This window comes from Nicotiana sylvestris, chromosome 10, assembly GCF_000393655.2.
Source record: "Nicotiana sylvestris chromosome 10, ASM39365v2, whole genome shotgun sequence".
NCBI lineage: Eukaryota > Viridiplantae > Streptophyta > Magnoliopsida > Solanales > Solanaceae > Nicotiana > Nicotiana sylvestris.
The window spans coordinates 43,428,089-43,500,177 of NC_091066.1; the positions used below are offsets into that span (position 1 = coordinate 43,428,089).

At 37.5% G+C, this 72,089-nt stretch overlaps 3 protein-coding genes across 5 annotated transcripts; 2 read left to right on the plus strand and 1 right to left on the minus strand.

Moving 5' to 3' along the window:
* Positions 1-11,763: 11,763 nt before the first annotated feature.
* On the plus strand, positions 11,764-13,694 carry LOC104211201 (protein BYPASS1-LIKE-like). The gene has a single exon (XM_009760217.2). The coding sequence runs from the start codon at positions 12,213-12,215 to the stop codon at positions 13,365-13,367; it is 1,155 nt and encodes a 384-aa protein (XP_009758519.1). The 5' UTR covers positions 11,764-12,212; the 3' UTR covers positions 13,368-13,694.
* A 99-nt stretch (positions 13,695-13,793) lies between these two features.
* LOC104211200 (uncharacterized) lies at positions 13,794-16,717 on the plus strand. 2 transcript variants are annotated; one of them, XM_009760214.2, is made up of 3 exons: positions 13,794-14,771; positions 15,239-15,408; positions 15,864-16,717. In XM_009760214.2, exons 2-3 carry the CDS (start codon positions 15,261-15,263, stop codon positions 16,613-16,615), a joined length of 900 nt encoding a protein of 299 aa, XP_009758516.1. In that variant the 5' UTR covers positions 13,794-14,771; positions 15,239-15,260; the 3' UTR covers positions 16,616-16,717. The 2 variants fall into 2 exon arrangements, with proteins under 2 accessions (XP_009758516.1, XP_070016533.1); XM_070160432.1 differs by lacking the exon at positions 13,794-14,771 and having other exon boundaries at positions 14,784-15,408.
* A 3,453-nt stretch (positions 16,718-20,170) lies between these two features.
* On the minus strand, positions 20,171-22,488 carry LOC104211199 (UPF0496 protein At1g20180-like). 2 transcript variants are annotated; one of them, XM_009760212.2, is made up of 2 exons: positions 22,130-22,488; positions 20,171-21,534 (listed from the first exon to the last, which is right to left on the minus strand). In XM_009760212.2, exons 1-2 carry the CDS (start codon positions 22,164-22,166, stop codon positions 20,441-20,443), a joined length of 1,131 nt encoding a protein of 376 aa, XP_009758514.1. In that variant the 5' UTR covers positions 22,167-22,488; the 3' UTR covers positions 20,171-20,440. The 2 variants fall into 2 exon arrangements, with proteins under 2 accessions (XP_009758514.1, XP_009758515.1); XM_009760213.2 differs by lacking the exon at positions 22,130-22,488 and adding an exon at positions 21,775-21,963.
* Positions 22,489-72,089: the final 49,601 nt, after the last annotated feature.

Genomic DNA, 72,089 nt, shown 5'->3' on the forward strand with positions numbered 1-72,089 from the left:
TTGGCCCATCTCTATTGTAATGCGTGTCTATTGCGTGTAAGAGACCGTGTCGAGAGATGAAAAGTTCTCTTTTTCTTTTTTTTCCTTTTAATTTTTTCTGCAGGTTTTGATATCTCATCCGTCCAGTATTCTATATGATCCGATTAGATTTGAATTCGCACGATTTTTTTTATAGTAGGAATAAATCGCTTCTTAACACATGCGATTATATGCTCAAGACTCGAACCTAAAATTTTAAATTAAGAACGAAAAAATATTTATTACTCCACTACAATTTTTATTGGTGTGTGAAGTCCTATTAGTGGTGGAGAGTGCCAAAGATGATATACCCTTTATATGGATTTGGTTTATGCATAAAAATGTAGTTCCAGTCACAACCCTGTATCAGGTGTTGGCTGTTTGGACAAGGAGATTTATTGATTGTTTTGCCAAGCTTCTAAATTAGCTTATTTTGAGTTTTTTTTAAAAAGTGTTTTTCTTAAAAGTATTTTTTGTAAGAAATAGTTTGTGTTGACTAGTTAATTGAAAAAACACTTTTGAGCAATAATTAATGTTGGGCTAAACTTTTAAAAAGTGTTTTTAAGTATATATTTTTTCAAAAACACTTTTTTGAAAAGTGCTTTTAAGAAGAAGCTACTTTTTCAACTTCTCCAAAACTGTTTGAGAACCAGAAAAAGTAGCTTCTCCCCAGAAGCAGAAGCAATTTTGATTTTTTTCTTTTACCACAACTATCCTTAACAAAATATAATATATACCAAATAACTTTACTTATTTTAAAGCTAATACTTAGGATATTAATGTATAAGTACTTTTCTAATTTTATTTTTTGGATAGTTTTCTAATATATAGTGACTTCAGGGTGAATACTTTTATATTTGTTGAATGATTTTTAATATATTTAAATCATTTTAAAAGAATTAAAGTAATTTTTATTTTTATATTTTACTTAAATATAATAAAAGGATTTAATTATTGTCTTTCATAATAAATTTTTTAAACTATTTATTTACTTATGATATTAACTATTAAGTAAATCTCTTATGTCCTTATTCGTAATTTGATCTTAAAACCAATTTTTTAAAAGGTTGGACAAACATAAATTATTGTTAAAAATATTTTTTAGATTGATTAACCAAATACAAATAACGGGGTGTTTCCCAATACATAGAAAAAGTGCATATTTAAACAAACGGTGTTTTGACTAAATGTATACACATATTTTAAATTGCACATGCATACTAATTTTTTTCATACATTAGACCAACATTTAACAAAAAATAATTCTCATCATAAAATATTCATTATTAATCCATGTGCTACAATACATGCAACTAATCTTTGCATAACTTGTCGCTTTATCAAATAATTACTAAGAGTTTGTTTGGATTGGCTTTAAAAAGTAGTTTATCAGTTAAAAATCAAAAGTCAGATGTTGGTAATACTTAATTTTTGATTTTTGGCTTATTTTTGTATTTTTTATGCGTAAAAGTAAGTGCTTTTAAGCACTTTTTATCATTGTCATACATTACAAAAACTTAGAAAAATACTTAAAATCCAATAAACACTTAAAATAAGTTAATCCAAACACTCTCTTAATTTTGAAATGAAGTTCTTATAGTTAATTTTGAAATGAAGTTCTTATAGTTAATTGTATAGTATAAAGTGAAACCAGGATCATTAACTGTAATTCCAATCACAAATAAAAAGTTCATGACTTAAAATTGATGAGATAATGAGGTGTCAGGTTCAATTCGTATTGAAGTGTCAGTTTGTTCTCTCTTATAAGTTGGATTATTATTGGTTATACCTACTGACAGAGGCGGACCCGGGATTTTAGCGTGATGGGGGCACTATTGTATGCTAATCATTAGCGATAAAATTCGGCATGCAACTCTTTGAAAACTTAATATTATGAGGACTTATCATTCAAGTATAAACAAAAAGAAATTCTAAAGAAAAAGCACTAAACAAAGAGAGATTTTTTTAGAAAATGGATGTTATGGGAATGGAAGGGAAGGTGTTTGATTAATCATGTTTCACACTTTAAATTTCTAGTATTTTAATAATAAAAAAGGGCGAGTAATCAAAAGGGTCGTTCAAACTTTAAATTATCAAAATTTACTAAAGAAATCAAGATTAAGGATATGTTAATAGTCCAAGAACTGAAGAAGAGTTTCAAACTCGTAGTTGCCGTTGCCGAGTCGCAGTCAAAGTAATGGTTGAAGAAGGTTGTGGTAGAAGGATTTGTATTTTTCTATTTGTAAAGCGATAAGTTACAATTTGAGGCTTTTAATTTTAAGGTAGGTATTTGAAAAAGAATAAAACTAATTAAGTCGACTATTATGTATTAGTACCAGGCTATAGTTGAATTCCAAAAAGAATATAAAAGTTGAAAATAAAGCAATTTGCTAAGCTATAGTTGAATTCCAAAAAGAAGATAAAAGTTGAAAATAAAGCAATTTGCTAAGTATTAAGTATAAAAACGGTTGTATTCCAAGAACCAAAACAAAAAGGATAAAAGGCTGAAGAAAGGTTCGAACCCACGTCATCCAGCAAAGGAGCAAGCTTGAATGCCAAACGCGACCACTTTTCCATCCACTTTTTCATGTCTGGGGCACACTTTAAATATTTAAGGGATCCCATATATGTACAAATACATATATATATATATATATATATATATATAGTAGTTTTATCGAGGCTAACGGGGTCTTGTGACCCCTCAAGCCACTACGTAGGTTCGCCTCTGCCTACTGATGTTTACTGGTGTGTGCTAATTTTGAGTAATTTTTTTAACTAATATCATCCTACTAATTAGCTGTGACGACTCGGCCGGTCGTCTTAAGAATTAATGCCCCGGTCCCCTATTAACTACTTTTCCGAGTTTATTTCAGCTATTTTGATTTGCCGGGATGTTTGGTTTTGAGTTTCGGAGAGTTTTGGGACACTTAGTCCCTAAATGAGAGTTTAAGTGTTGGAAAGTTGGCCGTAGTCGGAACAATGTGAAAACGACCTCGGAATAAAAATATGATGGTTCCGTTAGCTATGTTGGGTGATTCCGAGGTTAGAAGCGTGTTCAGATTGTGTTTTGGAGGTCCGTAGCTAATTTAGGCTTGAAATGCCAAAAAGTTGAATTTTTTGAAGTTTCCGGTTCGATAGTGAGATTTTGATCCGAGGGTCGTAATGTAATTTCGGAAGTTGGAGTAGTTCCGTATTCTTTAATGTGACGTATGTGCAAAATTTCAGGTCTTTCGGACGAGGTTTGATAGACTTTTTGATCGAAAGCGTATTTTGAGGAATTTGGAGTTCTTAGGCTTAAATCCTTGGTTAATTCGAGGTTTCGATGTTGTTTTAAGTGTTTTAAGGATTTGTACAATTTTGAATAAGGTATTAGGTGATGTTTGTGCTTTTGGCTGAGGTCCCGGGGGCCTCGGGGTGATTTCAGATGGTTAACGACACATTGAGGAACATGTTGCAGCTGCTGTATTTTTTGCTGCTTCTGGTATTTTCGCATCTGCGATTTGGGGACCGCAGATGCGGAGCCGCAGAAGCGGAATTTGGGAATTCCTCAGGAATTGCAGAAGCGGTGCAATTACCGCAGAAGCGGTACCCCATCTGCTGACTAGGAGTCGCAGATGCGGAATCTGGCCTTAAGTGGGAAGTCGCAGATGCGACATTTATTCCGCAGAAGCGATGCGGCCCCAGGCCCGCAGATGCGGAAATCACTCAGCAGAACATACAAATAGTTGCCTTCGCGAATTTGAGCTATTCTTTCACCTTTTTCATCCGGGTTTGAAGCTTTTGAGAGAGATTTTTGAGGAAAACAAAGGAGAATCACTTGGAGGTAACATTTTTGACTTCATAACTCGTTTTTATGTGATTAAAAACCTAATTAGTGGTGAAAATTTTGGAAAAAATGGGTAATTAGGGCTTGAGTTTAAGAGATCTCTAAATGAGGATTTGAGGGGCCATTTGGACTCCGATTTCAATGTTCTTGTTATGTATAGATTCGTGAGAGTACGAGGTTTCTGAAAATATAAATTTTGCTTGATTCCGAGATGTGGGACCGAGGGGCATTTTGGTCATTTTACATAATTTCGCGTATTAGCTTAGACTTTAATTGTAGAATCAGTTACTTGAAGTGTTATTTACATTATGCAAATGAATTGAATAGATTTGGGCTATTTGTAGTCGAGTACTCGTGGCAAAGACGTGGTGTCAGGTTGATTTTGAGCTGATTCGAGGTAAGTGGCTTGTCTAACCTTGTGTGGGGGACCTTCCCTCTTAGGATATGATATATTTGATAATTGAAATGTCTTGTACGTGAGGTGACGAGCGCGTACTTGAGCTAATTGTTGAAAATCCGATTTTTCCTTAAGTATTTAAAATGAGTCTTTTTCCCTGTTTTATTTTACTTGCGAATTTTGCCTGTTGCTAGTTTAGAAAAGTATGTTTAGCTGACTTAATTGCCTATTTGCTTAAACTGTCTTAATTGCATTACGTGAAACATGTTAGGCTAGAATTAACTGTTTACTTGGTACGAAATTTAGCTTAATTGGGTATTCTTGTGTTGCTGTTGTGTGTTTTTACTTTGGGACTACGGGACGGCATCCCGGGAGATTCCCTGTACGTATTTATGATCTGAACTGAGGTGCGGGATACCAAGAGATCCCTGACACGTATATTGAGAATACCAAGAGATCCTCGGGATACCGAGAGATCCCTAACATATATTGAGGATACCAAGAGATCCTCGGGATACCGAGAGATCCCTAGCATATATTGAGGATACCAAGAGATCCTCGGGATACCGAGAGATCCCTAGCATATATTGAGGATACCAAGAGATCCTCGAGATATCAAGAGATCCCCGGTTATCATCCTTGTTATGAGTGGTACTTCCTTGTGGTTTGCCTTCATCTCTGTTTCCGTTGTTATGCTCTTATTATCCTGTGTAGATTCTTACTGTAGATTCTCAATTGTACTGCTTATCTTATCCTGTCATCTTTATATTTATTTAATCTCACTAGGGCCCTGACCTTCCTCGTCACTACCCAATCGAGGTTAGGCTTGGCACTTATTGAGTACCGTTGTAGTGTACTCATGCCTCTTCTACGCATGTTTTTCATGTGCAGATCCAGGTACCGCTACTCAGGACTATCATCCTTGAGGAGGCGACTGCTCTAGAGACTTCGAGGTACATCTATCGCGTCCGCAGACCGAGAAGTCCCTTTCTATTCCTGCTTTAGTATTTAGCCCTTCTGTATTTTTCTGTTCTTATTAGGCATTCCGGAGTTAGAGCTATGTAGTATTGATAGTAGCTTGTGATTCATGGATTTTCGGGTATTGGATTTTATGTTTTGGTATTGAGAGTTGAATATGGCGTATGCCGAGTGGCACATTTAAATACTATTATTACTTTATTACTTTTTAAAGTTGTTTTACTTCCGCAAATTTTGGTTTTCTTCCGCAATTTAGGCTTATCTAGTCGTAGTGACTAAGTGCCGTCACGATGGTTCACGGAGGGCGAACCGGGGTCGTAACATTAGCCCTCCATTTCAATTTATCTGGCATAATTTGATCGAACTAAGTTTAAAGGGAAGAACAAGATTCTGAAACCTACTCTTGAACATGCCGTGAGATTTCTTTAAATGTAAAAGCATATCATTAAGAGATCGTTTGGCTATTGAACAAATTATACTGAAATTATAATATGAAATTTAAATTAGAACAACATTATTTAGTGAATATACTTTTAGTGGTATATATTTGGTTCATTGGATGAAAAACAAAATATACAAAGTATAATATAAAATGTGTTTGGTTTTCCACTAGTAAGTTGGGATACATTTTTATTTTTAATTTTAACATCAGATTTTCTAAAGGACTTTTGAGAGAAGAACCTTAGAGAAAGGCATCTCGATCACTTTGATATTTAGGAACCCGTTTGACCATAGATTTTATCAAAATATATTTGGATTTTTTTGACAAAACGTATTTGTTCATAAATTTTATTCATATTTTGGCAAATTCTCAAAATCCAAAACCCAAATCCTAAAACCAGCTCCAAACTATTATATATATTTTGGCCCAAAATATTACTATTATATATAGTTTTTTAAAATTGCTCCAAACTTTTGTATTTTTTAAAAGAGCCCACCACTTATTATTTTGTAACAATACTGCTTCATCTTCTCGGTCATCTGATAGTGTATTATGTAGTCCATTATAAAAATGATAATTTTGTACCAAATTTATTTATATTCAGGACTATGGTCTGCGATAATATAATGAATGTTATTGATGGGTACTACTGGGTATTTGTGATAGTTTTTAGAACTTGTGGGTATAAGTTATGTTTTATTTTTTTCAAAAAAAAAAAAAAAGAAAGTAAAATATGTTTTGAAAACTGATGTCTAAACACATTTTTATTTTGAGAAATTTTCATAAAGCACTATATTTTAGTAATAATTAGCTAGCTATAGATACCATTTGCTATATTACGGATTATAGATACGTTTTCTGTTGTTATAAGATGTATTAGATGTATTTAAGCTGCTGTATTCATGAATACAGTAGCAAATATAGGCGTGAATTAGAGAAGTCCAGCTAATCAGTGTAGACACCGGATTTTTGACCCTCCCCGAGAATTTTCACATATTTAGCGTGAATATGTGAAATTGGGTCTAATATAGCCATTTTAACTATTTTACTTTATTTTTGTTGCAAAAAAAAGAAAAAAATCACAAAAATACATATATAAATTTTAGTTTATGTATTTCTCATAAACTTGAAAAAATACAAAAATTGTACTTTATTTTGGTACTTTATATAAATTCGAAAATTACAAAAAATAATTCTATTAATGTTTTGTAGTCATTTTAATTTATATTTTATCTTTATATTAAAAACGAAAATTACAAAAAATAGTCTTATTAGTATTTTTTAGTTATCTTGAAAAAAAATATTTAAAAAAATCTAGTTTTGTGTTAATTATTAGTCTTATTTTTATAGTTATTTTGGCTTACATAATCAGTTAAGCAACGTCGTGTTCCTATTTCTCGGGTCCGAGAAAAAGAATAATATTCGGGTTCAAACTTACCCGCTTTTAGGCCTAATTTTCGGACCTAGCCCATAATAAACCGAGTCCATGACACATGGGGAACCCCACCACGCGTGGGGAACACAAGCCTCGAACCCCACCACGCGTGGGGCTCATTTTTCTGGACAAATGGGCATTAATACACGGACAAAAACATTTTTGGAAGAGGGGGGATTTTTTTAAAAATTTTTGAACGGACGATTGAAATTTGGAGGATAGGCACTGTTCATCCTTCTTCTTCAAGAAGAAGGAACAAAACCCTACAGAAGAGACCACGAACCAAACCAGTGACCCCCTCCCAACGCCTGAACCACCTCCTCCTCCTAGCCCCCTCCATCGTCGCTACAAGCCACCAGTCCAACTCCATCACCATCTCGTCCAAACACCTACCCAAAACCAACCGCGACGCCACCCCCTCACGTCCGGCGACCATAGCCCAAAACCTCCCCGTCAACCATCGATCACTACCCCAAAACCACCAACAAACCACCCTCGCATCCTCAACAGTCATCTACCACCACCGCTGCCCGCTACCATTCGTACCAGCGCGATCGCCACCACCCTCACTGCCCGTCGAAAGACAACTAGCGAATACCACCGGAAAAACTAGCAGTCCGCCATTGCTATTTCATCCTTCTCCAGTTGCAGAACCAACCCCATCTCGCCTCCTCAGCCCCACGTCCAAACGACTGCCTGCAACGTCCAGCCATGGATGACCCTCCATAGCCTCCTCCTCCCTCACATCCAAACGACCCCTTCTGTTGCATTCTCTCGAGCCAACATGCTGCGTTGAGAAAATCCAGCAGCCAACATCTCGTGCATTGACTGTTTTTGCCGAGCTTTCCGTCTCCATTGAGGTCGTCGTTGTTCGTCGAGGTCCAGTACGTCGAGGTTGTCCCGAGGTTTCGTCGTTGTTCCTCGTGCAGTGAGGTCCGGCTTGAGTTTCGTCGGGGTCGTGTTTGTCGTTCTGAGGTTGTCGAGGTTCAAAGGTTAGTAAACCTCGATGTATTGGATAAAAAATTTTACGTTCAATGTTCGAAGATGCAATATATAAATTGATATGATAATCTTCTGCTTATGTTTTCATCGTATGCATTTTTGCTCATTTTGCGTTATTTGATTCTTGTTTATTCGATGTCATTCAATTAAGTTGGACTAGTTGTTTTAGGACACAAGTTTGACGTTAATTTGTTCGTCCTTTCCTTCGCTTATTTCATTCGGACAAAAAAAATTATTATTAGTGCATGTTGTTACTACTCCCGAAACACTCATTCGCTAAAACTCCTTTTATTAAACTTCTAACAAGTTATGAGATTTTAGTTGTAAAGAAGCTGTAAGGTTTAGTATGGTTAAATGCATAAAACGGCATCCTTTAAAATAATAATAAAAAAAAATAAAAACAATAAAAAATGAGACGAGCCTCGACAAACAAAAAATGTAGAAGCTGCGGGGCCCTCTAAATGTATATATATTAAAACACTTAGAATTCGGGACAGGCCGTTTAGCGAATTTTACGGCCTTCCCCAAAATAACAATACGCTAGTTGCGTTAGGCACGTCTTTAATAATTTATCTTCCGTAATTCGGGTGCACATTTATGTGACCCAAATCCAAATCTCAACCAAGTCGAGATATGTCAAACAACCACGGGTGCATTGATGTAACGTGGTTCGAGGTATGTTTTCACGACGTTGCAATTCTCGTAAAATAATAACAATAATTGATAAAGCGGTAAAAAGTTAAAATTTGCACATAAGTTCACATTCGTATAAAATCAGATAATCAAGCCGAATATAACAGTTGAGCGACCGTGCTAGAACCACGGAACTCGGGAATGCCTAACACCTTCTCCCGGGTTAACAGAATTCCTTATCCGGATTTCTGGTACGCAAACTGTAATATGGAGTCATTCTTTTCCTCGATTCGGGATTAAAATTGGTGACTTGGGATACCCTAAATCTCCCAAGTGGCGACTCTGAAATAAATAAACCAATCCCGTTTCGATTGTCCTTTAATTGGAAAAAACTCCCCTAACCCTCGCGGGGGCGGAAAAAGGAGGTGTGACAGCTCTGGCGACTCTGCTGGGGATTAGACCCAGAACCACTGGTTCAGGGTTAAGAATTTGAGCTTAGAATAATTGTTATTATTTGGCTTTATTTATTATCTGATTATTACATGTTTTGAGCCTAATGTGCTAAATGCTGCTTTTACCGCTTGATATTATTTGAACTGTATATAAACTGTGCCGAAACCTTTCTCTTCTTACCTCCGGGGATGTGCTTACTGGTTGAGACTCCCTATTCTGTTAGTGTCATACCTTGAATAAAAGAGGCTCGGAAAGTTTCTAAGCCGGCTGGCCTTTTGGTTCCCGGAAAGGAGCTCCTTCCTCAGCTCGAGTTGTCCGCTCGGGTACACCGTCTAGAACACCGACCCAGGTTTTTGAACCTAGTATAACAAAGCCACATGCCGGATCCCTAGTAGGAACGTTTATTTGCATCATGTGCACTTGACTTAGGGGACTCAACATAGGGGTTGGGTCCGTCTAGGACAAGCAACCTGAAAATAATAGACCATCTTTCGGCATCCTATGTGCTACATATTGTATTTAGTCAAGGGCGAATGAGTCATTTGGTCATTTCCAGCATGGTGTTATTTTAATCAAAGCATGGGGAACATTTGTGGAATCCAAGAAGCCTTGGAGTTCCCTATGTCCCCCACGCTTGCTTTTTGGGAAAGCACATGAGGAACATTTGTGGAATCCAAGAAGCCTTAGAATTCCCCTATGTCCCACACGCTTCATTTTTGAAAAGCACATGGGGAACATTTGCGGAATCCAAGAAGTCTTGAAATTTCCTATGTCCCCCATGCCACATTTTTGAAAATATAATAAATATAAAAAATAATATATATATATATAAATATATATGTATATATATAAAAAAAAACATTGAAAATTCAAAAAAAAGATTGTGTATGTTTTCATCATCCACAAATTAGAAAATAGCGGAAAAGAGGAGAAAATAACAGTGTAGAGATGTGGCTACTTATTGTTAGAAAAAAGAAACCAATGTCCGAGTAGTATCGAAACTTTGCCGAAATTTTGAGAAAATGAAAAAATGTCTTATTAGTTTGTTATATTTAAAGCAAAGGAAAATAGAGAAAAAAAATCATCATTGTTCTGTCTTGTTTTTTTTCAAAAAATATAGAAAAGAAAATAGTTTGTTTTGCCATGAAAATGAAAATGAAAAAGAGTCTGGTTTTTAAAATATTTTATTTTATTTTATTTTGTTTGTCTATGAAAATGCCAAAAATAAAAATAAAAAGAGTCGGGCGTTGAATGTGATTTTATTATTTATTCCAAAAAAAACAATGAAATACATAAATTATATTAATTTAAAAAACATATGAATACATTCATGGCATATAGCGAGACGGCGAATACAATGAAATACATAGAATACAACGGGATACATTGAAATACAATGAAAAAAAGACAGTGAATATAATGAAATACATGGAATACATCGAGATATATTAAATTACAATGAAAAAAAAAGACAATGAATACAATGAAATACATGAAAATACAGCATGATACGTTGAAAATACATTGAAATATATTAACAGAAAATCAAGTTGCTCAGCCCCAAACTCCGTCGTCTTTGTTCAAGAACAAACCCTAATTTCCGGTAAATCTGCCGTCGAGTAAAAACACTGAATCTCACTGTTCCCACTGCTGGAAAAGAAATTTCACCATATAACAGAAGCCAAAACAATAGGCGGTTTCTTGAATTTTACCATGATTCGCCTGTTCTTAGGTTTGATTTCACGGGCTGTAATATCTTGGTTGTCGATCGCCAGTTTGAAATACTTTTCAGTAGTAGCGCTTTGGCTTTTTTTTCTTTCTCCAAAGAAAAAAGAGTGGGAATTTCTAGCGTTTTTGACTGGTGCGAATCTAATAATTGACTATGTATTATCAAATGCTGCGGTGGCAAGGAGTTTCACTGGATATTTATAGTGAGAGGAATTTTGAAATTGAGCATCGTGTTTCCATGGAATGGAGTAAGAGAATGACATGTATCAAAAGTAGAAAGAGAAAGAAAATAGTGTAACTAAATAGCGTATTTAGTGGCTTAGGGGTAGGAGGTAACCAAAATTAGATATTTTGCTATAAACATTAAAAAATATCTATAGAATATAATTTTTTTAAATAATATTTATTTAAAATAAATAAGGTGTTAACCTTTGTTATAGAAGGTAAAAATTCCTTTTATCTTCAAACCAAATTTCACCCAAATCAGATTTTTCAAAATAAATTTGGGAATCGCCAAACGCTAGCTTAATCTCAAGATTAGTAATTTCGAAATTGTAATCCCGCATTGAAGGAGGTATAAAAATTATATTACAATGGTGATATAATTAATCCCGAAATTAAAATTCAACTTAAATTTTTTGCATCTCTTATCCCACAATTCAAACGACTCCTACAAGTTAAATATTGAATTTGGGCTAAGTATTATTTTAAAAAATCAACCGATATAACTAAGGGAGTAGAACAGCTTGTTTAAAGCTTAATTCACCATATTTTAATTTCAATTATAGTTTTGTAAAAGTCTGCCATAAGAGTGATTACTTTTTCAAGAATCAAGAGTGCCCAATTTCTCTCTCTACCCTTTCTCTCTCTCTCTCTCTCTCTCTTTTTTTCTTTTTCCCAACAGACCAATATTACGCGGTCCAAATCGACCACAATATAAGCCCCTTTTTTAGGGTTCCAAAAAAACATCCTTACCTTTGTCTTTCAAATCCCCTTTATGTTTTTCTCTTTCCTTGTCTACTGAATTCCTCTCAACTCTCATTACTTTTTCCTCTCATTTTAGTGAAACATAAGATTTGAGAGGCTTCAGAATTTAGAGGTATCAAGGTAAAGCTTATTTTGGGGGTACTTGAATTTTGAATCAATTCTTTGATCATATTTAGGTTTTTGTGGGTTTTTCACGGATTTTCATTTGAAAGTTTGGATCTTTGTCTAAGATTGTTCCAATTGTGTATGTAAATTTGGGGTTTCAGCTGGGAAAATCTTGCTATTTGATTGTTTCATGTAAAATCAAGAAATGCCAGCTACAGATTATCAGGGGGCATCTGCATCTTTTACAACATTTGGACGGTCCATTTTGAGCTTACGCAATCGTGATCAAGTACATTCCATGGAATCTGCTCATGAGGGCACAAGCCAAGAGCTTGAGCTTGAAGCTTTTCAAAAGCAAGTAGCTGATTGTTTCAATGATTTGGCATCTGCTGACTCTGATCAGCTTCTTTCGATTCCCTGGATTAGGAAACTTTTGGATGTGTTCCTTTCTTGCCAAGAACAGTTCAGGTCCATTGTGTTTAAGAATAAAGGGTGCTTGAATAAATCCCCTATGGACCGTTACATAACAGAATATTTCGAAAGGAGTTTGAAAGCATTGGATGTGTGTAATGCGATACGAGATGGGATTGAGCTGATTAGGCAGTGGAAGAAGCAGCTGGAGATTGTTTATTATGCGTTGGACAATCAGAGGAGTATTGGGGAAGGCCAAATTCGACGTTCCACGAAAGCCTTGATTGATTTGGCGATTGGCATGCTTGATGAAAAAGAGTCTAATTCAAGTTTTGCTCATAGAAACAGGTCGTTTGGACGAAACAATGCTCAGAAGGATCATAATTCATTGGGCCAATTTCGATCATTGTCGTGGAGTGTATCCCGGAATTGGTCTGCTGCTAAGCAGCTTCAAGCAATTGGTCAAAACTTAGTTGCTCCCAAAAGTAATGAAATTATTGCCACCAATGGATTAGCTGTAGCTGTTTTTACAATGAGCTATGTGCTTTACTTTGTTATGTGGGCGCTGGTCGCTGCAATTCCTTGCCAAGACCGTGGCCTTCAGACGCATTTTCATGTCACCAGGCAATTCATTTGGGGTGCTCCACTTCTCTCCCTCCACGAGAGGATATTGGAGGTGTCGAGGAAGAGGGAGCGTAGAAATGCTACTGGATTGTTGAAAGAGATTCATCAAATCGAGAAATGTGCGCGCCACATGAATGAACTGACTGATACCATTCACTTCCCCCTTTCAGAGGAAAAGGAAGGGGAAGTGAAGCAAAGAGTTCAAGAGCTTGGGCAAGTCTACTATGGCCTAAAAGACAGATTGGACCCTTTGGAGCGCCAGGTAAGACAAGTGTTTCATAGGATTGTTCGAAGCAGGACTGAGGGCCTCGGCTCTATTGGATGAAGGATTCATGAGTTACATAGGCAAAAAATTGAATCAAGGTTCCATTTAGAGTTGTAGTAGTCGAGTGTGTGCGTGTGTGCAACCATTGTTGGAAGAGCAGATTATGCTCTCAATTTTCCCCTTGTTTCTTTTCTTTTATTTTTGTTTGCCCTTTTTAAGAGGAGAAGAAGAGGGAGGATGAAATGGTGCAGTGTCCTAAAATAGTTTAAAGAGGTAAATTTATGTATTTATCACTATGTATTATGTAAAGAATACAAAATAGTTGGATCTTGGGTCCATGTTGTAGTGTTCATTGGGATAGTATTAAAGTTACTCAGTTTTCTTTTAGCTCTGTAACTGAGTTTCTTATTTTGTTTATGTTGGCTGTAATTGGTGATATATATATATATATATATATATATATATATATATATATACATATCAATGCATTATGCATTTATTGAAGCTCTTGCATTCTATCTTTCTAATAAAGGAAATTAATCAGCAAGAAGGAAATTAGTTTCCAAGTTACTATCCATCCACATCGTAATGTGTTTAAAAGATGTTTAGCTGTCTATGATTCTATGAATAACCATCCATATAAGGAATCTCTTATTTTTGCTTCATCTCTCTTCTCGTTTGGCATTTTTCTTTTAAGTATTTTATGATGGTGCCAAGCTATATTAGAACTTCTCTTGTTTCCCTTATTGTGATGGTTAACTGTTGTATTTTGGGTGTTTTCTCCAAATAGTTTTCACGTGGTTTCTCGAAAGGGAGCTTTGGCGTAACCGGTAAAGTTGCTGCCATGTGACCCGGAGGTCACCGGTTCGAGCAGTGGAAACCGCTTCTTGTGGAAATGCAGAGTAAGTCTGCGTACAATAGATCCTTGTGGTCTTGCCCTTCTCCGGACCCCATAGCGGGAGCTTAGTGCACCGGGCTGTCTTAATTTTCATATAGTTTCTGATCTTTCATTCCGCAAGTCTGTTTTCTTTGCATTCCACAGCTTACTGGTCACAACTGTTTTCTCCTATTGCATGGGATTACACTTTCTTTTTTTAGTTCTCATTTTCTCCTAACTCAGAAATTACCCTTTGATATCCAAGGTCTTGATCTCTGGAATTCTTATTATTATTTCTGACATGAGTGCTAGCTTTGTCATCGACCGTCTCTCGGGTCAATAACAGAACTTTGTTAATGACTTATTAAAAGTTTTTTGACCAATGATTATCTGAAGAAGTTGCTGTTTTCTTCTTGAAGTTTTCTGATCTTTCAGGAATACTTATTAAACAATTCTCAGCATGTGAGTTGAAAGGTGGTTATGGTCTCAAGATCTTGGTCAAACCTGTGGCTTTCTTGTTGACCGAATCAAAAGTTTTCTTAATGGTAGGAACGGCAGCAATTCTAGTCAAAGAAAGGCATCTTCAGGTAATGACCAATTTGCCATCATGTTCTTACTTTCCTTTTTCTTGCTCATTTATTTGATAGGATTTTGTTAGACAAGGTTTTTTTACATTTTTGTCTTGAGCAACATTTCGATCTCATGCTGGTGTGGTTTATTAAAGGTGTCCTTTTGTTTTCATTATAATGAATAAACAACAGGTGATAGGGTAAATATGCTTTACATTGTCGGTGCATAAATCCGGTAAACTATTGGTCATTTTAAATCAGAATCCAATTTTTTCAACATTTAACGATGTATTCATGTCTTTGGAATCAAAGAAAAAATCCTCAGTTTAAAGGCGAACTTGTACAAAACTTTGTAAGCAAACTTTCGTCCACCTTGAACTCATCATGAAAGTATAATTGGTTATGAAGCAAAGCATATGTGCTTTTCTCTCATGCTTTTTATTAGTATTTGACTTTAAATCGTTATTTTTACTTGATCAATCAAGTTTTCTCCAACAATCACCAAAAATGGATTGGGAATTGGGATCCAATGTAACAAGAGTTGCAGATGATTTCACCTCCACTGAATTCCTTCAATTTGAGAAAGATCGAGCTGGCTTTCTTTTCCAGTCTGCAGAAACAAACACTATGTTCATCCTCACAGCTCGTTTGAAAGGTTAGCTCTAGTGTGTTTGGAATGACGGAAGTTACTTTCTGGAAATATATTCTATGAGAAAGTTATGTCCTAGTGTTTGATTACTATCATAAGGGAGAAAATGACTTCCTCGCTTTATGACCGGAAGTCATTTTCTTTACAACAACCTTATTTTTTAACCTTCCTATTACTTGCTCCATCTAATACTTACATTATTATTTATCTTTAGTACTCAAAAATTTCTTAAAAACACGATCCAATTTGCTAATATTATTACCTGTCTTTAGTATATATTTTTTCCGGAAAATATTTTCTACTCCAACCAAACACCATGAAAACAGAGAACGTTTTACATGGAACATGACTTCTGTAATACCATATACAGTCAGATAAATATGTCTTCAGTGTTTCTTGCCTTAATATTATTTATGGGAGGCATTGGTTATTTTATTTGATTGTGGAAAAACTATGTGTAGGTTATAAACGAGGAAACATAAAGATTGATATTAATGAGGAAAGGAAGATGATGGTGATAACATGTGAGAAGCCGGTCCAAGAGACTGTAATGGTGGGGTGGACAGTGATCAAGAAAGATGTAGAAATTAGAAAATTTATAAAGGCTTTTAAGATTCCAAATGGGGTGATCTTGGATCAAATTATGACTAATTATAACGAGGAAGAATCCGTTCTGACTATTACAATGCCAAAGAGAGTGAAGGGAATCCTTGGAATTGGAATTCAGGAAGTGAAGCAGCCAGAGTTTGTTAAAGAAATGCCACAAAAACCATTGGAGGAAAAGGCTTTGGCAGAACAAGTGAGTCAAGAAAGAGAGATGCAATTTCCAGGTTTTCCATCAGTTAAGGAAGATGTCAAAAAACATGGTGCTAAAGATGAAGTTCCTCGAATGGAAAACGAAATGCCAAAAGTAGAACAGAAGAGCCAGAAGATCGATGATATGGTTGAAGAAACAAGGGAAACTCATAGTGATCAAATAGGTGATGATAAAGTTGAATCAAGGAGTTTGAAAGATCAGCTTAAAGACGACAAAGTTTGTGAAAAAGCAAATGGAATTCAAGAAGAAGAGAAAACTGGAGAAGAGGATGAGGAGAAGCTGCCTCAGAGAAGGAGCAAGATGTTTGTACCTGTAATTGCAGGCTCAGCTGTAATATTATCTCTTGTTGTCTTTGCGATTCATTTCATGAGAAATCCTGAAAAAAGAAAAGGTTAGGACTTAGGACAAAGAAGATTGTATAATACAATTACCTGATTTTAAAGAAAAAAGAACATTGTATATACACATTTTACTTTCAAAACTTTTTTTGGATCCCCATTTAGGTTATATCCGAAGTTTATAAATTTTTGTAAGTTTACCTACTTTGAGAACAACTTCATACATTTTCGCGTCTGAAGTTACTAATTTTGCCTGTAGTATCAAGCTTTACATCCATATGTGAAGTCTAGCCATAGACAATTAGGAAGGAAGCAAGCCTAGCAATTCCAAACTTCACACAAATGTCTGACATTTTAATGAATAGCTGGCATACTTTCCCTGCGCCTTCTGAGAAGAGACTCCTTCATAATATTAGCACAAAATGAAGCTTTTTTTTTGAACAGTAAGTAGAAGGTTTTATTGATATAAACCAGCACTAAGGTGGTATTCTGGTATGTATATCCAAAAAGCAACGATATTTTTCCTTCAATCGGAATTCTTTAAGAGTTTTCATGCTGAAGGCTACATCTTGTTACCATCTCCAAACTTGTAGGTGATTCTTTCAACAAATCCCCAATCCAGTGACATGATTACTGCATCATTCACTTTGCTTGCCTTAGCTTTTTTCGGTTACATACCTCCATAAAATTATCAAGGAATAAACATTCGAGCAATATAATATATCAATCTGATGAGGATGGACAAAACATGCCGCTTGAGTTGATTTTTATTAAACATGAATGAAAGCAATAAGTTTCTACAGATATATATATAATATATATATATATATATTAGTTTGCTTGCCTACCACATCCTATGTAGGAACAACACATTAATTATTAGAGAGTGGTTTCCATTTAAACCCTTGCATAGTTGTCTTGTGCAATATTTAAAGATCATGAGAATCAATTATGGCATCTTATTCTCCACTCAAATTAGTTACTATGATAATTCCTTTCGTATGCTCACTGTGAACACCAGTAGACGCCAGGGGTTGATAGCTCGTGGCTTGCGAATATCGTCTGCCATGAACATTGTCTACTAAATCTGGCCTTGGCCTTAAGACCCTATTCATTGAATCAAGATCGCTCAGGTTAGTTATGCTTATTCCATTCGCACACTCATTGTGAACACCAGTAGACGCCGTGGGTTGATAGCTCCTGTCTTGAGAGTATCGGCCGCCGCGCAGATTGTAAAAATCTGCTCGTAAGACCATATCAACTGACTCACGATCAGTCAAGTTAATTCCATTGGTATATTCACTGTGAACACCAACGGTAGACGCCATTGGTTGTTGATAGTTGTGCGGAAAAGCTCTGAACTCTTGATGCAGGTTTTGTTGAGCCATGAATTCATCATCATCGAATATGCACAACATAATTTCTTGAAACGTACGTGCGATTCATAACCTAGGGGATGATGAACTGATGCGTAATGTCGTCGTACTCTAGGAGAATGATCATAGGGGCACCTTATAATTCGAATATTACGCGGATGGACTTGTCTCGAACGTTGAAGATTACCATTATAATTGGGAGAAGAAGAATATATGATGTAGGAAATTATGATGGGCTAGTTGTGCGTAAGAGCGATGAGTATGGGGATTACTCATGGTTTCTTTGATCTAACAAAAGCAGGGGAGAAATTAAAAAATAGCCAGATTTACAACTGATCGTTCAAAAATAGCTCAGTTTCAAAAGTAATCGAAATTTAGTCACTTTTCATTGTAAAGATAAAACTGAGCGAAAACACTGTTCAAAACACGAAAAATACGCCAGTATATTATACTGGAGTTCCAGCATAAGTATGCTTGAATTCCAGCATATTATACTGGAGTTCCAGGATAAGTATGCTGGAACTCCAGCATAATATGATGGAGTTCCAGCATAAGTACACTAGAACTCCAGCATAATATACTGGAGTTTCAGCAAGTATAATTGTCTAGTATAATATACTGGAGTTTGGAGCACCGGTGCTCCAGTCTCCAGTATATTATACTGGAGTCAGCAAAGTATACCGGTCCAGCATAATATGCTGGAGTTCATACACAGGTGCACCGAACTCCAGTATATTATGCTGGACCGTTCTCTGTTGCAGCAAAATAGTGGCTATTTTTCATTGACTTCGTAAACGCTGACTATTTTGAATGACCAGTCCGAAAATTAACTATACCGTACCATTTTTACCAAGAGCAGGGGACTATGTTCTTTGAGTTAATTCTTGAAAAGAATATGAACGGTAGAAAAGTAAACAACCAAATAAATTCGAGGGAGGCAATGAACTATATATAGAGATGGCCTGTTATACGTCCTAGTTCAGTTAGGAAATTATTCACTTTATATGTGATTCTTTTGCAGGTAATCAGTTGTATTCCTAGTTTGTTTTGGATTCGGATTTACTGATTTCCTAAACATGGGCTTTGCTAGTGAACCTTATAAAAGCTTTTGTTTTTGAAATAATAAACTATTTTATATCCTTGTTTAGTTTGACTAAGAAAAGGCAACAGGACGAAAATTGGGGTATGGTCATTCAAGATTCATTTTATTGCTCTAAAGTTAGCAATTTTTTTTCTAACGAAAAGACCACTTAGCTTTATTAGAGTAATCATAAAAGTCACCAAATTATTTTTATAATAAATAAGTCACTCAATTTGCCTAAGACCATCTCCAACCTAACGCTATTTTTGACGCCAAATGCTATTTTGGTATAATATTTGGTGTTTTAGTGCTTCAACCCAACACTATTTCTTACACCATTTTGGTGTGTGAATAGTGTTATACAAAATTTGGTGTAACACTATTCATCAACACAATTACTATTCATCAATATTTTATTATTATCTTTTATTGTATAACACTTTTAATTTAATATATTATAAATTTTGTAATTACTTATACTTTTTATGTAATATCTTTATAATATTAATTTTATATTTTAATTTTGGTATATAATTTTTATTAATTAATTTTCGTATATTTTATTTTTATATAAAATTATAAGTTAATTTTATTATAAGTTATAATTGTATATATATAACCATCAAAAAAATGAAAAGTGCAAATCTTAAATATGATATGTTGTTAATAAATAACATAATATTTTGCAAATCTGAAAGAAAATAATATAATATAGAAGGAGGGAAGAATATAAAAGGAATATTCTTTTTTGGTGTAAAAAAATAATGTAATGGGTTGGAGTTAATTTGCACCATTTTGGCGTAAAAAATTGATGCAAGGGTTGGAGATGCCCTAAGTATCACATAAAGTCAATAGGAAAAAATAAAAGAGACATTTTATATGGTATTTAGGTAAAATTAAATGACTCATTGGTTACAAAAAAAACTGTTTAGTAACTTTTTTGTGATACTTATGCAAAGTTGAGTGAATATTTTGTTGCCAAAAAAAATAAAAATTATTGACTTTTCCTGATACTTAGGTAAAATTGAGTGATGTTTTTGTTACAAAAAATAAATTAATGACTTTTCATGTAATAAAATTAAAATTTAGTGAAATTCTTGAAATTACACTCTACATTAGATTAACCACACTCAAGCTCAAATGTATTACAATCTAAGAACACCAAGTAATCTCAATTGTAATTCATATACACAAAGGCGGAGCCAAAATTTTGACTTTATGTGTTTGGGATTCTAGAACAACAAGTTCAAGTACTAATAACTAGGTTCTAAACTTAATATATATCTATATTTAATGAATTACTTAATATAAATAATGTTTAAACAAAAGTTACTGGGTTTAGCCAAAACCTGTAGTCGGATTTCTAACTCCGCCCATGTCCATACATATATTCATAGAGGCTTCCCATAACAAATCAAAGAATATACTATACATAAGTCTTGTTATCTTGGCTATTACCATTAATTTTGCTCCCACAAGATATAGCAATTTCCTTAATCACCAAAGCTCTAGCTCTATTAATAGTTAAAAGACACAAATAAACATGTTCTTCAAGCTCTTCTACTTGTTTCCTGAATCCAACATTACTCTTCTTCAACTCCTTCAACACTTGCAATGAAATACTATCTTCCCTTCTATCCAAACACAACTGTATCATTGCCTTGTTATGTTCAATCTCATCATGTAATCGATCCACGAGTCTACTCATTGTATCAAAATCCCTGTTTAAAATATATGTACCCTTTGCTGCTACATCAAGTTGTGCTCCAATTTTCCTGAGAAATCCACATTTCAAGAATCGAAGATTCGTGATCTTTTTCTTGATTGGATTTAAAGGTAAGCTTAAAATTGCTGGTCCCATAATTATTGCAGCTACTGTGTGTGCTGCTAGGACCATAGCTGCAACAGCAACTAGTCCACAGGCTGCTGTTACACATACCCCTGAAGCCTTATTTACACCTTTGATCAATTTTATCTTTCTAGCCACTTTTTTCCTCTTTGATTTCAAATGTTGAAGTATCGACGAATATTCATCGTTGATTCGTGTGAAATCCTGTTTCTTGAGGTCAGAAAATGGGTTGTTGTGGATAATAAAAGATCGAAGCTCTAATACAAGGTAACCAAAGTGTTGATCTGTGGAACTGGAGCAATCATCGATGGATTCGAAGACTTGTTCAACAAAAGTATAGTCAGATTGGACTTGGTTGATGGATTTGAGAAGGTGGCTACAGAATTTTGAGGCTTGTGCACTGATATTGAAGTAATTGGAGAGAAGGGATTTGAGATTATATTTCCCTGGAAAAATATTAGTTGATTCAAGAATTGATGTTATGGTTTCTTGACCTGGCTCAAGTAGGATTTCTGAGAATGTATATTGAGAGGGAGATGATGGCTGATTATTATTTACAAGTAGCTGAGCTTTCAGGAAGAAATCAACATAGGATTTTGTCCTTAATGCGCCTAAGTATTCTTCATTGACATTGAGACTTCTTCGCGCCTCTCTCTTCATGTTCGTCCCATCTGGAAATTAAGCAAGCAGATTTAATTTATTAAAGAAAAATATTTAATCAACAAGAAAAAATTACTGAACAAATGGCAGTGAACCAGTTGCATGTTGTAGAAACCACGGAGTCAGAAATTCAAACAAAGGGATAAAAATAAAGACATGAATGACATTCGCGGGACTTGAACATGTGGATGAGCAGTTTTAAAATTCATTTGCACAGATTTTTTTCGTGTTAAAAGGATGCAACAATTTACACATAAGAGAATGAATTTGTGTTTGCTCCATCTGCGCAAATATAATTTCCGACAAAGGAAATTTTATTAAATTCCTTTGTGACCGCCTAGCTCAGCCCCTAGTTGTAGGGTGTGTGTGTGTGTGTATATATATGTGATCATTGATCATAGTCCTTTGAGAGAGATGAAGAAAAATTAGATGGAAGCTATTATTTTCTCTGTTCTATTTCATCTGATACTATATATTATTTGGAGAGTGAAAGAGGTTTTAAACTATTTCAATAAGCTCATGAAAATTCCTCTAATAAATGGAAATTAAAAAAAAAGTAACTTCACGTATAAAGAAAAAAGAATAGTAGTAATATGATTAACTTACCTTTGATGGTTTTACTAGGTTTTTCTGCTGTACCCATATCTTTTAACTCTTCAAGAAGTTAAAACGTAGATGGTTATATAATCTTTAGAACTCTACGAGTTTGCTTCCATGCATGGAAATTAGAAATAGTAAGAGATAGTGACCCAACAATGTGTTTCTTAAATCCTAGGTTGTCTGTCTGAGTAGCAAACCTTTTAAAGCCACTTATAAAGAATGGCAGTTTAAGGATTGTATCTTACGTTATCCCTTTAAGATGATAAACTCTATAGATTCATTCATTTGATAGGCAAGAAGAGAGAGAAAGAGAGAAACTTGTGCCATATATTTGCTATGTTTTAGGCTAATATGGGGTAAGGGTGGCTTCTTGAAACAGGCTTTAATTTATTGTCTTTGTACCATGACGAATATCTAATGATGTATCAGGTGTACCTTATCTTTCTCAACTTTATTTTCACGGTTATATGCCTTTTTTGCTTTCTTTGCATGATTTATGTACAAAAGTGTAAGCTTTGCACATTTAATGAGAATACCAATGAGAAGCAAGTTTGCTACTTGGATAATACTAATGTTATGCGCGTCAATCCTTCTTTGAAATGAGAAAAAGCCTTTGGTACTTGAATCATGGTATATAACAAAACTAAAACAATTAAGCAACTTGGATGTAATTGTCCAGCCAACTAATTATTTTTTCGCTTTGGTCCTAGGACCATATGGTTTTAAAATGGAAATATTACACCCTATAGAAAAGCTTAGTACCCTATTTATTTTAAATAAGTACCATTTAAAAAAATTATATTATATAGCTACCTTTTACCTTTTATAGCAAAATATCTTATTATAGTTATATCCTACACTTAAGGCACCATATATGCTAATTAATATTTTTCTCTCTCCTTTTCCAGATTTTCTCTCACATAATCACGGTAAATTTTACAAATCACATTCTCTCTCTCTCTTTTTGCATACACTTTACTCTCTTCTCCCACAAAACCACGATTGTTGCCTCTGTTCGTTTCCCTAGTGGTTATAGCAGAGATTTCTTTTCTGGTTCGACTACGCAGTCATACCTCAATCATGGCTGCAACGGATATACGAATGGATTGAATGCAAAGAGCACGCGAAGGAACGGTGATTCCCAGGCTCAAATTTGTTTCGCTATGGAAATTTTACAAAAGCTACAATGGTACCGATGTGTCAAAAGCAATGTACAGAATGCGTGGGAGCGGTAGATTCAGGATTTTTGCTCGACGGCAGATTCATCGGAAATTAGGGTTTGTTCTTGAACTAAATAATGGGTTCTTGAACAAAGACAATATATTTTCAACGTATCATGCTGTATTTTCATGTATTTAATTTTATTCATTATCTTTTTTTTTTCCATTGTAATTCAATGTATTTCGTTGTATTCCATGTATTTCATTGTATTCACTGTCTTTTTTTCATTGTATTTCAATGTATCCTGTTGTATTCTATGTATTTCATTGTATTCATTGTCTCACTATATGCCATGAATGTATTCATATGTTTTTTTAATTAATATAATTTATGTATTCAGATGTATTATATAATTTCTCTGAAGATTGCTATATTTTTGGTGTATTTTTCGGTTGAGAATCTTTTTTATAACTGAAAATACAAAATTTATGTGTTATAATTGAGTTTTTTGAGTTATATTAGGAGTCTATTATGTTAATTGATTCACTTTCCGTTTTAAAAATAGTGTAATCCCCTATTTCACGCCGTGAATACAGTCGAATACAATAATCTGTCCAGCTGTAACCCCATGTTTCACTCCATGAATACAGTCGAATACACTCGAATACAACAACTGATTAGTTGGACTTCCCTGATTCACACCTATTTTTGCTACTGTATTCATGAATACAATAGCTTAAATATATCAAATACATCTTATAACCACATAAAAGGTATCTATAATCCGTAATATAGCAAATAGTATCTATAGATGACTAATTACTACTAAAAGATAGTGCTTTATGAATGTCATGACCCGGATTTTCCACCCCCGGGAGTCGTGATGGCGCCTACTAATGGGAGCTAGGCAAGCCAAACCTTAACTACCTACTACACTTTCATATTGTTTCATTTTAACAAACACGAGGCGATAACATGATAACAATGGAAATTTAAGTAAATAAGCAGAAGTCAACAGATATAAAACTTAAAACTACGTCTATTACAACTTTTAAACTTTAACTACCCCAAAATCTGGTATCACAGTATCACAGACTGTCTAAGAGTTACTACATACAAGGTCTGAAGAAAAATAAAATAGCACACCGTTTCAAAAGTATGAAAAATGAAACAGGAAATAGAGATAGAGGGAGACGCCAGGGCCTACGGACGCATGCAGGTGTACCTTGGGTCTCCGAGTGGACTGAAGGAAACCCTCCAACTACTGTCCGAAAGCTGCTCCGGGATCTGCACACAATACAGAGTGTAGTATCAGCACAACCGACCCCATGTGCTGGTAAGTGCCTGACCTAACCCCGGCGAAGTAGTGACGAGGCTAGGACCAGACTCCAGATAAACCTGTGCAGTTATATAACATATGGCGGAAAAGTAACATGTAATAAACAATTAAAGTTGGGAAAGGGAAACATACTTCGGGGGTAGCTGACAAAACAAAATAACAAGAAATAACAAGGAAACTAACAATATAACTTCTAACACAGATAAAGAAAAGTAAAGACAACTTTCACTTTCAGTTTCCATCTTGTTGCAGACGTGCAACCCGATCCCATTTCTCATATCTTGTGGTAGGCGTACCACCCGCTCCCATTTCATCATATCTTGTGGTAGGTGTACCACCCGATCCCATTTCATAATATCTTGTGGTAGGCGTACCACCCGCTCCCATTTCATAATATCTTGTGGTAGGCGTACCACCCGCTCCCATTTCATTATCTTGTGGTAGGCGTACCACCCGCTCCCATTTCATAATATCTTGTGGTAGGCATACCACCCGCTCCCATTTCATAATATCTTGTGATAGGCGTACCGCCCGCTCCCATTTCATAATATCTTGTGGTAGGCGTACCACGCGCTCCCATTTCATAATATCTTGTGGTAAGTGTACCACCCACTCCCATTTCATAATATTTTGAAATTTCAAGGAATCCCGACAAGGAAAAATAATCAATATAATAACTTCCCGGCAAGGGAACACAACAATGTAATAATTTTTCCGACAAGGAAATAACAATATTGAAATAGTCATCCCGGCAAGGGAGAATCATCTATTACCAATCTCAACTTAGCTTGTACTCAGTTCAATTATTGCAAATGTTCAATCATAGAAGATCATTAAGTAAAGCACTCAAGTGTCATTTAAGAACACAACAACTTTCAATTTAAGACTCACGGTCATGCTTGACACCAACGTATAGATACTCGTCACCATGCCTATACGTCGTACTCAACAAGAAGCAAGTAGCAAATATGACTCAACTCCTAATCCCTCAAGCTAGGGTTAGACCAAACACTTACCTCGATGCCTTGAACATCACTCAAGTCTCAATTATAGCTTTACTCCTCGATTCCACTACCAATCCGCTCGAATCTAATCACAAGTTACTTAATTACATCAATAAGTGCTAAATGAATCAACCCCAATGCATGAAAAATGAGTTTTCCAAGGTTTTACCCAAATGTCAAAAATCACCCCGGGCCCACGTGGTCGAAACCCGAGGTTCGGACCAAAACCCGATTACCCATTCTCCCACGAATTCAAATATATAACTTGTTTTGAAATCGGACCTCAAATTGAGGTCCAAATCCCCAATTTTAGAAAAACCTAGGTTCTACCCAAAACACCCAATTTAGCCCATGAAAATCTTTGATTTGAAGTTGAAATCATGTAAGATGTTAGGGAGTGAAGAAAATGAGTTAGAAATCACTTACCAACGTTTTGGAAAAGAATTTGAAAAATCGCCTTTTATGTTTTTGGGGTTTTGAAAAGTGAAAAATAATTGAAATTTCCATTTATTTATACCCCTCTCAAACCCCCTGTACGGACCGCATCAAATGGACCGAGGCCGTACTAGCATACCTGAAGACCTGCAGTTCAGCACCCTGTGCGGACCGCACAAGGCCGACTGTGGCCGCACAACCTTCACCGCGGGTCGCACTTGAGGGTTCAGAGACTGCAGCTTCCTGAACCTGCAACACCTGACTTTCTAAGCCTAAGGCATCCCGGAACCTACTCGAAACTCACCCGAGCCATTGAAACTCCAACACAAATATACACACAGCCTCAAAAACATCCTACGGACATATTCATGTAATCAAATTGCCAAAATAACATCACGAGCATCGAATTAAACCTCGAGATCAATGATATTTCTCAAAACTCTTTTAAACATCAAATTTCTCAATTAAGGTCCGGATCGCGTCAAACGACGTCCGTTTTCAACCAAATTTCACATGAATGACTCAAGTCATATATAAGACTTGTACCGGGTGCCGGAACTAAAATACGGGGCCGATACCATTGCTTTCTAATCAGTTTTCATTTCAAATTTCCTTAAACAATTTCTAAAAACAATTTCACTTAAAAATTTATTTCTCGGACTTGAGACCTCGGAATTCGATTCCGGGCATACGCCTAAGTCCCATATTTTCCTACGGACCCTCCAGGACTGTCGAATCACGGATCTAGGTCCGTTTACCCAAAATGTTGACCGAAGTCAAATTTATTCATTTTAACATCAAAACTTAGCATTTTTCACAGAGTTTCATATTTAAACTTTCCGGCTACGCGTCCGGAGTGCGCACGTAAATCAAGGCGATTCTAATGAGGTTTTCAAGGCCTCAGAGACACAAAAATCAATTGAAAGCAAATGATGACCCTTTGGGTCGTCACAATGAAAATTTCTCTTTTAAAATAGGCAAAATACATAGTTGATCCATCAACCTTTTAGTTAAATCCTAGTTACACACCCAATAAATATGGGTAAAGCTTTACACATCCAACCTTTTCCAAGTATATCTAAGACCCCCCAAACTTGACCAGACCTTTGTACGTGTAAAACGGCAACACAAAAGCGCATGGAAGTCTTTATTAAATATTTTTGACAATTATCAGCTGTCCAGAATTGATCTTAACGACTCTTTTGGCCCTTAAATTAAAATGGGTCTTTAATACTCAACCCATTTGTCTTCTCAGCTATTGTAGCCCTCGATTTTTCTCTTCTTAACCATTAGCTTCAAAGCTTTTTCTTTTTCTTCTTCTTCTTCCTCAATCTTGTTTATCTTGTATAATTCATCTTTAAATTAGAGTGTATAATGAATTTTGAACCCTTTCTTTGAGTTTTCGCCTAAAATTGAAAATCTAGGGTTGTTGTCTAATGCATAATTTTAAGCATATTTGTCACTGTGGTGAAGAAGTCGTGCTTGTAATTTCATGGAGCATCAATAATCTCGATCGTCTTTTTTATGTAGGTGTAGATTCTATGAGGTAAGATTAGTATTAAAAATCTGGTTTAATTAATTTTTTTGAGTTTTTAACACTGAAATCTTCTTATTTCCAAAAAGATCGTGGTACATGGTGTAAATGTTTTATATTGATCCTCCTACTCTGGAGCACTTAAAAGGTATAATTTTGAGGCTGCTTAAAAATAAAAAGGCATTGGATGCATTCGTGAAGGCAAGTAGAAATCAAAGAAATTGGAGGCGATCGATAATTTAGGTGTTAATCGTAATTGTATTCAAGGTGATTATGTTTGGCACCAAAGACTGTTACATAATGTAAAATCTTGTAAAATGGTCTATGAACCATCTATCTTAGTAGTTAGGTTGTTTTCACCTTTGTTGCAAGTGTAATCCTTTTGTTGTTTATTGAAGTGTAATACTTTGTGTTAATGAAAGAAGTTTATTCTGCCATAGCTTTTGTTGATGGTGTTGGTAATGGTTGCATGTTCATTTGCTAAGTATTATAGTAGCATTTATGAAATGATCACCCAGAATGGCTCCCAGCTTAGTATCCCTAAGTATTACAGTAGCATTCATTAACTTGTGCTTGATGACATAGCTGCAACTTCTGTTTTCAGCATTCATAACTTGTGCTTCAGCTGCAACTTCTATTTGCAATATAAAAGCAGAAGTCATCAAGCTATATCCGCATGCCGTTCAATAAAGACTACCATAACATATAAAAGCTATATAAATGCCATTAAGATAATCACAAACTGCTTCCATTTCAAAAAGAAAGGTGTTCAACAACATTAAACATAACATATAATAGCTACACATAGCAACCTTAACAGTTTGGTTGCAGTTCTATTGTTCAAAAATTACAATAGACTTCAAAACAAACTTAGCACCACATAAAGAACTAAACATGCTAATTAATCTTAGTCGGCTGAGAGGATAAGCTTGCTTGATTGAGTTTGGCATGAGATGCAACAGCTCTTTGGAGTTGCCTTGTTGTAATTGTTGGTTTGCCATTCCACTTGACTCCATTGGTTGGTTTGTAAGCACACTCTTGAATATCAGCAGAAGACCTCTTTTGACAAGTTGTAACCACTCTTTGAATATCATCACCAGACTTCCAAGAAAAGGACTTAATTAATAATAATCACAACAAAGTGCATAAGTTGAAATTGTGCAATACGTACAGAAGTTTAAATTTTGCAACACCACCTGATAGTACACTTCATGGAATGAGACATGTTTTCTTGAAACACTTCCATAACAATGGGAGATATATCAGATATCCATGTGTTTGCAAATTCCCTCAACTTCCCTACCCTTTCCATCATCTTCACTCTTATTTCTTCCAACATTATGATAATTGTCTTGTATCTCTCAGATAGTATCCATGTATTAAAGGTTTCACACATATTGTTGTCAATTACATCATATTTAGTGTCACAGTTGAAGTATGCTCTTACCCAGATTTCCTTATTATAAGTGAGCAAACTCTCACAAATCCCATTACCAAGCTTGTTCATCTTATCTATTTGGATATTCAATTCAACAACACATGATGATCTTGCACACCTCCAGAAGTATTTTCTTCTTTCCAACCCTCTCCAATTCTTTGACCAGTTTGCTAAAATATGCCTAGCACACTACTTATGTTCACTTTCAGGCAACAAATCATTTACTGTCTTAAGTATGCCCTGCATGTCAAGCAAAAGTTAGAAAGTGCATTAGTTACATTAGTCATAAAATGCATTAGTTGTATAACAAAAAAAAATCAAACACAATAGATATTACCTTCTGCATGTCAGACATAATGGTGAGATCTCTACCTTCCTACACATCAAGTCATAAATCAAACACTTGATAAAAAACAACCCAAGTGAAAGTGTTCTCAACCTCTATAATAGCCCAAGTAATTGGAAAGATCTGATTATTGCCATCTTTTGGACACAACTAGAAGCAGTTGTCCCTTGCACATTCCTTTTTAATGGAAAAGGACCAAATATACCCATGTACTATCAAAAAAGGTTTAAATGTACCCCTCATTATACTTTGAATCCAAAAATAACCCTATCATTATACTATTAGTTCAAATATACCATTTTTCCGTTAAGTTTGTCCAAAGTAGACATCTAATCCTATGTGGCACAAACATTTGATGAGGTGGATGCCACATGACTTGCCACCTCAATGCCCCTAACCCATTTTAACCCATCTTTCTATTTTTTTTATACCACTAAAATTTTCTTCCCCTCCACCACTATTGCCACCATTACCGCTACTATAAAAAATATTGTATTTCAAATTTTAGTTTTTTATATATAGATTAAGGGTGCTGAGTGGTATCCACCTCATCAAATATCAGTGTCACGTAGTATTGGATATCTGCATTGGACAAACTTAACACAAGAAGGGTATATTTGAACCAATAGTATTACGGCATGGGTATATTTGGACCCAAAGTATAACAAATGATATATTTAAACCTTTTCTCATAGTATAGGGGTATATTTGGCCCTTTGCCATTTTAGAAACAACCATCTAGACTAATAATTCTTCTACATCCTTCCATCCAGCACTTCTTCATAGCATAGAAACACACATAAAAGGAATGGATCACATATTTTCCATCTCTATTATCTACTGCCTTTACAATACAAATTGTGCGAAGATTAGTCTGTAAAATGACATCTCTATAGTCATACAATCTTTGAAACTCTTTCTGAACATCTCCAATTAATTCATTCAAAAACTTTGCCCTAGCTCTATGGACAATGTACCTACCAACATACATGTCTAGTTCTTGCTTAATTAGCCTTTTCAACTCCCAAACCCTTATATTTGGCTGGAAAATAATTTTATCCCTGTAATACTTTGCTAGATATCTAGAGTTGCAAAGCTTGTTCTTGTTGGTCCTATAACACTTATGGACAGGACAAAACCTCTTCACTTTGAAATTGTTGGATCTGCCATCTTTGCTAGTAAACATATTCCATGGACAACCACCATTGCATCTTACACTCACCCTGCTAGATTCATCAATGATCTTTTCAATTTGAACTCCTTTCTAGACAACATATCTGGATACAACCCATCTAACCTCAATAACACTTTAAATAATAAGGCCCAACTCCCATGTTACTTTCTTGACAGTTGGATCAAATATCAACCTCTTTTTTCTTTTCTTTGTATCAATTTTTCTCTTGTGTTGTTCATCATGCTCATTTTCCTCATCTGAAGCAAAACTTTTAGCATCAGAAGAGCCAAAATATGGTTCTTCCGCCCCAACTAACCCTTTATACCTATTTTCATTGTTCTCAGCCCTCAACTCATCAAACCCACTTTCTATACCAGCATCTCCTAGATTTATGTCACCCTTATCTTTAAGCCTTTCACTCATTTTCCTCCTATGCTTCCTCAACACTTCCCTGCACTTCCTAAACTCTTCATGTATATCAGAACCATATTGATTATAATTATGAACATCTACATCAACTCCATCATTCTTAGACTCAGATGAATTATCAAAATCTGAGTTATTCTCCTCATCAAGCTCACCTTCATCATCTTCCTCTGTTTTCCCCTCTTCAACAGGTTCTCCGACTTGCTTTTCTAAGTTTATAGTGACTTTATCATCCTCACTATTTGTCCTACCAACCCCTGGCCCAGTAGCATTTATGTCAATAACCATTAAAAGGGGCAACATGTGTGACATAAAAATCTAGGGTATCCCCATCCTCCAATTCATTTGAAATGTCTAATATATCCTTATCAATTAGTACAATTACCAATTTATAAGTTTTGTCCATGGGACAAATATACATCTCATCAATATTTTTTAATCCCATTTGCTTAGTGTAGTCCATAAGCTCAAAAAATGATAACATATTCATATCTACATCTAATATTAATGATTGAATACCCCTACATAACGAGCAAAATTACCCGGAACTAACCCCCCATCATGATACCATTTTAATGTAATTAGTTTAAAAGATATTTTCCCTGCAAAAGGGGGTAAAGCAGTGATGTCGCCCAAACTCATACCATAAATATAGGTAGTGAGGCGGTCGAAGCAATAATAAAACCCAACGCAAGTCGGGGTCGAATCCTCAGGGAGTTAGAATTAGAATTAGGTATATATTTAGTGCAATTGTATGATGTGCCTCAAATTACACTTCCACATTCTTGTTTGTTGTTTTTACTTCTACTTTAAGCTATTGATTGCAAATATGAAACTAGAAGACAATATTTTTGGTTTTGGTTGTTTTTCAAATGATAAAAGATCTAGGGTCATTACTTTTACCTAGGTGGTTACCTAACGTGTTGTAAACTCTAGGAAAAATTTGATTAGTCGGGGTTGTAATATAATAATCACACGCAATTACCCACTTTATACCTCTCGATAATTTGAGTGATTTTGCCCAATTTGGCCTTTTCAAGTCTAAATGGGTATTGCACTTATCAAGTCGGGTCTTACTATCTCTATATTTGACCCTTTAATTGGGGCTATCAATTTCTTGAATTCACTCCAATTTCTTGTTAGCCAAGTGTTCCTACACTTAGCCTCTTTTTCAAGTATAGACTAAGTCAAATAGGCATGAATCAATGTTTGCAACCATTAATCCTTGAATTCAAGCATGAACTTGGCTAAATATCACTAACCCAATCACAAACAAGCCCTAAATCAAACACCCATTAAGTACCACACTAGGGTTGGGTCACAACACTAGCTGGAAATTTAGTTACTCATGAAAAATGAAGAAATACAAGAAGAAATTAAGATAGAATGCATAATAATTGATTAGAAAAAGTAAATCTAGTACAAAATTACTCAAAAGAGTAAAGAAAACGGCTCATGTGCTCTCCCAAAACAAAACTTAACCTAAAAATGATAAAACATTCTATTTATACTAAGCTGAAAATATATGACAAAAATGCCCCTGCGGAGGTTGTGTGGACGCACAATTCTGGTGCGGTCCACACTACTTGAACTTGGACTTTGGCTAAGCAATACTTCTGCGGACTGCATAAAAATAAGTGTGGCCGCGCTCTTGATTATGCGGCCGCACAAAAAACGTGTGGTCCGCATTTCTTCTTTAAACTTAGAGTTTCATCTCTCTGATCCTTGTCTTCTGCGGACCGAACAATTGTGAGTGCAGCCGCACTTGTCATCCTGCGGCCGCACAATTACGGTGCAGTCCGCATAGCTTCAGCTTGCCCAAAACCCAGCTCTTTGAATCTCCTCTTCTGCGGGCGCACAATAATTGTGCGGTCTGCATACTCTTCTTGAAAGCTGACAGTGCTCGTTCCTTGTTTTTGCGGCCGCACACACTATTGTGCAGTCCGCACTATAGGCCTTTTTGCCTTATTTTGGTCCTTGTCCACTTTTGACTCTTTTATAAGTTGATTTTGACTTTTTTTTGGTTCATTTCCCAATATTCTTGCACGAAAGCACATTTCATTAGTTCTCAGTAATGTCTTTAAGTATTTTTGAACTAAAATGCAAGTAAAGAGGGAAAATAAACGGTCAAAATCCCTACTTATCAACTCCCCCAAACTTAAGCTTTTGCTTGTCCTCAAGCAATTAAGATAATTCCCACCTCCACTAGAAATAAGGGATATTTCAGCTGGCCTAAGGTGATTCAATCACACATCAATTATGACCAACAATTATCCACAACACGTATGAATTATCAACAATGCAATAATTTGACTTTTTGAGTACAATAGTTCTAATATGACACTCGAGCATTAAGAGTTGACTTTGTTCATCAAGGAAGCTCGCCCTTTCATGTAGATCATTGTGGATCCCAAACTCCTCCTCCTTTACTCTCCATTAGCAAATCTCACTAAGAATGTAACACTTGAAGCAAAGATTGTGAAAAGTTCACTCATCTCTCTCAAAAGAATGACACAAGTCCGGCTCTAAGTACCATAAGCTTGCCCCTCATGTAAATCACCACTAATGTAAGCTCACTCAACTTGAAATTATGTAGGGCTTTTTCAGGATGTAATGAAGGCTTTTTGGATCAAGTTAGGTCTTGATGACATAGAATAGGTTCATCTTTCCTTAAACACTCCATTTTCTCATTTTGGCCCATACTTTGTTGACTCTTTGAGTCAATTTCTTTTTTTTTGGGGGAACTAGAGAGATGTAATGTCATTCTTTCTTGGTCATGACATTCATTTTTTTCCTTTCTATTCACTCCATGCCTTTCATCACTATTTTTTTTGAATCCCTTCACTTTCTACCTTATTTACTTTTTTTGGCATTTTTCTTTTTTGTTTATTCTTTCTTTTCTTTGCCTCCCCTTTTCTTTATTTCTTTCTCTTCTTTGTTTCTTTTATCACTTTCAAACTCCTCGCTTCTCCCCCAAACTTATGATTTTGCCAATTATTTCTCAAGAATACTAAGGAAAGATTGGGTGCCAAGAGAGGGTCATTACAAGACGGATAAAAGCTTATAATGTGGTTATTGAAAGAAAAAGGGATTAGACTCAAATGGGTTGACTATGGATATCACATTGATAGGCTATAAAAGATTTCAAACTTCAAATTGGATCAAGGAAAACCTACATTCATTTCTCAATCTAAGCTACACTTAGAATTTTGCCTAGAAAAATATTCGGGGAAAGTTCTAGACTATTAGCACGGGAACTTGGACTTGCATTTCAGTACCTCACCTTTCATACTGCTGGATTGCTAAAGAGAATGGAGTAGAGGGCCCACAACAACCCTAGTTAAGATTGAGAATTACAAATGGCTTGACTGAGCCACTCGATAACTGCTTAAGTCGACACAAGAGTTAAAAGGTTACAACGAGCTATTTTATGCCAACGACTTTGTTTTTAACCATAAGGTCGGAGGTAAATGTGTTGGTACCAAATGAAGCATGTTTGAAACCCTTTTATTCATTACTACTATATTTTCCTAAACATAAAAGAAAATGGACTCAATCCCTTAAGAAGGTTGTTACGCCATCCATCGTTGAGAAGAGCCGTCCGGTTCACACAAAATTTATATTTGAAAAGAACACTGACATTAAGAAAATTAAAGGCTTATTGATCACTCAAACGTAAAAAGAAGCTAACAAAAAAAAAAGAAACTACTAAAGTAAATAAGAAGTTATACTAGTAAGAAACACAAAGTAAAGAAGCTATGAAATAAACTACGGAAAGCAAGATAAATTAATGTACAAACCGAAGTAAAATAAATATATATATAAGGGAAACGAAATATATACATCAAACTAAATGGAAGAATATATACATACCAAAGGAAAAATAAAGATAAAAGAAAAATAGTATAAGAGTTATTACAAGCCAAATGTCAATTTCAATCAATCAAAATAGACCACCCCCGAATGAAAATAAGCATTGTCCCCAATGCTTAACAAAAATAAGAACATAAAAGGTAGAGAGTTAAGAGAACTCCCTATGTGGTCTCAGTATGTATGGGATCCTCAGCACCCTCTGTCTCCTTTAGCTGTATCTCAATCTCCTGGCTGATAGAAAACAAGATTGCTGAGCATCTGGATCATCTCCTCAGCGGTATGGGTAGTCGCAACCGGCTCCTCACACTGGCCTGCTGCTATATGTGATGCCTTTAGTACTGTTGGTGCTGCCTGTGTTGCTGGGTCACCCTTCATAAGTAAATCTAGTGGTATATCTCCAGCAGATGCAATCTTGGTGACCGCTTTTCTCAACTTGTCCACTGACCTCTTCGATGCCTGAGTCTTCTGCATCTTCTTTGTTTGCTTTCCCAACTCCTCAATGACCTCCCCATGTGCCACTAGAGAGTCTTCATAATGGTCTTCTGATTTTTCAGAATCTTCTTCAATGTTTCCTCCACTAACGGAGGTACCTATGGCTCTACTGGGTCTACTGATTATGCAACAACAGCTCTGGATATGTCAGACAGCTTTGAAATAGCTTCCTGTATCCATTTGTTGAGACTTATCAATGTCTGGGAAACTCGCAGCGCAGTCTGTGGATAAGTGGATGAAGTTGGCACTGATAATGACACTGATAGTCTGGAAGAAGTAGGTGGTGGCATGAATGTTGTCCTAGTGGAAGGATCAGCTGCTGTGGAAGGCATGACATCAGTGGAATGCTCAGCAGCTGAATCAGTAACTACTACAATTGGCTCCTCAGACTGGCCAGCGGAGGTAGTTGCCTTAACCTTCAACTTCGGGTTGTCAGCATCTTGGAGGTGGTACCATGAGAAAGGCTTCTTTGCCTTATATTGGTCCTTGTCCACTTTTAACTTTTTTATGAGTTGATTTTGACTTTTTTGGCTCGTTTCCCAATATTCCTGCACGAAAGCTCATTTCATTAGTTTTCAGAAATGTCTTTAAGCATTTTTAAGCTAAAACGCAAGTAAAAGAGAGCAAATAAGCGGTCAAAATCACTATTTATCAGACTGTAATAAATAAAGACTTGACTAGCTACACATAAAGATAAAGCAGTAATGCAGTAATGAGTAAAGAAATGCAAGAAATAAAAAGCTACACATAAAGCCAAATCAGTAATGAATAAAGAAATAAAAAAGCTAAACATAAAGCCAAAGCAATTCACAATATTAAAATCAGGTTTAACAATAAAAAACTAGAAAAACCCTAACTTTAGATACCATTTACAAAGAGCCAAATACAACAGGCAATAAAACACTCTTAAAAAGCAGAAAAACGGCAAACAGAAAGTAACATTGAGAATGACAAAAGGATTCATCTTCAGAAAAGTGTACGAACCCCTAAATCGACTAAAGATAAAAAACAAAAAACAAAACCCACATGCACTGGACGGATAAAATATGCATACCTCACCTGAAGGACTTGAAATCAACCGTTTGTGAGTGAAAATATTACCCGATGCAGATCATATCCACATGCACTGGACAAATCTCCTTCAATGCCTTCAATGGAAGAAGAAAGAAGAGTCGAGAAATGGGGAATTTGTTTTGGGGTTATTTGCACTTAGGCTTTTAATCCGAGTGGGTCGGGTTGGGTAATATATATAATAGGTTTATTTGACAGATGGGTCGGGTGTTATAATGGTCAATGGTAACTCAAGTGCGTGCAACATACCCTATGAATTATTAAAAGGTCTGGTCAAGTTTGAGGGGTCTTAGACACACTTGAGAAATGTTGAATGTGTAAAGCTTTACCCGTATTTATTGGATGTGTAATAAGGATTTGACTAAAAGGTAGATGGGTCAATTATGCATTTTGCCTTTAAATATAGTAGAAATGACACCAGGAAGCCACTCTAAAAGACTGCTATCTAAATATTAGCCAGTAAGTCCTATATTTCAGTTTTCCAGTTCAAATTTTCGCGACAAAAATGTCCTGAATTGTCATAAAATTAAGATTTTTCGTTTAAATTTTCAGGACAAAAGAAGTGCTAGCTAATTTCTAAATAGCATCCCTGAAAATGATTATATGTGCACTTGCCCCTAAAATATATCATTAAGGTCTAAAACTTACTTCCTTATATAATCGATATTTTTTTTTTTTGTTTTTTTTGTTTTTACAATGTAGGATTTGTCTAAAGTACCACATTGAAAATGTAGGAGCCATTTTGCTAATGAGGGACACATATGGCTTTCTTTCACGTGATTTTGGGAATAAGATTATTGGGAATATTAATCCTAAAATCCTTGGTTGGTTATTAGGGTGTCGGGATTACGAAATCACGCTGACGAATCTGGCATTTGATTCACATATAAGCCTCTCAATGTAGGTTCATCCTCTTTAGAACAATTAGATAGTCCGAACTACGTAATGAACTAGAACCCTATTAGATATAATTAATTTCCAATTCCTCAATCCACTCTTATATAATCTTTCCAAGAATCACGCCGCATTCCTTGGCTATTCACGCATGCCACGTCGTGTTTTTTCAATTGTCTTCCAAGTTCTAGGGATATTAATATCAACTTCAGATTCATTATTTACTTGTATCCAATTATTTAATTGATAAAAGGATAGAATTGCTTCTCCAATCTCCCCTCTTAATAGAATTATCTGCCACTAGAGGTACTGCAGGCTCCTATTTGATCTTATGGTATTATAACGGGATTCTATTTTATTATTAAACCAAACTACCCTAGTTTAAGTAAGCTGCGCTCAACATCAAATTCTTAGTACTTATAAATTACTATATATCTCTAATTCTAAGTACCTGTTAGCAAGTATAAAGGTACCCTTTTTTTTAACCTAAACTTACCGTATTGGTTAATATCTATATGCGTAGCTCAAATGTGTCAGTGTTGGGCTCAGCCAACGCGAAGATATTCTTAACATTTATGTATGATATTGTGCGTTTTGGGTCAAATATGCATGACTTTCCCCAGAATGTCTCATGCTAAAAGTATTGGTACACCTTATTTGTAACTTCTCAATCTTTTAAACTTTACTAATGTGAAACTTTGTTTTCACATCTAACAATCTCCCTTCGAACTAAGTTACATGTGGCCATCATCATGATCCAGGGGTCTCCCCTCAAACTAAGTTTTACGTGGCCAATTACTGCAATCAACGTGTCAATTTTCTAGATTCATCGCGTGTCACACCCACATGACCGAGTATTTATGGCCGCCGAAGCCAGACCTAGCTTCTTTTGTGCGCGTGCGTCTTGAAGCTAAAGGTAGTAAACCGGACTCCATATCATCACTCCGCCATCTCTATACTTGTCGCGTCAAACTATTGGCTCTTGTACCAATTTGTTACGCTCAACCAGTCCAAAAATACTCTTAACATGATATGATATTTCTATTCGGGGCCAAACCTACACGGTTCTCTAAAAGGACTTTACACTATTAAGAGTATTCAAACACTACCTTAATTATATGTAGTTTTCCCATCTTTTCTACTAACAATATAATGTGGACTTTGTTCTTTACACCCAACACTTGGAATGAAGTCAAGTTACTACAACTTAAAATGCTTATTTAGTCGTTAATTAATGCAAAGGATGTAATTAATCTAGAGTAAGTTGCACCAGTCCAGCACATTATTGATCCTGATCGATATGACATATAGGTAAGAGGAATTTAAGGGAATATGTATGGCTGGAGTTGAGTTGTAATGAACTGTTACGGAGCTTGAAGGAGGCTCCCTTAGCTGCTTCAAGTTAGGTTATGGAAGAACAATTTTATTAAGCAACTTCAGTTAACAGAACTTCCCATGCCATGCATATCTCTTTGTTTCCATTACGTAAAGAATATAACGTTGATGCTGATGCCGTCATTATGTTTATCTCTCCCTCATGATTTTAAGCTGCTTTCTTTCGTACTTCATCTTCTTGAATTCTAGTTTAATTTGTGCCTAGTTTATCTTCTTGCTTACTTGGCGTTCTAGTAATACTACATACTCATTTTTCTCGGTTTCTTTCATTTCTAGTCCACCCCTAGAGGAAAGGGGTTATGCCACGTGTATACCGCAAATAATGCTAGTAATAGTATATAGATACCCGTAAACAAAATTAGATGAAGTGGTCGGTAAATAACATGCATTTTAAATAACATATATGCTTTTATTGGAATATGAATTATGAAAAAGTTATAATATTCTGGAATATCAAGAAAAATACATCAGTGTGGTAGAGATATAAGATGTGGCAAACTTTTATATATAATTAAACGATCACCTTCGGTAATACTTAGGCAAAGTTAAGTAACTTTTTATTAGAAAAATAATTTTGTGACTTTCATGATATTTAAATAAAGTTGAGTTATTCTTTTTATTACGAAAGAATAAATTTATAATGTAGTGGATTTAATGCAATATGTGAAAATTAAGTAATCATTCATGAAATTAATTCTTTAATTGAAGATAAAATAATTAAGTAACTAAAACGTGTTACTCCATTTCTAGAAGCTTAAACTTCAGGATCATGTGGTAAGACAAACTCAACATGCACTAATAATGGTGAGATAAAAACAATCTAATGCAAGATTTTCTAAGGTGGTGAGGAGAGAGTAAAGACAACAATAATTGTTACGAGGAAGAGTGCATGCATGGAGAATGTTTGGCAAAATGGCGGCGGCCGAAACTGCATTACTATTTTCGTTACAATTCTTGAACATAAGGAAAGCTAATGACGTCTTTTTAGGATTGCAAAACCTAACAAAATGCCAAAGAACAAGAGGAAGAAAAGTATAGTTCTAAAAAACCAGGTTTTCAAGTGCTAACGTCCAAGTAATTTAGGTATTTATATATTTACCATAGTTGTAGCGTCTAAGAATATGTTATAAATGTATACCTTGACCTGCTTTAGAGATAAGGGCAAAGTTAGAGTATCAAGTATTAGGTTTTGATGAACCTAATAGCTTTTGATTATAAAATTCTACATTTGTATTAAGAAATTGACTATATATATAAGTATAAATATTTAATTATGAACTCAGTGACTAAGACAACCAATACATTCGATAGTAAATTCTTCAAATTTACGTTCCGCCTCTGTGATCAGACTAGCAATATTGGCTCAAATTTTTATCAGATCCAAACGAAATGTATTTTACCAGTATTGCGACTATGTGCTTTGTTGTTTAGCCGTTTTTATGGCACAACAAGGCTCAAGTCTTAACATGACTAAGTTACAATGCGCTCTTTACACTTGAATTAGGTCTTTAAGTAGTAACTTCAATAATTGGTAAATAATTTAATATATTAAATTATATTGGTAGTATAAAAACTTTAAATGTTTTCAGAATTGTGTACAGTGGCGTAGCCACCTTATACCAAGGGTGGTCAAGCACATATCTTTTGCCGAAAAATTATACTGCGTATATAAGTTAAATACAACTTTATCTGGTTATATATTATATTTTGAACACCCTTATCAAAATTAAGTGAAGCAGTCCAATGTCTCATGTGTGGTCTATTTGATTCTTTTTTAATCTAAAAAAATTTCTAATAAAATAACTCTTAAAACTTAAAATTTTGTATAAATAAAAAACTAATCTTAAAAGTAAATTTTAACTAAAAGTTATTTTTTAAATAAATTTTATAATTTAAAAGTCAAGCTCTAAAAAAAAAATTCAACAAAAGCTCTCTACAAACTACAAATCCTCTCGACTCTCTCTTCCTTTGATTTTATACTTATTTTTATTAGTAAAACTTCTAATGTTGTGTTTTTATTATTTTAATTTTAATTTTTAAAATTATAATTCTGCTAAAGGTTTTTTTTAATTATTTAGCTAAATGTTGAGTATTTTGATTTAAAATTTGGTACATCATTCATCGGAAAAAAATTTATTGACTTTTTTGAAATTTGAACTATGCCACTGACTACTGTGTATATAATCCATGTAGCATTATCAGTTTCATGCATCTCGCTCAAACTTCCTCGTACTTGCATTGGAACAAGTAAATGACAAACTAACATGCGTAAGAAGCCAGTTGAGAAGTTCAGAAAAATGGATGTCATCTGGATTCTGGCGGGACCTTAATCCTATAAAGTTATTGTGTCTATCACATGTTACAGTTTGTCAATTATTCACATTTAGTTGGAGTTTGTCACGATACAAATTTCCCAAAATGTACGCACTTCTAACTGAAATACAAAGTTCTTCCTCAGTATTTTGTTTTGTCAATCAGTAGACTTAAAAATGGAAATTCAAGATCTTCCTTACATTTTATCTCAACACAACATTAGAACCCCACAATTAGATAAATGGAAAAGGGTCTGATTTGTCCCTCTACTAAGATAAATTGTTTAAAGTTCTCCTCCGTTATATTATCGGACCATAAAACTCCCTGCCGTCTTACAATCTGCACACATTTATCTTTAAGTGGACGGAGGGGACACGTGCCCCTCATCCGTTCCTTTTTACATCTGGTATCATTTTAAGCAACCCGATCCACGATACCCAACCAATTAACCCATCAAATATAACTCAAAATAAATCTTAACCCTAAGTTATACTCCTACAACCATTTTCATCAAACCCTCTATGCTTTAAGCTCCATCAAGACTGCCCATTTCAACAAAATTCATCATTAATTCCTTTTCTGTTGTTAGTGGTAAAAGTGGGTCAAATGTCGGATTCTAGTGCTACATCAAAGATGAGGTGCCATTATGGAGAGATTGTCAACCACTTCCGGTTGAGCACACCTCAAAATCCCAAAAGGAGATTCTATAAATGTGCTAAACCTGAAGTAAGTTGAAATTTTTCATGTGTTTAGTTTGTTAATTGTTTGTACAAAAATTAAATTTTTATTCCTTTCAACCTAATTATTGTTCATTATCATTAGAGTAAGTTGTGTGGATATTGAGAATGGCAAGACGAGCCCTTTTCAGATCGAACGTTGATAGAAATCAATAAGTTGCAGTATAAATTGGATGTTGCTAATGTTATAATCAATATGTTGAAGCAATTGTTGAGTCATGCTTAGAAAGGGACAAATTGTTGGAAAAAGTTGAAGATGTGGAGGCTGCAAAAAATGTTGAAGTGAACAAAGCAAGGAAAATCGAAGCTAAAGTGATTAAGATGAAGATGTTTATTAGAATTTCAGTTGCACTTTTTGTTGGATTTGTTGCAGCAATGTAGATGAAGTAAATTATATACAAGAAAGATGGCATATGCTCCATATTAATGTTCCTAGTTCTTGTAAAACTTAGATATTTCTATCTACTATTTTTTTATGCTCCTATCTACTATTTTGATATTCTTAGCCATTGTAAAATAATGACATCTATTGTTAATGCATGTTTCAAGTAATTGTAATATAATGATGTTGCTTTTTCAATTTGTATTGTGAGTAATTGTTTATGTACTAGTTGTGCTACAAGTCCTAATCCGCTATAGGCACTTCTTAAACCCATAATTAGCTATAGGCACATCTGGTGAGCCATGTGTTTCCTTCGCTAAAGCTGTAAATGAAACATGTTTCCAAATGCTTGAAGACAATTCGAAACATAGACACTTGAAGACAAATTCTTACAACATATAACTTACAACTTAGAGCTTAGAACTTACAACTTGCAATTTTGAACTTCAATATGACAAGTTACAACTCCGAATATCAGTAAGATTAATATGATATCCAATTTTAGTAATTACATCGTCAACAACATACATCCAAAAATAGTAACTCCAGTAATTACATCGCCAAAACATACACAAAAAAATAGTAATTACAGTAATTACATTACTGGATCATAATATGACATCCGATGACAATATTTAGAACCAAACATTAATCACAGGATACTAAATGGGAGATAACTGTCATTAAGTTTGCTGTAAATACATCCCACACACAACAAAAAAAATTCAGCTTTGTTTTTATTTTTTCTCCTTGATTTCAGCTTCGCAATTCTCTCTTGCCCTTATTTTTCTAACTGATTTGTAGTTACAACAACTTTCCCCTTCCACTGTAATGTCGGTGCTGAATATGGTGGATATGTTGGAATACTAACACCAATGTGATCACCAGTGAAGTTGATTGACCTTGTTCCAGTTGGTGTTTGTACCTGTTGTCTCATCCTGAGCCCTATAGTTTATTTCTAATATAACTCTTGGCCTAATCACAACATCTTCTTCATGTCTAACTCTTGGCCTAAGCACAACTTCATGTGTAGGCATGAACCTATGCCTACTATCTTGACTTGGTTGAGTGGCTTAAGGTGCTGAACAGTTGATATTATTTTCAACTTGAGGTGTTCAATTGTCCTGACTTGGTTCAGTTTTATGATCTATCAAACAACTTGGCCTCTTCCTCTACTGCTTTCCTTTTGATTTTGTTGCTTGAGGTGCAGGTGCTGAACTAGTAGTAGCCTGATCAGTTCTTTCACTCTTTCTTTCCTTCTTTCCCTTTGGTTTCTGTTAAATAGACAAGTTAGAAAATATAAATATGTTCTAGTAATTGAAGTTCAAATTGTTGTAAAACAATTACCTAATCATAAGTCCTAGCATTATGAGTTGTTTCTCCACATTTTCTACAAGTCATGATTCTTCCTTTTATAGACTATGACTATACTCCTTGCCTTTTAATTTTCTCATCCTTCTGCCTATCTCTCTTAACCTTAGATCTGTCAGCCAACTTCACAAATTCTGGAGGCTCTATTGCTTGAGATAGTTCAATATTCCAAAATTTTTATCCCCTGATAGGCTTGATCTTGGGTCTATAGGTAAGCAGAAATGCCTCCTTGCTATACCACCAATTGATTTCTGGCATTGGATCACCAGAGTCACGAAGTATAGCTCTAATAACATGTGGACATGAGATTCTTGTAAGGTCCCATGACCTGCAAATGCTCTTCTTCACAACCAAATTAACACTATGCTTTTCAGATCCTTCTGTAACTTCATCGCCATTTTTCCCATTTGCATTTACTTCACAGGCTGTTTGAGCAATCTGCAGGTACTCATTGTACAATTCCATGTATTTTGGGCTGAATCATGTCTCCAACTCCCAACTTCTTCTTCATGTTCTATTAACAGGTTCATGATCTCGATTCTGATGTCCTCTTGCATCTTGATTATAGGCTTATGCCTTGTATCCACAATTCACTTGTTGAAGGATTCAGTCAAGTTATTATCAACCGACTGATTCTTGCATACTGTATCCATATGCAAAACCAAGCCTGAGGTTGGTACCTCAACAAAGCCTCTACAACATCCTTATTCAAGTCCCCTAATTTTTCTAGCTGATCTTTGAAATCTTCTTCATATGTGCACCAAGCACACCACCATAAAAATTTCTTGGTTTCCCCAATGTTGTACTGTTTGTACCAGTTAGACTCAATATATCTAACACAATACCTGTGATGTGCATGGGAGTGGACTATTTTGACTGCAACAATTAGTCACTACAATGGTTATCCAAAACATACAAAGCTGGTTAGAAACATATATCAAGAAAATAGTAAATAGAAGTGAATTGAAGCAGACAGGATTGTTCAGATACTTCACCTTTTGCATATCTGACATGAAGGTGATTCCTCCCCCTTCCTTAAGGTCCAAAGAAGATTGAAGCAACTGCAGGAACCAATTCCAAGTATTTATTGTCTTCTTATCAACATTTGCCCATGCCAAAGGTTAAAAATAATTTTGCAAATCTTGTCTAACTGTCACTAACAGTTGCCTTTGGTTTTGCCCTTCAAAAAAGTACCATCAATACCAATAAAAGATCTCAAAAATAGATTAAAACCCATCTTCAAAGCATGTAAATACACATACACCCTCAAGAACCTTCTTATCCCTCCTTCAAGTGCACTCTTTGAAAGGGTCACAACCACATCACTACTAGAGTTACTTTCCCTCAATTTATTGGCATAAGCCTCAAGTTTATTGTACTCATATGAAACACTACCATCTAGTGACTCCAATACCATCCTCTTTATTCTCTTGCACTTTCCATGACTAATATTTAACTCAAAAATTTTCTTCAAATCTAATATCATCTCCCTTACCTTGTACTTAGGATTATCTTGTAACTTCTTCTTGAAATAGTGTGCAATGGTACTAAAATTAACAGTTTTGCTATCAAATGAAGTACCATAATCATGTTCAACATTTAAAGTCTTGATTTTAATCCCACCAATCTTTTCTTTTGACATTAAACAAATAAAGGGACAACCAACAATATCACAACTATACCTAAACCTTTCTGTATCACTCTTCTCCAATTTCAATCTTTTCTTGTTAGCAAGAGAATTCAACTTCATACACTTCCTAGATTTTGGTATGTCCTTAAAGGAAATATCTTTGTATAACTCATTGTAGTCACTAAGTTTTTCAGTTATTTTCCTTTTCTTTTGTGTTTTAAGTGCTTCTAATTCTTTAGAATTGTATCATTCAGAATCAGTACTAGAGTCAGATCCTACATCACTTAAGCTACAGTCAGTACCAACATCATCCACAATTTATTAGATTCTTCCTCATACTGTACAATATTGGAAATAGAGTAAATAGGGGGGCTCACACTCATCTACACCAAATAGGTTAACTACACTGAATTCATTGCATATTAACTTTTGTAAATGTCTAATACCATTATCTCCTTCAATCACATAAAATTTACCATATGGGGCATCAACTATAAGTTGTTGAACCCCTAAAAATCCTAGATTATTTGTGAATTCATTCATTATGTCTATGTGTGAAAGTAAGTCGGAGTCATAACCTGCCCAAGTCTTCACCAATTTTCCTATGTAGGTAACTTTAGGCTCAGTAATCCAATCACCATCATAATTAAATATTAAGTCGACTAGCACCATCTCCAATAACCTAGAAAACACAACAAAAGTATACCACTTAGAAAACATAAAATAAGCCATGTGAAAGTCAAAAGTGAGAAAAGAATAACTAAAGCCAAAAAGAATAAATTTTTATAACAAGAGGCCCCTCCCAAATAAGAATTCAAGATATCCTAATACTTTAATCAGATGGCCACACAATTGGAACCCATCGTTATTAATAAACAATAAAAAAATATAGAATCTTTAGACAACACAATTATATTTTATTGACAAAGACAAAAAATAAATCCAACATAACCTCACAAAACAGAGAAGCATAGACATCATCATACCCACCAATAAATAAACAAAAAAGGCGTAAATCATGCATGCAAACACTAGAAACAGACAAGAAATAAAAATATATAACTGAAAGTAGAAACTTAAGTTGGAGGCTACGTGTCCCCTCCGTCCACTTAAGGATAAATGTGTGCGGATAGTAAGACGGAAGGGAGTCTCATAGTTGGATAGTATAACGGGGGACAACTTTAATAATTTATCATAGTAGAAGGACATATCAGACCTTTTTTCGTCAGATAAATCTTCTCGCTTTTTCTCATCTCTAATAAATTTGTCACTTAAAAATGTCACGACCCAATTTCCCCTTCGTTGGGTATCATGATAGCACCTAGTCTTAAGGACTCGGTAAGCCTAACTTGTGTTGAATAACAACAATAATAATTAAAATTTAACAGTCTCGAAATAGAAGCCTCTACAAAATTTATAATTTTTCAAAACTGATAGTACAAGTCATAAAATCTACAGGGTTTACTATAACTTCTAAATATAATTATTTGAAAATAAGTAAAAATAGCGTGAATACAAAATAGGAAGGTAACTCCGAAGCCTACGAATGCAACAACAGGTTTACCATGAGTCTCCTCAGCAAGAATCTGCACAGCTACAAATGATCAAATACCTGGATTTGTACAAAAAAATATACAAAAGTATAGTATGAGCACACCACAGCGGTGCCCAGTAAGTATCAAGACTAACCTCGGTAGAGTAGTGACGAGGAATAGTCAAGACACCTACTGGTCTAATAAACTGAAGAAGTATAAGTATAGGAACAACAGTGTGCGATTTCTACATAAAGACTACACAATATGATTAACAATACCGTATATGCAATAAGAAAGGAAATGACAAGTATAAGCGGAATACCATAATAATGACACAAAAGAGTGAATGAAAATACAACTTAAATCCGAAATCACAAGTGCATCAAGAACAAGTAACAGCTCAGCAACTACGATCGCTTTCACATCAGATTTTAGTCAACAAGCTCCGCGAGGTACCGAACCCCGGACAAATCACAACTCATGGGTCTCAATGCCTGAACCCTAACACTTGGCATCCTATGCCCTCATCACACCTCATAACCGCACTGACGACTCACGTTCCAAATAGAGCATTCTCAATAGAAGGCAAGTAAACAAGGGTGTGCATCTACACTCAATAATATCAAGAAAACCTCTTATCCGATAAGGGTGCTTGGCTACGTGTATTCTTGTACAAGTGTTATAACATAGTTCATACCAACTAGTAAGCATAAGGAAAAGAACGAAAAACATGTAGAATGTTTGCAGAGTAGGGGGATCTACCGGAATACCGTTCCGTACTCCCAAAGTAAATATGCAGAACATCGGGATCCATCAAAATACCGTTACGTAGTCCCAAAGTAAATATGCAGAACATGGAGATCTACCGGAATACCTTTCCATAGTCCCAAAGTAAATATGCAGCTCAACCAACAGAGATAACAGTTTACAGCATGGCAGAAACCTCGTGCATCACCACAACAAGTACAACAACAATGATAGCAATACAAGGTACGACAAGTAAATCAACTCACGAACTTTAAATCACAAAAAAATGGTAGAACCCTTTCACAAGGAATAACCACAGTAAAGAATGCTAGGCGTAAAGAGAACAACTCAACAAGGAAAAACTAATATGTAGCAACGATCCCACAATATATAATTCAACATCAAGGAAGCTAACACGAGTCAAATAATTCCAAATAATACTAACTCAACTGAAACATAGGATATCTAACTTCTTTTAAAGTTGAGCAATTACAAAGGTTATTCAACAATTCAATTAAGGATAAGCGGCGGAAAGATAATCGCAACCTAAATTAAGACTAAACAATTATAGGATGAGATAATAATTTTAAATAAGGATAAGCAATTATGAAGGTTAGCATAACAGTAAAAGAGGTAAAATCTCCAATTAAGTCAAATAAGGGTCAAATAGGCAACAAGACAGAATCCTAAAGCAATTAATTCTAACTAAAGCATGTAGGGGTGAAACTAGTAAATAGGAACTCAATCGTATCAAGGACAACTTTATACTCCGCGAATATAGGGACCTAAGAATCCTAAAAGGCCAACTTTCCACAAATAAGTCCGAGCACACACTCGTCACCTCACGTACACAGACTATAATCAACATAGAAAACTCAAATCCTAAGGGAAAATCCTCCACACAAGGTTAGGCAAGATACTTACCTCAAACCAAGCCCAATCAATCAGTAAGAATGCTTCTTCCATGATTTTCCGACTCCGAATGGCCCAAATCTAGCCACAAACAATTTGATATAATCAACACGAGCTAAAAGGAATCAATTTCATAAGGAAATACTAAGCTTTAAGTCAAAAGCAAAAAAGTCAACACAAAAGTTGGGTCACGGTCCCACGTCTCGAAATTGGGTAAAAGTCACGAAATCCGAATACTCATTCAACCACGAGTCCAACTATACCAAAATTAGTCAATTCTGATCACAACTCGACCTTTAAATCTCTAATTTACAGTTTATGAAGTTTCTAAAAATTTTCCCAAATTTTTATCTCAAATTAATAATTAAATGATGAAATTAGTGATATATTTATGTATATTAACCAAATCTGAGTTAAAATCACTTACCCCGTTGAATTTCTTGAAAAATCCACGAAAAATCATCTCAAACCAAGTTCCCAAAGTCCAAAAATGAAATAATACCCTAAACCACGGTTATATAGTACCCAATCTGACCTCTCAATGTGCGGTCCGCACAATTCCAAGTGCAGTCGCACATCCTAGCTTCTGCGGCCGTAGTTCAAAATTATGTGGCCGCACTTTTGCAACTTGTGCATACTAGGCTTCAGTAGTATGATCATAACTTTCTGTACAAATGTCCAACTGATGCTTTATTTACCTTTCTGGAAACTAGACACAAAGGGTTACAACTTTCATTTCTTGGATCATCTCCAAATTTCTAGTAGATCAAAAGATATAAGCTTCCGAAGTCGAACCAGCGAACCTGCGGAACCACCAGAAGTGCGGCCGCAAACAAAATTGTGCGGTTCGCACATTTCCTCTGCGGTCCGTACTTTTTCTTCTTCTGTAGGACTTTTTTGTCTGCTACATCACTCAAAAATGTGCCTCAACACAAGGAATTGTGCGGTCCACACTTCCAACGTTCCAGAACAACATCAGAATGCCGAAATGCACGGACTCACTCAAAACTCACCCTGAAAGACACCCAAGGCCCCCGGGACCTCAACCAAACATACCAACAAGTCCTAAAACACCATACAAACTTAGTCTAGCCTTCAAATCACATCAAACAATGCTAAAAATATGAATCACTCTCCAATCCAAAATTAACGAACTTGAAACTTCAAATTTCTTCAACCGATGCCGAAACCTATCAAACCACGTCCGATTGACCCCAAATTTTGCACACAAGTCATATACAACATCATGGACCTACTCCAACTTTCGAGATCAAAATTCAAACCCGATATCACCAAAGTAAACTCTTGGTCAAACCTCTCAACCTTCAAACACATCAATTTTTTCAACTTTCGCCGAAATGCTTCAAATTACTTTACGGACCTCCAAATCCAAATCCGAACGCACGCCTAAGTCTCAAATCACCATACAAAGCTGTTGAATTCATCCAAAATCTACTTCGGAGCAGTTCACACAAAGTTAAAATCCCGATCATCTCTCACCGCTTAAGCTTCCAAAACTAGAATCCTTCTTCCAATTTGACTCCGAATCATCCGGTAACTGAACTCGACCACGCAAATAAGTCATAACACATAATACGAAGTTTTTTAAGACCTTATGCCACTAAACGAAGCTTAAATTCTTAAAACGACCGGTCGGGTCATTACAAATAAACACTATACACACTTATACAAGGAATTCTAAGATGATAAAATATCTTGACACTCAGCAGCAAAATGCAAGTATTAGTTTCATGCATCTGCTAGATACTATTATGAAAAAGTAGGACATAGTCATAATGACTATAAAGCGAAGCATGTGATTAATATGCAAATATGGGGATAAGTACAGTTATACCCGATTTTGGAGCCATCATCGAAGTCATATCCGCATTGCACAAAAATTATAAATTTTATCCACTTCGGAGCACACTTCAGTATTCGCATCTGAAGTTAAGATTTGAAGTTCTTCGATCGCTTCAGAATGCAACTTCAGAATTGAATTTGAAGTTCTTCTATTACTTCAATGCAACTTCGAAAAATCAGATATGAAGTTCTTCAAATACTTCAAAGTGCAACTTCAAAATTAGATCTAAACTTCTTCTATCACTTCAATGCAACTTTAGAATCGAGTCTGCAGTTCTACTACACTAGAAACACCACTTCAAATGATACAGTGCAAGAATTCAAGAACTGGTGGAGTTAAGATTAGGTGGTGGATGGACAGTGTTTGGTGGTCCAGTTTTGGCTTTGGAGATCGACCCTGGTATTTTCAAGTGGTTTTACGGTGGAGCTCGTGACTGATTTCAGGTGGTTTCTATGGTATTTGGCAGTTCAAATCTGGTGGTGATATGGTCAGGAAGAAAGCAAGTTAACACTTCCATACAACTCGAAAGAGCAATTCATGACATGCATTTAGCCAACAGTCGGCTTTGGTACCTATAGACCAAAAAAATTGATATCAGGTAACTCTTATAACTTTGTATCTCTATTTATCTCTTTCTCTCCCTCTCTCTCTCATCATATTTTTTCTCAACCCCATTCTAAAACTCTTCTCAAACAACCTCTTATTAACCCACAAAATATTTTAGGTAGTCCTCTGTCACCCAAAAAATGGCAGGTTGCCAGAAAGTTTTTTTGCACGTTTTTTCATAATGTATATCACATAGTATATTATATCACTCACAAATTTTCTTCGGCACATTTTCCAACAATGTATATCACATTTGTATCGTATAAATTACACATGAATTTTCTTCCTACGCATTTTCTGACAATGTATACCATAGCACGCTATATATTGTGTATCTCATTGTATATCAAACATCTACTAACATATCATGATATACATATTTATATATGGTGATATAAACAGATATACACTACCTCAACTTATTTTTTTTATTTTCACACTTCATCTGCCACATCACCACTACAAAGACACTATAACCCCAAATTATCATATCATAACAATACAAAGTACCATTCCGATGAAAAAATACAAGAAGACGAAAGAAAAATAAATTTAAAATCTGCCTCCCAACGATCAACATCGATTTACAAGTCTGATAGGGTGAAACAATATTCTAGGGGGGGGGGGGGGGTATGGAGAAAGAAATTCTTTGTTTGCTTTCTTATAATTTGCTTAAATACCAAACAAAACTAATAAACTTTTTTCTTTTATATTAAAGTTATATGTAACATATCAAATAAAAAAAAGTTCTATATTTATATTTTGACAAAGTTTCTCATTGGTCAATTTGAGCTACATACTTATCCAAATGTCACGGCCCCAAACCGGACCCGGTCGTGATGGCGCCTCTCATGAAACAAGTCCAGCCGACACAAACCCCCAAACCAATTAACAGTTATAATAATTCATAATTAAGTCATTAATAAGTGATAAATCCCAAAATAGAGTGAAATAGAACAAATGCGGACAAACACAGCCAGACATCGGGGTGTCACCAGTCATGAGCATCTAAACATCCGTTTAAGAGTATGGAAGAGACTACGCAGTCTATTACAGAACTAATACAAAGGAAAGTAAGATAAGAGGGATAAGCACTGGGCTGCGAACGCCGATCAGCTACCTAGTGAACTCCGAACAACCTACTGGAAGCAATCAGCCCTCGCTAGCGGGACCCGAGGCTGCTGAATCTGCACACAGGTTGCACAGAGTAATGTGAGTACGCCAACTCAGTGAGTAATAAAAGCAAAGGCAGCTGAGCGATAAAAAAACACGTAAACCACAACAAAATGCTACAAAGAGGCAGTATAAAAACTAGAATAAGGAAATAATCAGTAAAAACTTGTAGAAACACCATAGTTCAGTAAAAACTTCTTTAAAACATCTTTTAGCAGTTAAACAAGTGAATTAAAAGTAGTTAGAGAATATAGACACATAAAATCAGCCCCTCGGGCAAAAATACCAACAGAATCAGCCCCTTGGGCTATCTCACAATCACTCGTATCAGCCCCTCGGGCAATAACATGGAACAATATAAGCCCCTCGGGCTATAAAACATCACAAACTGGGTACCAACGTTCACTAGGGGTGTACAGACTCTGGAAGGGGCCCCTTACGGCCCAAGCTCAATATCAAGCCATCTCGTGGCATAATCAAACAGGCTAGCGGCCTTATATCAGCCACCCCATGGCATAACAACTCAGGCCCTTGACCTCATAATCATGAATCAGTACAATACCGTTGCAGCGCGCATCCCAATCCCATAATATCCTCACAAAATAGGCCCTCGGCCTTACTCAGTCAGAATCTCACAAGCCACTCGGGCAACAATAAAACATGACGCTTAGTCGAAATATCATTTAAAATATCAAAAACAAGTAAAGGTGGCTGAGTTGTGAAAACAGTGGAGTATAGCATGACTGAGTACAATTATAAAGTCAAAACAGTGAGGAATAGTAGTAAAAATCCCCTAAGGGTCCAAACAGTTGGCACGAGGCCCAAATACGGCATTCAGCCCAAAACATGATGATAGCAAACAATTTTCAATCAAATACGCAGTTAAACAGTCATAAGGGATGGACTAAGTCACGATCCCAACAGTGCACGACCCCACGCTCGTCATCTAGCGTGTGCGTCACCTCAAAGTAGCATAATGATGTGAAATCCGGGGTTTCAAACCCTCAGGACAACATTTACAATCATTATTCACCTCTATCCGGCCCAAACTCTAGCCCGTGATGCCTTTGCCTCTCGCCTCAGCCTCAACTCGTGTCGAATCTATCCAAAATCAGAATCATGACATTAAAATATGCTAAGGGAATGAAGCCCATGCAAAAATAATCGAATTACAACACAAATCCCGAAATTAACCAAACCCGACCCCCGGGCCACGTCTCAAAATTCGACAAATTTTACATCAATAGAAACCTTATTCCGCCACGAGCTCATGCATATCAAAAGTACCAAAATCGGACCCCAAATGGCCCTTCAAATCACCTCTCAAAGCTCTTCAATTAACCAAGCCCTAACCCCCAAATTTACCACTGATTTTGCCTTAAATTTCATGCTAACAACGATAAAAATCACCATAATAACGAGCTTAGGAACCAAGGACCTTACCTCAATGAATCCTTCTGAAAACCTCCCTTGAAATGGCTCCCAAAAGCTTTACCCTGAATGAAATATTGAGAAAATGGCCAAAAATCGCAATGGGTGAAATATATATCTTCTGACCTAGGGATTCCACACTTGCGGTCATTTCCCGATTCTGCGGTCCAAGGCACCGCATCTGCAGTTTTCACTTATGAGACCATTTCCGCATCTGCGATGCAATGCCGCACCTGCGCTATCGCAGGTGCGCTCCTTTAGCCGCTTCTGCGCTATCGCAGGTGCGCTCCTTTAGCCGCTTCTGCGGTTCCAGCTAATTCCCTCTTGGCCGCTTTTGCGGCTTGCTTCCGCATTTGCAGGAGTTTCACATGCGGCCTCCCAACCGCAGATGCGGTTATGATAGCAACCATAAACTTCAGCTGCCAAATTGAACTCCAAAACCTCCCATTAACCATCCGAAATCACCCCGAGGTCCCCGAAACCTCAACCAAAAGTACAAACAAGTCACATACCATTATCCAAATTATACCATTCTTCAAAACACCTCAAACAACATCGAATCAACCAAAACACATCGGATTCAAGCCTAAGGTTCCAAAATCTTCCGAATTCCGCTTTTGATCAAAAGGTCTACCAAACCTCGTCCGAATGTCCTGAAATTTTGCACACACCTCCCAAATGACACAATGGACCTACTGCAACTCCCGGAATTCCATTCTGACCCCTATATCAAAATCTCACCTATCAACCGGAAAATGCCAAAATTCCATTTTTCGCCAATTTAAGCCTAAATCCACTCCGAACCTCCAAAATACATTCCGATCATGCTCCTAAGTCCCAAATCATCTCCCGAAGCTATCCGAACCATCAAAATTCACATCCTAGCCCTTTTTCACATAAGTCAAACATCCGGTTGACTTTTTCAACTTAAGCTTACTCAAAACAGACTAATTGTCTCAAACCTTACCAAAACCTTTCTGAATTCAAACCGACTAACCCTATACCAGATAACACGGATAAACAAAGCATAAAGAAGCAGAAATGTGGGAAACGGAGCGATAACTCATGAAATGACCGGTCGGATCATTACATCCTCCCCCTCTTAAACAAACGTTTGTCCTCGAATGGGTTAAGAAACATACCTGAAACCTCAAATAGGTGAGGATATATGCTCCGCATCTCCCGCTCTGTCTCCCAAGTAGCCTCCTCCACGGGCCGACCTCTCCAGCACTTTCACTGAAGCTATATCCTTTGATCTCAATTTTCGATCCTAACGTTCCAAACTAGCCACTGACTCCACATCATAAGTCAAATCACCATCTAATTGAACTGTGCTAAAATCCAGAACATGAGACGGGTCCCTAATATACTTCCGGAGCATAGAAATATGAAATACCAGATGCACACTCGACAAGCTGGGTGGCAAAGCAAGCTCATAAGCCACCTCCCCAATCCTTCGAAGTACCTCAAAAGGCCCAATGAACTGAAGACACAATTTACCCTTCTTCCCAAATCTCATAACACTCTTCATGGGCGAAACCTTCAACAGAATCTTCTCACCAACCATGTAGGACACATCCCGAACCTTCCTGTCAGCATAACTCTTTTGTCTCGACTGCGCTGGACGAAGCCTCTCCTGAATCACCTTCACCTTGTCTAAATCATCCTACACCAGGTCTGTACACAATAGCCTAGCATCACCCGGCTCAAACCAACCAACTGGAGATCTATACCGCCTCCCATACAAAGCCTCATATGGAGCCATCTGAATACTCGACTGGTAAATGTTATTATAAGCAAACTCTACGAGCGGTAGAAACTGATCCCATGACCCTCCAAAATCAATGACACAAGCGCACAATATGTCCTCCAATATATGAATAGTGCGCTCGGACTGCCCGTCCTTCTGAGGGTGAAAAGCTGTGCTCAACTCAACTTGAGTACCCAAATCTCGCTGCACAGACCTCCAAAACTATGAAGTGAACTATGAAGTAAACTGAGTGCCCCTATCTGAAATGATGGAAACTGGGACACCATGCAAGCGAACAATCTCCCTGATATAGATCTCTGCCAACCGCTCTAAAGAATAGGTAGTACACATAGGAATGAAGTGCACGGACTTGGTCAGCCGATCCACAATCACCCAAATAGCATCGAACTTCTTCGAAGTCCGTGGGATCCCAACTACAAAGTCCATGGTGATCCGCTCCCACTTCCACTCTGGAGTATCCATCTGCTGAAGAAAGCCACTCGGTCTCTTATGCTCATATTTTACCTGCTGATAATTGAGACACCGAGCTACAAATCCCATAATATCCTTCTTCATTCTCCTCCACCAATAATGGTTTCTTAGATCCTGATACATCTTTGCGGCACTTGGATGAATGGATTACCGCGAGCTATGAGCCTCCTCCAAAATCAACTCCTGAAGCCCATCTACATTGGGCACACCTATCCGGCCCTACATCCTCAACACCCCATCATCACCAATAGTCATATCTCTGTCATCATCATGCTGAACCCTACCCTTAAGGACAAGAAAATGAGGATCATCATGCTGGCACTCCTTGATGTGATCAAATAAGGAAGACCAAGAAATCACACAAGCCAATACCCGGCTGGGCTCCGAAATATCCAACCTCACAAATCGATTGGCCAAGGCCTGAACATCAACTGCAAGAGGTCTCTCCCCAACTGGAATATATGACAAACTCCCCATACTCATCACCTTCCTACTCAAGGCATCGACCACCACATTGGCCTTTCCCGAATGGTACAAAGTAGTAATATCATAATCCTTTAGCAACTCCAACCATCTCCGCTGCCTCAAATTGAGATCCTTCTACTTGAACAAGTGCTGGAGGCTATGATGATCAGTAGACACCTCACAAGACACACCATACAAATAATGCCTCCAAATCTTCAACGCGTGAACAATGGCAGCCAACTCCAAATAATGAACAAGGTAGTTCTTCTCATGGGGCTTCAATTGACGAGTAGCATAAGCAATAACTCTACCCTCTTGCATCAACACACACCCAATACCAACTCTCGAAGCATCATAATACACGGTATATGAACTTGAAGGTGATGGAAAAACTAATACTGGAGCTGTGGTCAAGGCAGTCTTGAGCTTCTGAAAGCTCTCCTCAAACTCATCCGACCACATGAAAGGAGCACCTTTTTGAGTCAACTTGGTCAAGGGCGATGCGATAGATGAAAATCTCTGAACAAACCGACGGTAATAACCCGCCAAACCAAGAAAGTTGTGAATCTCTATGGCTGAGAACGGTCTAGGCCAACTCTGAACTACCTCTATCTTCTTCAGATCAACTTGAATACCCTCACTGGACACCATATGCCCCAGGAAAGCCACTGAACTGAGCCAAAACTCACACTTGGAGAACATTGCATAAAGCTTCTCCTCCCTCAATCTCTGCAACACAACTCTCAAATGCTCCGCGTGCTCCTCCTGGCTACGCGAGTATACCAGAATATCATTAATGAAAACTATGACAAATGAGTCGAGATAAGGCCGAAACACGATTTTCATCAAATATATGAACGCTACTAGGGCATTGGTCAGCCCAAAAGACATCACCAGGAACTCATAATGACCATATCGAGTCCTGAAAGTTGTCTTAAGAATATTCGAGTCCCTGATCTTCAACTGGTGATAACCTGAATGGAGATCAATCTTAGAGAACACTCTCGCTCTTTGAAGCTGGTCAAACAAATTATCAATACAAGGCAAAGGATACTTATTCTTGATTGTTACTTTGTTGAACTGCTGGTAATCAATGCACATCCTCATCGTGCCATCCTTCTTCTTCACAAATAGAACAGGCGCAGCCCAAGGCGACACACTAGGCCGAATAAACCCCTTATCAAGGAGTTCCTGAAGCTGCTCCTTCAACTCCTTCAACTCCGCTGGTGCCATACAATACGATGGAATGGAAATGGGCTGAGTGCCCGACACCAGATAAATAGAAAAATCAATATCCCTGTCCGGTGGCATGCCCAACAGGTCTGCAGGAAACACATCGGGAAAATCCCTCACAATAGGAACAAAATCAATACTAGGAGTCTCTACACCGACATCCTTAATAAATGCTAAGTAAGAAAGACAATCCTTCCTAACCATACGCTGGGCCTTAAAGAATGAAATTACCCTACTGGAAACATAATAAGTCAAACCTCGCCACTCAATTCGTGGCACACCCGGCATAACCAATATCACTGTCTTAGCATGACAATCCAAAATAATATGACACGGAGATAGCCAATCCATGACCAATATAACATCGAAGTCTACTATACATAACAACAAAAGATCCACTCGAGTTTCTAGACCGCCAATAGTCAGCACACATGACTTGTACACATGGTCTACAACAACAGTATCACCCACCAGAGTAGATACATGAATAGATAAAACAAGAGACTCATGGGGTGTATCCAAATAACGAGCAAAGTATGATGACACATATGAAAAAGTGGAACCAGGATCAAATAATACAGAGGCATCTCTGTGGCAGACTGAGACAATACCTGTAATCATAGCATCTGAAGCAATAGCATCGGGTCTAGCTGGGAGTGCATAGAAATAGACATGACCACCACCTGATTGACCTCCCCCTTTGGGGCGACCCCTAGCTAACTGACCTCTACCCCTAGCTGGCTAGGTGGGTGGTGGTGAAGTAACTGGCGCTGAAGCTGATAGCTGACTCCTTTGCTGAGATGAACCCCCAAGACGACGAGGACACTGCCTCCATATGTGACCCAACTCTCCACACTCATAGCAACTCCCTGGTGCTGGAGCCGGGGACTGAAGGGAACCCCTAGCACCGGAATGACTAGCAAATGCACCTAGCATAGAAGAGCCCTGAACTGATGGAGCATGGGACGAACTCTGGGCTAGAAGGGCACTGAGTGATGACTAACCCTGATAAGAACTGTGAGAACCTTGACCCGATGATGCCCCACGATACCCTGAGCGAGCTAACTAAGCATGTCTGAATGGACGACCCCTTTCGTGCTTAAACTGACCCCTCGAAGGAGCACCACCATAACTACCAGATCCCCGAGGCCTCTTGGCCTCCCTCTCATCTCGCTCCTAGCGACGAACTAACTTAATCTCTCGAGCAATGTCAACAACCTCTTCAAAAGTAGCACTAAACACCCTCTCCCTAGTCATGAGAAAACGAAGCTGATAAGTGAGGCCATCAACGAACCTCCTAATCCTCTCTCTCTCCGTAGGAACCAACCAAACAGCATGACGAGCTAGCTCCGAGGACCTCATCTCGTACTGCATCACAGTCATCTCTCTCTGATGCAACCACTCGAACTGCCTACGCAGCTCCTCTCTACGAGACTGTGGCACATACTTGTCACACCTCCTTTTTCACTACCTACACCCCCGGAAGAGGGCGTAAAGGAGTTTTTCCAATTAAAGGACAATCGGAACGGGATTTAATTATTAATTATTCAGAGTCGCCACTTGGAAGATTAATGGACCCAAGTCACCGGTTGGATCCCGAACCGAGGAAATTTATGACTCTGTTAACAGTCCGCAAACCAGAAATCCGAGTAAGGAATTCTGTTAACCCGGGAGAAGGTGTTAGGCATTCCCGAGCTCCGTGGTTCTAGCACGGTCTCTTAACTGTTGTATTTAATTTTATCTGATTTTAATACATGCTAACTCGTGTGCCTTTTATTTGTAAACCGCTTTTTATTATAATTATTTTTTAAAGAATTGCGACGTCATGAAAACGCGTTTCGAACTACGTTGCAATCAATGCACCCGTAGTTATCAACACATTTCAACTTCGTCGAGATTTGGATTTGAGTCGCATCAATGCGCACCCGAATTTAAGAAGGTTATTTAATTAAAACGGGCCTGAAGATTCTAACGTATTGTTTTTTTTTGGGAAAGGCGGTGAAATTCACTAAACATCCTTTCCAAGTCTACGCAATGAAATAATTATGTCAACAATTACTTAGGGGTCCTAGTTGGTTAAAGCTAATTATCCGTAAACTTGAATTTTTGAACTTCTATACCGAAGTACTGAGGAAATGGGCTTTGAGCCCATACAGTCCAAAGTGCTGTCATTACGTATGTTGCAGGTGAGGGTTCTTAGAACTCTAAGAACCTGGCCTTGCGAAGGCCAAACCTATTTATGGACGGCCAATACACAGCCTAAAGGTTGAGCCTTCGGAGCTCCTCCCTATTTAATTAAACTCTTAAACCTTGATGCACCTAGGCCCCATTTCGATTTCTCGTCTGGCCACAGTCTGGGCCGACTGCAAATTCGCCAGGCCCAAAATTGGCCCAGTATGAAGCTGTGCCCAATTCATCTTAGACCAAAACTAAGACAACCCAGTGTGTTGAACTCTAAATTAATTATAACTTTGCAGACTTGACTTCAGCATGCTGTGAAACTTTAAACAATTCGAAAATGACAATCGTATAAACATGTAATGCTCAATTTAAACAACCCCTACCCTGGACTATATTCATGAACCTGAATACCCAAATGTCCACTTGCTAATTAAAACAATCAAAATCATGTTGGACAATTCATTAGTCCCAATTATACAAATCAGTTATTGGCTCGAATAAACACCAGCTAAGTCAATTAGTAATAGTCAGATGATTTAAACAAACTACACTATGAAATGGTAATCAATAAACAATGTTTCCTAAGGCCATAAAATTCAGTAACATTCTTCATTGTTCTCTACTTCAAACTTGGACTTACATAGATGAGAGTCAAGGAAATGTACCTGGGAATTGTAATGAAAATAGAGAAAAAGGAGAGGAATCAGCTACTTTCAACAGCGACAAACAACAAACCCAACAATGATACACCACAGAAACACAGGCCGATTGCTTTGAAACCAGAAATATAAACAAATTCCCACAGATCAGCTTAACAAACTTCTAACACTTCCCTGACCCTCACAGCTGAAAACCAGAATTAGTGATAAACTGTGAAGCTGTTTCAGATTTCCATATTTGGGTGTTTTTATTTTTGAATACCCTCAGAATTGAAATGCTGTAAAAATGAAAGCTTAAATTAAAACTTTTAAGGCTCAAGGAAGAAGATAGAGCCGACCCCTTTCCCAGGGCATCTAGTGCCCTTTTATAGGCAAACCCAAAGAGAATAAACTAAGTTCTGATTTTCTAATTAGTCCCTCTCTATTTTCACTTTGGTCCCTCTATTTTTATCTTGCTAAACAAGTAACTGCAGTATACTTATTAAAATTTACACTTGAAACCCATTCTAGAAGGTCCTAAAGCATTCCTCTACCCATACAATACTCATACTGCCCTTCCCTATACCTTGATATTACTATTCCTATCAGAACTACCCTTTTCCATACCCAGATTACCCCTGGAAGCCTTTCAGAATCACGGACCCTACCCTTATCCTTAATAACTAAACCCAATACCCTAACCCAGTCTGAAACTAACTAAAATCAATTATCTAGCAATCAGAAATCAACTAAAATTAATCACCTAACAATTAGAAACCAATTAATCAGACTAACTGACCCCATTATGTTCAATTAACCAACTCAAATAAGCTAAACGAAAATAAACTGTGCTTATGCTACCATGATTTACATTAAAAGAACTTAAACTAATTATGAAATTATAATCATTCAATCAACTACCAAACTCAGAATCAACAGTAATTAATAGAACTTAACTATCACAATTAAACCATAAGATTGACAGAACAATAATGAAACAACGACTGCAAATAATATTTTAATCAAGCGAGTAAAAGAAGCAGTAAAAAAAAAGAACAGAAAAACTCACAAAGGCAGAAAGGGGGTCCAGCCAGTCATAACATCTGAATCCTTTCAGATTTTTGACGCGTAACACCCCTAACCATGTGTTCTTACACGAGAACACATGGTTAAGGGTACTACGGTTCGAAATCAAAAGGATTTGTTTTAGGGCTTGGTCAGCATATCTTAGATCTAAGATTTGGGTCGATTCAGGGTGATTTGAAAGAGAAAAACCACAGATTAGTGTTGAGGAAGGGCTAGGGGTTGTAGGGTGTGATTTTGGGCTGATTCGGACGACTTGTCAACTGGCCGGAAAACTTCAAATCAAGATTCGAAGAGTTCCAGCCTTATTCGAGGCAAACCATCAGGTGTAGTAGCAAGAGGAGGGTGAGGGGAACCCAGGATGTTAATTTCAGGGTGAACGGCGTAGTTCGCGTTCACCGCCGGCAAGGAATTTTAGGGCGGCGCGGATTAGGGTTTGGGGAAAAGGGGTGGGGTGAGGAAGACGATGTAAATGGGGTAGGGGGGTCTGGTTTGGACACTTAAATACCTGAAACCTCGTTAGATCCGGACCGTTGGATTGATGAGATCCAACGGTCCTGATCCAAAGGCCCTGAAACGACGCCGTTTTATTAAAAGGGGGGCGGACCGGGTAGGGATTTGGGCTGGGCTGAAACAGGGTGTTCTTGAGGCATTTGGGCCAAAGGAATATATGCAGAAATGGCCCAAATTTTAAATCCGAAACAAACCATTTTTCATTGTATTTTTCAATTTTCTTTTTGCAATCTTGTATATATATATTTTTTTGTATTTATTTTCTAATTTTTTACAAAGTAAACTAACAATTAAGCTACAACCAATTAACGCCTAAATTTAAACTTGATAACCATTTGCGATTGTCTCACAATTAAAATAATAAAACGTTAAAGTGAACTATTTTTGTCGTTTTCTTCATATCCTATTCTAAAACAAGTTAATCCCTAATTAATACTAAAGTATAAAATTAAATCCTAAATGCAACATAAATGCGTATTTTTTGTATTTTATAAAAATTAACACGCACAAAATAAAAATGCAACAACTATCAGAAGATGACACCAAAAACGCACAAAAATTGTAAAAATAAAGAAAAATTATTTTGTTTGGAATTTTGGGAATTATTCACATATAGGGCAAAAATCACGTGCTCACAGCTGCCCCTCTTTGCTCGGAAACGCGAAAGGTTTCCGGGCAAAGACAAGTGAGCAAATACGAGCGATTTTTGCCCGTTTGCAAATTCCGCGTGAAGCATTTTGAAAAGCTTGACCGCATCCTGCTTCGGAGGTTGCCTACATATCCTGGGCTAAACAGGAATCAGGTCAGTGTAGTTCGGGAGTGTCTGGTAGCTGGGACTACCAGGAACTGTGACTGCGCTGTGCTTGTTGCTGTTACTGCTGCTGACCTCCCTTATTACATCGTACCAAAGATAAAAGAAGCTAAACTAACTATGCTCTATGAATTATAAAAATCCTATCTAAATTCTTGGAACTTGCTCTTGCACTTCCTTGTTGCCTTGTTCTTTCTCGATAAAAATACATATTGCTATTCCCTGGTTGACCGAGATGTTATTCCCTTTCTCCCAACTGCTGATCTTAAATAAACTCGAACTTGAATGTATTCCTCTGTTATTCAGGCGGGCTCCTGACTGCTGAAACTCAAAATACATGTCTCTGTTTTCCAGGCGGACTCCTGACTTCCCAAAACTTGAACAGTATGTCTCTGTTCTCCAGGCGGACATCCTGACTTCAAACTTGAAAAGTATGTCTCTGTTCTCCAGGCGGACATCCTGACTTCAAACTTGAAAAGTATGTCTCTGTTCTCCAGGCGGACATCCTGACTTTAAACCTGAAAAGTATGTCTCTGTTCTCCAGGCGGACACCCTGACTTTTAAACTTGAAAAGTATGTCTCTGTTCTCTAGGCGGACACCCTGACTTTTAAACTTGAAAAGTATGTCTCTGTTCTCCAGGCGGACACCCTGACTTTTAAACTTGAAAAGTATGTCTCTGTTCTCCAGGCGGATATCCTGACTTTCGGGTATTTGAACTACATCCTATTATCCAGGAAGGTCCTGACAACTTACACTTGTTCTAATCATGCCAACTTTGTAATCAGATTCGATTCCCCTTATGCATTTCAAGATTACCATGTATTCAACCAAACCGCACTTTGCAATTCCCATTTTCAATGACTAGCTTTCTGCCCCTATTACAATCAAAGAAAATTTCGTCAGTTTAAAATGGTGGTTAGTTGATGGCATTTTTGCTGAAAAATCCTTCCCCTGCATTGCTTTGTGTTGACCGACTTCCACATGCTGTTTCTGTACCGCTTGACTTTCTGACCGACTTTTAAATTTCCCGACATCCAGCGACCTAAGTGTTTTACACCCCTGCTGTTGTTTTACTCTTCTGACCTTTTGTTTGAGCTTTGCCTTTCCCCCGACACTTCCCAATCATGTCCCCGATGAAACCTCCGTTAATTCCCCCAATTTCTGACCACCTGAATGCTTTTGTACCCATACTGTTGTCTTATCTTTCTGGCCCTTTTGCCTGAACCTTCACATTTCCCATAACATTTCCCAAATATTCTGCCGATGCAACTTTTCGGCGACTTCCCCTATTCCATTTACATCACGTTGTTTTTGACATGCTCGGACCACGTTGTGCTTCACAATTCCAGAAGCTGGTAGTGAGCTCTGAAGTCCCTTCTATCTGCTTTTGAACATAACTGACATTAGAACATTTAGACAAACAAAAGCCCCCAAAAGAGAATGAAATGCAATGGTTTTACAGGTTAAGGATAAGAAGAATCCAAAACCGGATGACTACTAAAATGAAGTAAAGAAAAGAAACTTATCTGACCGGAACAGCTAGCACCAATGGTCATGACATACATTTTGGATTAATCGGCCCAATCTGTCCAAATAACCAACTTTCAATTGCCATACTTTGTTGCCCAGAACTTCCATCAATTGTTTAAATTACCCAGACCTTTCCCTAGTTTTCCTGCGATACCTCGAAACATTCTTCCACCCACAAACCTTTTGCCTTTTAACTATCTTCCAACTCACTTTCGCCTCAAGGTGCCCGCGAGGGTTTTCACCAATAAGACTCTCTCGTTTATTTTCCTCTCAGCTCCCGTCGCCTTACGGTGCCCGTGAGGGTTTTCACCGATAAGACTCTCTCATTTTGCTTTCGTTCTTTCTTGTTTGAACCAGAGTGTCGCCACTGATACAAATTACCGTCACCTGTTCGACCTGTCATTTCTTAGAGATTGATCAAAAGGTCTTTCTTTGGACCGTAATGTAGGCTTTTGTATGGGGTTAGAAAGAGAGGTAAAAAAAAGCTCAAAACAATTCGAATGGGTCCAAATTACAACTTTCGGAATCCAACTTTCATAACAATCACAATTTCTGCCCCAGTTTCTTGCTTGGGGATTTTAGGATTTTTATTTGATATGACTGAACCTCGGAGTAAGGCTGCCTACGTACCCTTTCGGGATCAAGTCAAACGTAGTTCACTGTATTTAACTTTGTCGTTGTGATTTTCTTTCTTTCCTTTTCTTTTGCTTTTCTTTCTTTCTTTTCCTTTTCTTCTTTTCTTTTCTTCTTTTTCTTCTTTTGTTTTTCTCTTCTTTCCTTTACGTTCGACACCTGTGTTCTCTGATAGTGCCGCTGATTCCGAAAGAGGGGTATGGAAAATAAGTAAGGCTCGAAGGGGGATAACAAGGGATAAGAGTGTTTGGATAGCAGGACAAAATGCCTTTATCATTTCAATCTTTAAGATATGCCAAATACAAACAGACACATTCAGAAAAATAAAGAAATCATACATAATATCTTTTGACCGCATCGGAATTGATGGCCATTTCTACACATTTTCCTTCCACATCGGTCAAATACAATGCTCCGTTAGACAACACTCTGGTTACTACAAATGGTCCCTGCCAGTTTGGGGCAAATTTTCCTTTTGCCTCAGCCCAATGAGGCAAGATCCGCCTCAGTACTAATTGCCCGACTTCAAATTTCCTTGGACGTACTTTTTTGTTGTATGCTCTTGCCATTCTTCGTTGGTACAGTTGGCCATGACATACTGATGCCAATCTTTTCTCATCGATCAAACTCAACTGCTCAAGACGGCTTTTCACCCATTCATCATCATCGATCTCAGCCTCTGCAATGATTCGCAGAGATGGGATTTCCACTTCTGCGGGTATTACTGCCTCGGTACCGTATACCAATGAGTAAGGAGTCGCCCCTACCGAGGTACGCACGGTGGTGCGATATCCTAACAATGCAAAAGGCAATTTCTCGTGCCATTGTCTAGATCCTTCAACCATCTTCCGGAGTATTTTCTTTATGTTCTTATTGGCCGCTTCAACCGCACCATTTGCCTTGGGACGGTACGGAGTAGAGTGCCTGTGAGCAATCTTAAACTGCTCACATGTCTCCTTCATCAAATGACTATTAAGATTAGCCCCATTATCTGTGATGATTACCTTTGGGATCCCAAACCGACAGATGATATTTGCATGCACGAAGTCAACTACAGCCTTCTTGGTCACAGACTTGAATGTCTTCGCTTCCACCCATTTGGTAAAATAATCTATAGCTACCAAGATAAACCTGTGCCCATTTGATGCTGCTGGATCAATTGGCCCAATAACATCCATGCCCCACGCAACAAAAGGCCATGGTGCGGACATCGTATGTAATTCTGATGGTGGAGCATGAATCAAATCTCCATGTACTTGGCATTGATGACACTTACGCACAAAATCGATACAATCTCGCTCCATCGTGAGCCAATAATAACCTGCTCGGAGAATCTTCTTTGCTAGAACATACCCACTCATATGCGGTCCACAAACTCCGGAATGCACCTCAGTCATGATAGTTGTGGCCTGCCGTGCATCTATACATCTCAACAAACTGAGATCTGGCGTTCTTTTGTACAGTACTCCTCCACTAAGGAAAAACCCACTTGCCAACCGTCAAATTGTATCACCGGTGGCCTGCGTTGGATATACTCCTGCTTTAATGTACTCTTTGATATCATGGAACCACGACTCTCCATCGATTTCCTCTTCTATCACATTACAGTAAGCATGCTGATCACGGACCTGAATCTGCAATGGATCAACATAAGCCTTATCTGGATGGTGCAGCATTGAAGCCAAAGTCTCCAAAGCATCGGCAACCTCATTATGAATCCTTGGAATGTGCCTGAATTCTATGGCCTAAAAACGCTGGCAAAGCTCATGCAGACACTACCGATACGGTATAAGCTTCAAGTCCCGTGTTTCCCATTCCCCTTGAATCTGGTGTACCAGTAGGTCCGAGTCGCCCATGACCAAGACTTCCCGTACACCCATATCCACAGCTAATCTCAATCCCAATATACACGCCTCATATTCTGCCATGTTGTTTGTACAATAGAAACAAAGCCGAGCTGTAATGGGGTAATGTTGACCTGTTTCCGAAATAAGTACTGCTCCTATTCCCACGCCCTTCATATTTGTAGCCCCATCAAAGAAAGTTTCCATCCCGACTTCTCAGCTTGTTCCAACTCATCAATGTGCATTACCTCTTCATCAGGGAAATAGGTTTTCAAAGGCTCATAATCTTCATCGACGGGGTTCTCAGCCAAATGATCGGCTAATGCCTGTGCTTTCATGGAAGTCCGTGTCACATATATAATGTCAAATTCTGTAAGTAAAATCTGCCACTTAGCAAGCCTTCCTGTGGGCATGGGTTTTTGAAAAATATACTTCAATGGGTCCAAGCGAGATATGAGGTAAGTAGTGTAGGATGACAAGTAATGTTTCAACTTCTGTGCCACCCAAGTTAGGGCACAACATGTCCTTTCTAGATGAGTATACTTAACCTCGTAAGATGTGAACTTCTTGCTGAGATAGTAGATAGCCTGCTCCTTTCTGCCTGTAACATCGTGCTGCCCCAGTACACAACCAAATGAATTGTCCACAACTGTCAGATATAGAATCAAAGGCCTCCCTAGTTCTGGCGGAACCAACACAGGTGGGTTTGACAAATACCCCTTTATCTTATCAAAAGCCTCCTGACATTCATTAGTCCATTTGACCACAACATCTTTCTTCAACAACTTGAAAATTGGTTCACAAGTTGTCGTGAGCTGAGCAATGAACCTGCTGATATAGTTCAGTCTTCCCAACAAACTCATCACCTCGGTTTTGTTTCTTGGAGGTGGCAACTCCTGAATAGCTTTGATCTTTGACGGGTCTAATTCAATACCCCTCCGGCTAACTATAAATCCCAACAACTTCCCAGATGGCACCCCGAAAGCACATTTCGCAGGATTGAGCTTAAGATTGTACCTGCGAAGCCTTTGAAAGAATTTTCTCAAATCTCTGACATGGTCGGATTGCTGTCTAGACTTCACGATCACATCATCCACGTATACCTCGATTTCTTTATGTATCATATCATGGAAGATAGTTGTCATGGCCCTCATATAAGTTGCCCCAGCATTTTTCAAACCAAACGGCATGACCCGATAACAATACGTTCCCCACGGCGTGATGAATGCCGTCTTTTCTGCATCTTCCTTATCCATTAGAATCTGATGATAACCCGCATAACAATCCACAAAAGAGCCAATATCATGTTTGGCACAATTGTCGATCAGTATATGGATGTTGGGCAGTGGGAAATTATCTTTTGGGCTTGCCTTGTTAAGGTCTCGATAATCGACGCACACCCTGGTCTTGCCATCTTTCTTTGGCACAGGCACGACATTGGCTAACCAAGTGGGGTACCGTGTAACCTGAATGACCCTTGCCTCAAACTGCTTGGTGATCTCTTCTTTGATCTTCACACTTATGTCTGTTTTGAACTTTCTCAACTTCTGCTTGACAGGGAGGAGTGCTGGATCAGTGGGCAATTTATGAACCACCAAATCGGTGCTTAGACCCGGCATATCATCATATGACCATGCAAAAACGTCTTTGTACTCATGCAATACTTTAATTATCTCCTCCTTGAGTTGTGGCTCCAAATGAACACTTATTTTAGTTTCCCGTACATTGTCTTGGTCCCCTAGATTAACTGCTTCTGTGTCATTTAGGTTAGGTTTGGGTTTTTCTTCAAAGTGACTTAATTCTTTACTAATTTCCTCATAAGCTTCATCATTATTACAATCCACCCCATCATCACACTCGATCTCTTGTATTATTACTTCTGAACTAGATTGGCTTTTAAAACTGGGCCGAAGATTCCTCATGCATGTCATGTCATTGATATCAGCATAAAAAGAACTGTACAAAGAAAAGAAAAGAAAATGGAAAGAGAATTAGGGACGAAGAAAATTGCATTTCATTAAACGTAAAGACAACAAGGTTTTAACTCATCCAAACGGACGGAACATAACAACTGGATTACAAACCCTGGAATAATCCAGGTGACAAAAAGGAAAACAAAACCCACTACCACGACTCCCTCCGAACTGGAAGAGGAGTAGCTTCCCAATTGTTGATGTTAGCACGTGGTCCGATGTACTGTATGTCTGCTCTGCTTGACCCTTCCCCGGCCTCAACCATGTTTACTTCAGCAAATACTTTCTCAAACACCTTATCCAAATTCCCATCCGCCTCAATTAACGAACCTGACATCTTTGCCAATGATTGTTTCTTAATACTCGGTCTGACGAAGGACCTGGACAATCGAGGAATTGGTTTAGGGAGCACCCAAGCTTTCTTCTTCAATTTACGGGCCTTTCTGACATCTGCCGCTGTTGGTTTGAACCCTAACCCGAAGGTGTCCAGATTTTTGGGCAAAGACACAGGTTGAGTAATGCCCTGCAGTTCAACCCCCAAACCTTTCCCGGGCATGAACCCGTTATTCAGCATTTCTGACACTACCATGACGGTTGCAGCTGACACCCTGGGACATGGCATGCTTTTACCCTCAGGCACCCTACTTACCGGAACCGTGTCAAGGATCTGATACACCCATGGCCCCTTATCATCTTCAGTCTCTATAAAGGGTACAATGGCATCATTCATGGCGCATGAGGGATCTTCCCCATGTAATACAATTTCTTGTCTGTCCTACTCAAATTTGACCACTTGGTGCAGCGTGGAGGGCACGGCTTTGGCCGCATGAATCCATGGTCGACCCAGCAACAGATTATAAGATACTGCAGCATCCAACACCTGAAATTCCATCATGAACTCGACTGGGCCAATAGTCAATTCGAGTACAATATCCCCTACTGTGTTTGTTCCCCCTCCATCGAACCCTCGAACACAAATGCTATTTTTGCGGATTCTATCCTCATCAATCTTTAACTTGTTCAATGTGGATAACGTGCAAATATTAGCGCTCGACCCGTTATCGATTAGTGCCCGAGTAACCATTGAACCTTCACATTTGACCGTCAAATAGAGAGCCTTGTTGTGTTCTGTGCCTTCCATAGGCAATTCATCATCAGAAAATGCTATCCTGTTCACTTCAAAGATCTTGTTGGCAATTGTCTCTAAATGGTTTACTGAGATTTTGTCAGGCACATGAGCCTCATTCAATATCTTCATTAAAGCTCGGCAATGCTCATCAGAGTGAATTAATAATGACAACAACGAGATTTGGGCCGGTGTTTTTCTCAGTTGATCAACAATGGAATAATCTTGTCCTTTCATCTTTTTCAGAAACTCTTCTGCTTCCTCTTCCGTTACAGCTTTTTTAACTGGCACTGGATTGTCTTTTGCGCCCTTAGCTTTTCTCAACTCTTCAGGGGCGAAACAACGTCCTGACCGGGTCAGTCCCTGTGCTTCACAACTTTCTTCCTCAATTTCCTTTCCTTTGTATGTCACCACTACTTTGTCATATTTCCAGGGTACGGCTTTGCTATCAACCATGGGTAACTGGACTACCGGTTTTATGACAACCGGCTCTATATAGACTCCCTTCACGACCACCACGGGCATGGATACTGACCTTGGTACCACTATCTTGACTGGCTCCTGCTTTTTCTCGGCCACAAACGATCCCTTTCCCATTACTAGCACTGGCTTGTCTTCTACTGCTTTTAACTGAACCACTGGCCTTGCACTCACTGTCTTTTCTTTGGTTTCCGTAGAACGAATCACCATAACCACCTGCGAAGGTTTCTTAGGCTCTGCCCCCTTATGTATCAGTTCGATCATGTTGGCCTCATAATGCGCTGGTAACGGATTTTGATTGATGTTCGGGGCCTCTGGAGCCTGTACCTCAATACGACGATTATCAATGAGCTCTTGGATTGCGTTTTTCAACTTCCAACATTTTTCAGTATCGTGCCCCGGCATCCCTGAGCAATACTCGCAGCTAACAGAGTGGTCCAGGTTTCTGGGAAGAGGATTTGGTGCTTTGGATTCAACTGGGGTCAGCATCCCCAACTGTTTCAATCTGTGGAAGAGAGAAGTGTAAGATTCTCCCAGCGGAGTAAATGTTTTTTTGTTTGGGGCCTTCTCATTTCTAAAAGCTTGGTTTGGGCGGAAGTTGGTTCCTGGTCTGTTAGCCCTGGGAGGTGGATAGGTGTTTTGTAGGGGTGGATGTGTGTTTTAGGGGTTCGGTGCACGCCATTGCGAGTGCACTGGGGGCTGAGTGTAGGTCTGGGCATGGTGAATAGAAAAGTGTGGTTCTGGTGGTGGATAATAGTGTTGTGGTGGGCCATATGGGGTATATTGATAGTTTGGGTGGTGGGGTCTGGGTTGGTTGTAGTAAAGTGGAGGGTTATTGTGCCTGGACCAAACATTAGCTTCAACTGCAGCGACTTCTTCTTTCTTCTTCTTCCCCAGCACACCACCAGTGCCGCTTTGGATGGCCTGGGTGGTTGCTTTCAACGCCGAGTAGCTCAAAATTTTGTTAGATTTCAACCCTTCTTCAATCATGGCTCCCATCTTTACCACTTCATTAAACGACTTTCCGACAGATGTCACTAGATGACCAAAATAGGTAGGTTCCAATGTTTGCAAGAAATAATCTACCATCTCACTCTCCCTCATGGGAGGGTCAACCCTTGCAGCTTGTTCCCTCCAGCGGAAACCAAATTCTCTAAAACTTTCCCCAGGCTTCTTTTCTAGTTTCAACAATGACAGACGATCAGGGACTATCTCGAGGTTATATTGAAAATGGCCAATGAATGCCTAGGCCAAATCATCCCATGTATACCATCGGCCGGGATCTTGCCTCGTGTACCATTCTAGTGCTGACCCGCTCAGGCTTTGACCGAAATATGCTATCAACAACTCATCCTTTCCCCCGACACCTCTCATTTTGCTACAGAAACCACGCAGATGGGCTACTGGGTCACCGTGCCCCTCATACAAGTCAAACTTCGGCATTTTAAACCCCTCAGGCAACTGTACATCAGGAAAAAGGGCACAAATCTTTGTATGCGACACTAACTTGGTTTCCTAAACCATGCATGTTCCTGAAGGATTCCTCCAGGCTTTTGACTTTACGAATCACTTCCTCTTGTTCTGCATTCTTAACCGGTTTCTCAACTTCTCCTGGGATTTCAAAATGGGGAGAATAGGTATATGGCTCAGGCGCTTTGAAAGTGGGTTCGGGAGGGTAATATTGGGTGTCATGAGCTTGGAATAGCGGCTCACTGGATGATCTATGTAGTGGAGCTGGGGGAGGTGCCACAAAGATGGGAACCATGGGTGGTGGAGGGTTCTGTTTAGAGGGTGGAGCTGGGGGAGCGTATGACGTGGTACCATAACCCTGGGCCTGATAAGGGAAAGCTGAAGATGCGTGAGGAGTGGTGGGCTCCTGAGCTTGAGCCAGGGGTGGGATGTAAGATGGGTTAGCTGGATATAGTGGCGC

What these genes read in the sequence shown, in the direction of transcription:
- LOC104211201 (XM_009760217.2), top strand. Translation starts at nt 12,213, where the DNA reads ATGCCAGCTACAGATTATCAGGGGGCATCTGCATCTTTTACAACATTT.
- LOC104211200 (XM_070160432.1), top strand. Translation starts at nt 15,156, where the DNA reads ATGAAGCAAAGCATATGTGCTTTTCTCTCATGCTTTTTATTAGTATTT. An exon ending in CCTCACAGCTCGTTTGAAAG is followed by an intron (nt 15,409 to 15,863) that starts GTTAGCTCTAGT and finishes AACTATGTGTAG; the next exon opens with GTTATAAACGAGGAAACATA.
- LOC104211199 (XM_009760212.2), bottom strand. Translation starts at nt 22,166, where the DNA reads ATGGGTACAGCAGAAAAACCTAGTAAAACCATCAAAG. An exon ending in ACCTAGTAAAACCATCAAAG is followed by an intron (nt 21,535 to 22,129) that starts GTAAGTTAATCA and finishes CTTAATTTCCAG; the next exon opens with ATGGGACGAACATGAAGAGA.